Below are 72,089 nucleotides of genomic sequence, written 5' to 3' on the forward strand. Positions count from 1 at the left end.
GACAAAACATTACAAGAATGTGACTTCTGTTCTAGACAAAATCCACCGAAAATCATGACCCCTGACCCAGACAAAACACCCCAAAATCATGACCCCTGACCCAGAAAAATACACTCCAAAATCATGACCCCTGACCAAGACAATTACACCCCAAAATCATGACCCCTGACCCAGACAATACACCCAGAAATCATGACCCCTGACCCAGACAAATACACCCCAAAATCATGACCCCTGACCCAGACAAATACACCCCAAAATCATGACCCCTGACCCAGACAAAACACCCCAAAATCATGACCCCTGACCCAGACAAATACACCCCAAAATCATGACCCCTGACCCAGACAAATACACCCCAAAATCATGACCCCTGACCCAGACAAATACACCCCAAAATCATGACCCCTGACCCAGACAAAAAACACCCCAAAATCATGACCCCTGACCCAGACAAATACACCCCAAAATCATGACCCCTGACCCAGACAAATACACCCCAAACTCATGACCCCTGACCCAGACAAAAAACACCCCAAAATCATGACCCCTGACCCAGACAAATACACCCCAAAATCATGACCCCTGACCCAGACAAATACACCCCAAAATCATGACCCCTGACCCAGACAAAACACCCCAAAATCATGACCCCTGACCCAGACAAATACACCCCAAAATCATGACCCCTGACCCAGACAAAACACCCCAAAATCATGACCCCTGACCCAGACAAATACACCCCAAACTCATGACCCCTGACCCAGACAAAAAACACCCCAAAATCATGACCCCTGACCCAGACAAATACACCCCAAAATCATGACCCCTGACCCAGACAAATACACCCCAAAATCATGACCCCTGACCCAGACAAAACACCCAGAAATCATGACCCCTGACCCAGACAAATACACCCCAAAATCATGACCCCTGACCCAGAAAAAAATACACCCCAAAATCATGACCCCTGACCCAGAAAAAAACATTGTAAAATATGAACCCTTACCCACACTAATACACCCCAAAAACATGACCCCTGGCCCAGACTAAAACATCTCAAAACCTGACATCTAACCCAGACAAATCACCCCAAGAACATGACATCTGTCCCAGATGAAATACCCCAAAAATCGTGGCCCCTGATCGAGACAAAATTTACCCAAGGAACATGACCCGCGACCAAGAAAAAACACCTCAAAACCTGACCTTCAACCCAGACAAAACATTACAAGAACATGACTTCTGTTCTAGACAAAATCCACCGAAAATCATGACCCCTGACCCAGACAAAACACCCCAATATCATGACCCCTGACCCAGACAAATACACTCCAAAATCATGACCCCTGACCAAGACAATTACACCCCAAAATCATGACCCCTGACCCAGACAAAACACCCAGAAATCATGACCCCTGACCCAGACAAATACACCTCAAAATCATGACCCCTGACCCAGACAAATACACCCCAAAATCATGACCCCTGACCCAGACAAAACACCCCAAAATCATGACCCCTGACCCAGACAAATACACCCCAAAATCATGACCCCTGACCCAGACAAATACACCCCAAAATCATGACCCCTGACCCAGACAAATACACCCCAAACTCATGACCCCTGACCCAGACAAAAAACACCCCAAAATCATGACCCCTGACCCAGACAAATACACCCCAAAATCATGACCCCTGACCCAGACAAAACACCCAGAAATCATGACCCCTGACCCAGACAAATACACCCCAAAATCATGACCCCTGACCCAGACAAAACACCCCAAAATCATGACCCCTGACCCAGACAAATACACCCCAAACTCATGACCCCTGACCCAGACAAAAAACACCCCAAAATCATGACCCCTGACCCAGACAAATACACCCCAAAATCATGACCCCTGACCCAGACAAATACACCCCAAAATCATGACCCCTGACCCAGACAAAACACCCAGAAATCATGACCCCTGACCCAGACAAATACACCCCAAAATCATGACCCCTGACCCAGAAAAAAATACACCCCAAAATCATGACCCCTGACCCAGACATAGACAAATTCACCCCAAAATCTGAACTTTGACCCAGACAACCCCCCAAGAACAGGATCTCTGATGCAGATAACACATTCCAAAACCTGACGAGACCAAAACACCCCTAAAACTTGACTTCTGTCTTGGACCCAGACAAAACACCCCAAGAACATGACTCTGACTTGAACAAAAACACCTCAAAACCTGACCTCTGACCCAGAAAAAACACCCCAAGAACATGACACCCTGACCCAGACAAAATACCCCAGAAATCATGACCCCGACCCAGTAAAAAACGCACCACCACATGACCAAAACCATAAGCACTTTCCCAAACAAAAACCACTTCAAAACATGATCTCTGACCCACACTAAAACACCCCAAAACCTGACCTCCGACCCAGACAAAACACCCCAAAACCTGACCTCCGACCCAGACAAAACACCCCAAAATCTGACATCTGACCCAGACAAAACACCACAAGAGCATGATTCTGACTCACAAAAAACACCCCAAGAACATGTCCACTGACCTAGACTAAACACCACAAAACCTGACCCAGACAAAAGACCTCCAAGGCATGCCCCTGACCCAGACAACCCCCCCCCCCCCAAAAAAAAAACATGACTCCTGACCCAGACAAAAACATCCTAAAACATGATCTCTGACCCAGACAAAAAGTCCCCCAGAGCATGACCCTTGATCCAGACAAAAAACATCCCAAAAACATGTACCATGACCCAGACAAAAAGACCCCCAGGTCATGACCTTTAGAAAATTATCCTAAAACACCCCAAAACATGACCTCTGGCTCAGGCCCCTGTCCCAGACAAAATACCCCAAACATTGTGACCCCTGACCCAGACAGAACACCCCAAAACATGACCAAAAGCATGAGCACTTACCCATACTAAAACACTGTAAAACATGACCCCTGACCCAGACAAAAAAACATGACCACTGACCCATGCAAAAGACCCCCCAAAGCCTGTCCCCTGACCCAGACAGAAACATTCTTAAACATGACTCCTGACCCAGACTAAAACATCCCCAAAAGCCTGACCCATAACCCAGACAAAAAGACCCCAGAGCATGACCCCTGACCCAGACTAAAACACCCCAAAACATGACCCCTGACCCAGACAAAAGACCACCAGAGCATGACCCTTGGCCCAGACAAAAACATCCCCAAAACATGAACCATGACCCAGACAAAAAGACCCCCAAAACATGACCCCTGACCCAGACCAAAAGATCCCAAATCATGACCACTGACCCAGACAAAAACATCCTAAAAGATGATTCCCGGCCCAGACTAAAACAAGCGTAACAGTTTATTATACATCTAATATTCTATTCATTTATTCTGTCGGGTTAAGAGGGTGAATAGTAAACAATTACATTTAAATACTGTTGCATATTAGATATTCTATATAATTTGAAGTATTATATATATATATATATATATTACATTATTGTTGTTATTGGTTTGTAGCTAAATACTTTATTCATGAACACAGAAATCCTTCCTTCCATGATTCCTACGTACAAAGTCTCTTGTTACAGCCCTAAATCATACATGGTTACATCAGTATGTTTGTTTATCTCACAGCAAAAGAGGGCAAACAGCATGAGTAACACATCATGACCATATATTGAGCTATTATCTTTAATATCTATATTATTATTAATAACATTATTATTGTTGTTTTATTATTATTATTATTATTATTATTGATGTTGTTGTTGTTATTATTAATATTATTATTGATGTTATTATTATCATTATTATTGTTGTTATTATTATTATTATTATTATTATTATTGATGTTATTATTATTATTATTATTGATGTTATCATTATTATTGTTATTATTATTATTGATGTTATCATTATTATTATTCTTATTATTATTATTATTGATGTTGTTATTATTATTATTATTATTATTATTGATGTTATTATTATTATTATTATTATTATTATTATTATTATTGATGTTGTTATTATTATTATTATTATTATTATTATTATTGATGTTATCATTATTATTATTATTATTATTATTATTATTATTATTATTATTATTATTATTGATGTTATCATTATTATTGTTATTATTATTATTGATGTTATCATTATTATTCTTATTATTATTATTATTATTATTGATGTTGTTATTATTATTATTATTATTGATGTTATAATTATTATTGTTTTTATTATTATTATTAATATTATTATTATTATTATTGATGTTATTATTATTATTATTATTATTATTATTGATGTTATTATTATTATTATTGATGTTATTATTATTATTAATGTTGTTGTTTTTATTATTATTATTATTATTATTATTATTATTATTGATGTTATCATTATTATTATTGGTGTTGTTATTATTATTATTGATGTTGTTGTTATTATTATTATTATTGTTGTTGTTGTTGTTGTTGTTGTTGTTGTTATTATTATTGTTGTTGTTGTTGTTGTTGTTATTATTATTATTATTGTTGTTGTTGTTATTATTATTATTATTATTATTATTATTATTATTGATGTTCATTTTGATTAATGAATAAACAAATGCAAATATAAATACGAAATCATATTGTTATTCAGTATTTCCACAGCGGAAGGCTGTCAGTGCATCGGATCTTTATTTCTTAAGAAACCCCTCTGCTGAATAGTGCACAGAGAGCTTTACTGAGGCCTAAATCAGAGACCGCAGAAGTGTGTGAGCGGATGGCGAGGCGCACCTGCGCAGATCCACGTGGAGCGCGAGTTTCTCCAAACCACAAGAGAAGCTCACAAACACAACCACACACTCACTCCCGAAGTTAAGCAGGAACACTGCCCATCCGCACACTTTCAAAGCAGTTCGGGAGCGAATGCGCGAAACTTGTGCTCGAGTCAGCGGGAGAGAGACTATCCCGCAAATCTATAGATCGCTTTAAAATGGAGCCTGCGAGATTATAATTACATTTGCAACCTACAGCCTCCGCCTCTCGCTCATTCACTCACTCACTCACTCACTCACGACTGCACAATAAATGGATCTTTGAGAAGAGAGAGAGAGAGAGAGAGACGTGTGAGGAAAGAGGGAGGAGGAGGAGAAGATAGAGAGGGCAGAAGGGAGGGGGGCATCGGCGTATGCTTGTATACAACTACCCCCGATTTCCATTTTTTTCCCTAACTCGTAATGTATTTAATTCAAGTGAAACGTAATCATGACGTGTGTTGTCATTAATCTCCTCGCCGCCTCTCCCGTAAGTACATTCAGCCTTACTTTCATCATAAAATATCCGATTCCTCGCGAATAATTGCCCTAATCTGCTCTTTTTGACCGTTTTCGCTGATTTACTGACGGTGTGTGCGCGCGCGCGGGCGCAGTTTCGGACGCGTTGAGAGCGATTGTTGGCGTTTTTCACAAACAACAAATATCCGACGACGACTTTTTTTGGGGGGGAGCTGATCCGGGGAATGGAAAGCCATTGATAGGGAATATCCGTCGCGTTTGCACCTCGCGTTTGCCACACACGCGTATTCACACATATTGATGATCCGTGTGTGTGTGTGCGTTATGCACATCATACGTGTTCTGGCACATACACACTTCCTCACTTTTGTCTCGTGCCGTGTATGTTGCCGGTGTGTGTGTGTGTGTGCGTGAGCGCGCGCGCGAGTGTGTGTCTATGTGTGTGTGTGTGTGTCCTGAAAGAGATGCGAGACTCAAGCATGAAAACGCAACTTTCATTTTTAGGGCCCTTGAATATTTCCACAGCCTCACGAGTGGGGAAGTGCACTGAAGTGGAGACTGGATGCTTGTAAATGTTGAACTTTTTGAAGTTGGTAAAAAAAAGGCAAGTGCTCATTTCTCATCTGCAGAAGTTTTACACTTTATGGGAAGCTCAGTTTATAGTGTCGAATAAAATGCGATGCATTGCCCAGACTGAACTCGCAGCGCAGGGAGTGTGTGTTTTACATGAATGATCAGCGTGCAGCTTTGATGGAGAGCTTTAGTGTTTACTCGGTGATTGTGCTGGAGCTCTGCATGTCCTAACGTCACCTCGCAGATGCGCGCTCCTCATCTCTGCTTAAACTCCACCGCGCACGAACCTGCAGCAGATGCTAATGTTAATAACATCCTAAAACCCTGAAGTTTCCCCCGCCGGTGCTTTTATTTAGTAATTAATTCGTGTATGTGCTGGGATTGGCACAATCGAGTCGGAGCCCCATGATGGCACTTTTCAGCTGCACCCTGATCGCTTGTCCTTTTCCCCTCCCTTTATCTTTTGTTGAAAGAAAATCGGCAAGAAAATGGAGCGCGCAACATCCCGTGCTAAAAAGCTGCGTTTGCGCGCCTCTGTCAGGAATTAGTCGCGGTTTCAATGCTCGTGCGCGATTCGGAGGAGGTGTCGCGCGCGCATTTGTTTGTGAGCATTTATTTATTTCATTAATGTGGCTTTTTAATTGAGATGGCCGCGAGAGAGAAGGAAGGCGACTGAAAATGGTTGCGCGTTACTGACGCACATCACGCGAGGAAATTCCTCTCCGCGGACGGACGGGTCATCCTCAAACACTCTTAAACTTCAGCCACCGCGAAATGCATCGCGAAGGCGGCGCGCTTCGGCGTTATGTACCGCTGCACGGCTCAGATGTGGGCTCCGGCGGATAAAGGCTGTTGTTGCTGTAATAATAATAATAATCTGTGCGGGGTGACGGAATGAGACCAGCCCTCCTGAACTGACACACACACACACACACACACACAGGCCCTGTAAACAACTTTTACAGTCTGCTCCTCTGCTTCGGATTTTGCAGACACTTTTAAATACTGTTAAATGACTGGCTCGAATGCAGACTTGTAGGAGTTCCTCAAGCTGTCCTGTTGAAGAAGACACTGAATAGACTCAGTGCTCAGTGTGTATGTGGAGAGATCTGTGCAAGAAACAACAGGTTTAAAAGTTTTCCCTTGTGGAAATCTGGAAATATATGAACGTATAGCCTGTTATAGCTATATATATATATATATATCCTGGTGAAAAAAGGGGTGTTTTTTTCCACCAGTTATACGCCTCAGTTTCTATTTAACTATATATATATATATATATACAGTTGAAGTCAGAATTATTAGCCCCCCTGAATTATTATCGCCCCTGTTTATTTTTTTCTTCACCAATTTCTGTGTAATGGAGGTTAGATTGTTTCAGCACATTTTTAAGCATAATAGTTTTAAAAACTTATTTCTAATAACCGATTTATTTTATCTTTGTCATGATGACAGTAAATAATATTAGACTAGATATTCTTCAAGACACTTCTATACAGCTTAAAGTGACATTTAAAGGCTTCACTAGGTTAATTAGGTTAATTAGGCAGGTTAGGGTAATTAGGCAAGTCATTGTATGATGATGGTTTGTTCTGTAGATTATCGAAAAAAAAAATAGCTTAAAGGGGCTAATAATATTGTCCCAAAAATGGTGTTTAAAAAATGAATAACTGCTTTTATTCTTGCCGAAATATATATATATATATATATATATATATATATATATATATATATATATATATATATATATATATATATATATATATATATATATATATATATATATATATATATACTGGCCAGGCTGGTGAAAGGGTTTTTTTTCCTCCAGTTATACGCCTCAGTCTCTGTTTAACTGTGAGATTTAAATACTGCATTTTGGTGACATTTCTTTGCTGGATTAGCTGGTCAGATGTCATCATAACCACACTTTTTCAAGTACTAAAAATATTTCCTAAAAATATGCGATAAGAAAAATTTAAACAGGACTAATTTTAACAATACAAATTTATTACATCATATATCATTAGGGGAAAAAAACAATCTGTTAAAGTTTTAAAGTAAAAAAAACAAAAACTGTAGCCTACTGTCATTTAATAGACAAAAAAAAAAAAAAAAAATTCACAATTTGGCCATTTCAATAAAAAAAATGATAATTAAAACAATAATAATAATAATAATAATAAAACGAAAATAATTAACTCTTCAGAATTTTTTACGCCTCTTTGGAAAAAAAAACATTTAAAAATTCCTGGAAATCAACAATAACCAAAAAATATTCAAATAAATGTATTATGTTCTGCTTCTGGTGCTTCACACCATTTTATTGCTCATTTTTATTACAGAAATAAGGTCCAGGATTTGGAAAAAAGTTCCCTGTAAAATGTTTGCTCTGTTTAAAAGCAATGCAGTAGTGAAAGAAGACTTCTACAGAATTATTAGCCCCCCTGTTTATTTTCAGTGTAACTCATATGGTGAGATCAGTAGGAGGTTTGCTAGAATGCTGTGGAGGACCATAAAGTCTGACTCGGGTTTATCTTCATTCAACAGCATTATCGCTGAGCCAGAGTTTGATTTCGAGAAGACAATCTTCTAATCTCTTTAGCTATCGTTTTTGTGTGCGGATTGGTCATGTGGCAAATGCCAGACGGGCTGGACCATTTTACAAATGTGGGCCGGGAGTTGTATTTTTAATATATGCATTGTTTTTCATGCAGGCAGCTTTCATCTCTTGCGCGATGTGAACATTATGGTGATGATGATAATAGTAATAATGATAATAATAAATGTTAAGCGTTTGGCCCAATCAGCGGCTGGTTTCGAGATGGGCCGACCCAATCAGAGTTTGCACTGATGTTATCAAAATCTGGCAAGAATGTCAAGCAAACAGTAAGTGTAACACAAGCTAATCGTCAGAGATGGACTGTAAAAAGGCGACGCTGACGAGCAAAACAACACCTTTAAACTCCAAATGCACACAGTTTACTGAAATATTCTCAAAAAGGGAGCAACATGTTAGCGCAATGCGTAGCGATGTCGCCTAACAGTAAGAAGGTCGCTGGTTGGCTCAGTTGGCGTTTCTGTGTGGAGTTTGCATGTTCTCCTGGTGTTGGTGTGGGTTTCCTCTGGTGCTCCGGTTTCAGTCCAAACACATGCACTATAGGGGGATTGATCAACTAAACTGGCTGTTGTGTATGAGTGTGAAAGAGTGTGTATGGGTGTTTCCCAGTTATGGGTTGCAGCTGAGAGAGCATACGCTGCATAAAACCTATGCTGGATAAGTTGGCGATTCATTCTGCTGTGATAAACGGGTTGTCAGTCACATACGTTAACTGTTTAAATGTCTAGTACATATGGTAGTGCTTGTGTTATTTCACCATCTGTACACCAGCATAAGTAGTGAATGTGCATGTCTGTGTCGGTGTGGTAATGATTGGTGTGGTAATCAGGGCGGATTTTTGTCCCAGCCCGCCCCTGTGAATAGGTATATAAAGCTGTGTATCATCTGCATAGCAGTGATACAGAATCCAATGCTTTCCCATGGTAGTTCCTAAGGGTTGCATATATAACATGCATAACTTAAGGAAATGTTTTGGTGCATCAAAAAGTGTGCGTATGATGACCATCCGGCAAGCTATCTAAACAGAAAAGAGCTTAAAATGCAGCGTTCAAACCTCAAAAATAAATACGAAATGAGGCGAAGTAAAAAGAAGCAGCCCTTTCACCAGGCGGCCCTGTATATATGTGAATGAGTCAAAATAGACTCGGTATGCATACAGACAGCTCTGTGGAAGCAACTGCAGGGTTAAAAGTGTCCCATATGGAAATCTGGAAACACAGTTGAAGTCAGAATTATTAGCGCCCCTGTTTATTTTTTCCCCCAATTTCTGTTTAATGGAGGGAAGATTGTTTCAGCACATCTCTAAGTATGATAGTTTTAAAAACTCATCTCTAATAACTGATTTATTTTATCTTTGTCATGTTGACAGTAAATAATATTTTACTTGGTATTCTTCTATACACTTCTATACAGCTTAAAGTGACATTTAAAGGCTTCACTAGGTTAATTAGGTTAACTAGGCAGGTTTGGGTAATTAGGCAAGTTATTGTATAATAATGGTTTTGTTCTGTAGACTACCAAATTAAAATTAGCTTAAAGGGGCTAATAATATTGTCCCAAAAATGGTGTTTAAAAAATTTAAAACTGCTTTTTTTCTAGCCGAAATAAAACAAATAAGACTTGTTTCAGAAGAAAAAATATTATCAGACATACTGTGAACATTTCCTTGCTCTGTTAAACATCATTTGGGAAATATTTAAAAAAGAAAAAAAATCAAAAGGGGGTGAATAATTCTGACTTCAACTGTATATGAACTAATATTACACATCATGAATAATATATTTGAACATATAGAATGAGAGTCCAAATATGCTATGACAGTTCTGTGCAAGCAATGACGGGTTTAACAGTTGGAGATATATGAACTAATATGATATGCACATGTATTTGAACATGTAGAATGAGAGACTAATGTACTGAGTATGCATGCAGACAGCCCATGCAGACAGCCCAATAACATGTTTAGAAGTTTCTTACGTGGAAATCTGGAAATATATGAACTTATATGTTATATCAGTAATATGGTGAAACATATAGATTATAGTAGACTCAGTATGACAGAATATGGCCATGACAGTCCTGTGGAAGCAACAACGGGTTTTAAAAGTTGGAGTGTATGTATATGTATTTTAACATGTAGAATCAGACACTTAATATGCTTAGTATGCATAAAGGCAATTTTATATATATATATATATATATATATATATATATATATATATATATATATATATATATATATACATACAGTTGAAGTCAGAATTATTAGCCCCTGTTTATTTTTCCCTAATTTCTGTTTAAAGGAGAGCAGATTTCTTCAGCACATTTCTAATCATAATAGTGTTAATAACTCATCTCTAATAACTGATTTATTTTCTCTTTGCCATGATGACAGTAAATAATATTAGACTATTATTATTAAAGTGACATTTAAAGGCTTCACTAGGTTATTTAGGGTAACTAGGCAGGTTAGGGTAATTAGGCAAGTCATTGTATAACAGTGGTTTGTTCTGGAGACAATCGAGAAAAAATATAGCTTAAAGGGGCTAATAATATTGACCTTAAAATGGTGTTTAAAAAATTCATAACTGCTTTTATTCAAGCCGAAATAAAACAAATAAGACTTTCTCCAGAAGAAAAAATATTATCAGGCACACTGTGAACATTTCCTGAATCTGTTCAACATCATTTGGGAAATATTTAAAAAAGACAAGATTCAAAGGGGGCTAATAATTATGAATTCAACTATATATATATATATATATATATATATATATATATATATATATATATATATATATATATGTATGTATATAAGCTATGGATATCTGAAAATATATATTATATGTGATATAACCTGAACCAATGAAATAGACTCAGTATGACAGAGTATAGTATGGTGTGGGCTCTGACAGTTCTGTGGAAGCAACAAGGGGCTTGAAAAGTTGTAGATATATAAACTTGTATGCATATACATTTGAAGATTTGAGACTTGATATGCTTATTAATACAGTTCTGTGGAAGCAACAGCATGTTTAAAAGACATCTTGAAATATATGAACTTCTATAGTGCTCAGCATGAACGAGTTCAGATCTCTCTCCGACATCTATAGGAAGCTTTAGAAATGATATATGCATGCATATACATTAGATGAATTAGCACTAAAGATAAATTAATGAACTAAAAAAGATCAAAGTCCTAAAATTGCTACGCTCACATTAAAATAACATTTTAATAAGCAAGAAAAAAGTCCATTTTACTTGTTGTTTTGCATAATCTCTCTATTTCTAAAGGTGTTTAGTGACCAAACTCCTTGTTTAGCTGGATATACCTGTTTATTAAAGCTATTTAGTTTATATGCACCAACAAATATTGTCTATATTCACTGAGTAATGGACAGAGATATTCATTTTCAAAAAGGGGTGTGCATATTTATGCCCAACACTGTATATACAGCTCATATATTCCAACACGTGTGCATGTTTGTAATTCTGATAGCAAGCCATTTTTGCATTATATATATATATATATATATGTGTGTATGTGTGTGTGTATGTATATATATAAATATATATATAAATATATATATATATTGCATATATGACATATATTTTACATCAGTGATACCCAAACATAAGCTTGTATGTCATATTTGACTTCAACCACAAAGGCCATCTTGTGTTTCACAGATACACTTTCAGCGACAGCTAAAAATACATCGTATGGGTAAACATTATCGATATTCTTGCATGCCAAAAATCATTAGAATGTTAAGTAAAGATCATGTTCATAGATATTTTTAGTAAATCTAATACTGTGAATACATCACAGCTCAATGATTGATTAGTAATGCACATTGCTTTGCACTTTATTTAGCCACTATGAAGGAGGTTTTTTTAGTATTGAGGGTTTTTAACGCTCAGATTTCCTCTATAGTTGTATCTTAGCCAAAGTATACATCAATGAAAGCTTATTTATTCAGATTTTTAGGTGATGTGATCAAATTGACACCTATGTTTTATGATCCAGAGCAATGATCACCAATCCTGTTCCTGGAGGGCCGGTGCTCTGCAGAGTTTAGCTCCAACTTGCCTCAACACACCTGCCTGGGTGTTTCAAGTACACCTTGTGAGAGCTTGATTAGCTTCTTCAGGTGTGTTTGATTAGGGTTGGGGATAAAATCTGCAGGACACCGGCCCTCCAGGACTTAGATTGGTGACTCCTGATCCAGGGTCACATGTAATGTGCATATATGCAAATATTATTGTCATATATCAGATTTCTATATGGGTTTTTTAAAGGAAGCAGCTGAGCAAACTATGAACATGCTTTATAAAAGAGTGAACATGCATTCATTAAAATCTGCTCATTATAGTCAAATGTGGATGTTTAATTGAATTTATTGAACAATGCTTGTTTATGTGCAGTCCACCACCACATGAAGCATCATTTAAAGCGACAGCTCACTCCAAAAGTGACTCACATTTAGTCCAAAACAAGTTTCTTTATTCTGTTGAACTCTATTGGAAACCACTAACCATTCATATCTATAGTAGACAAAATCAATATTTTAGACTTTAATATGGTGTATGATTGTATATCATGGTCACCTGTGTCGTCTTTTGTGTTTAACTGAAGAATGAAACACTTGAAGACGAGTAAATGATGACAGAAGTTTGGGTTTTGAGTGAGCTGTCTCTTTAAGTGGCGTGATGGAGCATAGTCTACATACCACACTGTAAACAGATTAAGCATCAATACGCTGAGTTCATATTTAGTGGTGCTGGACTGTAAATGAGCTGTGTTTGAGATCTTCTCTGGACTTTCAGTGCACTTGTTGCACACTGAGAAAACCCTGGAGCTTAATTCACTGGTGGAGATCCGATGTTCAGTTCATGCTGAAACAGAAGCAAACCCATGCTGGCTGAACATTACTCCTCTTTAAGATCATCAGTTTGCTCATTTTGAAATATTACATAAGAAATGTGTTATTGAGACCAGCAGGGGGCGCTTAACTTGCAGTCTGTGTGGGTCCTAACTAGAGGTGTCGAAATAAATAGTTTTTTTTTTGGTGCACGGCGATGCAGACGCGGACAATTCGGTATCGGTTCAGTAATTATCATAAGCGGTTATTATGTACTGACGTCATTTATCTCCTATGCGCTCTGTCGCGAGGGAGGTTAGCGCGGGTATTTACGACACTCATGGCATAGGCAGTATAGGGAAATGCTAAGGGCACTGTATATCCAGGGGGGCGCCAGAAACCAGCGCGGTTAAGTTAGTTTTGTTTTCGATATTCTGGACACATTCAGTTGTAGACAGCAATAACTCAAAAACCTCTGACCCTAAACAGATCTGAAGTGTTTTTCCTACAAAAAGACGAAGCTGGTTATGTTTCACAGCTGTCTTTTCTTCTTCTTTTTGTTTTGCTCGACATTACGAACACTGCCCCTTTTAAGCCCTTGCAATATGCGTTTAGCCGAGTGCGGAGCTCTCAGTAAGGGACCGTCGGAAATGTGCTTCCTTGAATGGGGAAACATCAAATTCTCCAAATTTTGCAAATTAAATTTCATATTAGGACGCACCAATAAAGTGAAACAACAGCTGTCTCTTTAGTTTAATTTCTAAACGTTCAAATCAATATTCATTGCATTGCTTGCCTTTGTGAAATTTTTATGCATTTATTTATGAAATTATTCATGCATTTATGCAAAACGGTTTAATGATCTGAATAGTCGCACGTGTATTTTCTTAGGCAATTTTATTTATGTTTTTATTTATACTTTTATACAGCTTATTTATTTATAAACCATTTTGAGGGATGCAAACGATAGCAATTGCCCTACCCATTCACTTATTTACATTTTTAATTTCCTTATTTGCATTTAGAATCTCGAAAGGTCCACATATTGATAAATAATATTATGACTGCTGTTTGACATTAGCATATGATTGAATTGGCTCCTGTTACAGTTTGTTCTTTTTTTTTTTTTTTTTTGCTCTGCTCAGGGCGAGCTCTCCCAGCTAAACGCATATTGCAAGGGCTTAAGTGTGTGTGTGTGTGTGTGTGTGTGTGTGTGTTGGTGTGTGTGTGTGTGTGTGTGTGTGTGTGTGTGTGTGTTGGTGTGTGTGTGTGTGTGTGTGTGTGTGTGTGTGTGTGTGTGTGTTGGTGTGTGTGTGTGTGTGTGTGTGTGTTGGTGTGTGTGTGTGTGTGTGTGTGTGTCTATGTTTGTGTATGTGTGTGAATGAGAGACAGTGTGGTGCTGTGTGTGTGTTTATACAGACAGCTTGTTATAGCCTCCCCCCAAAATATAACACTGTGTATGGAAAGCATCGTCAATGCACTGTGATGCACCGAGATATCGAATTGAACCAAATGGATGGCATGATAATCGTAACCGAACCGTGAGACCAGTATAGGTTCACACCTCTAGTCCTAACACCCCAGTATATTGATGGGACGTTTGCAGATTGGCAGATTCGTCACTTTTTCACAGCAACAAATCATGCCCACACCAAATAAATATTCTTATTTCTTGGTGTCAGTGTCGTTGTGAACATTATTGATTTTAATATTTGTGTAGGAGAACAGTATATAACCAAAATTAATGTAAAGACATAATTATAATTGACCTGTCATGAACGGGATTTGAACTCAAGTCAAAACAACCCAGGCTCATTCTGAAAACGTAGTCCCGTGAACATTTCTGGAGACCGCGAAATACGTCCCGGGAGGTGTGTATTTTTGCAGTTTTTAAGAATCCGCGAGAAGCTGCTGTGTGCTTTTCGTATCTCAAATGTCTCTCGAGAGTGGCGTTCATGCCAGCGCTGTTCTCATGTAAACCCTCTGGAGACTGCTGTACAACGACCGTCTGTCTGACTGACTGAATGATTGACTGGGCGACCGGCCAATCGACTGACCCACCCTCCCCCTTCCCTAAACCCAACCAGTTTTACCAACTGACCTGCCCACCTGCTTCCCTAAACCCAACCAACAATTTCTAAAAGCAGTAACAATATCACAATAAGGGCGGCACGGTGGCGCAGTAGGTATCACATCCGCTTCACAGCAAGAAGGTCGCTGGTTTGAGCCCTGGCTGGGTCAGTTGGCATTTCTGTGTGGGTTTCCTCCGGGTGCTCCAGTTTCCCCACAGTCCAAACACATGCACTATAGTGGAATTGATGAACTAGATTGGCCGTAGTGTATGCGTGTGCAGGAGTGTGTATGGGTGTTTCCTAGTACTGGGTTGCAGCTGGAAGGGCATCCGCTACGTAAAACGTGCTGGATAAGTTGGCAGTTCATTCCACTGTGGCGACCCCCGATTAATAAAGGGACTAAGCTGAAAATTAACATCACAATAGCACAGTCATGAAAATATGCCTTTGTTTGTTGTGAATACGAGCCCTCTAGTGGTGAAAACTGCAAAGTGCGCCTTTGAATTGACGTCACTGACACCGCTGTTTTAATGATAACCTATGGATCAAATGTCAACGCTGTGGTTATGATGCTTTTTAAGAGGACAGATCACCCAAAAATGAAAATGCACTCACTATTTGCACTTTCTCAAGTTGTTTCGTACTGTTTTGAGTTTCTTTATTCTGTTGAAAACCAAAAGAAGGCTGAAAACCAGTAAACTTTGACATCCATGCCAGAAAAAACTCCATCAAAATATATATTGTGTTTAACAGAAGAAGTTAAGTCTGCGTAAATAATGACAGAATTGTCAGTTTTGGGTGATCTGTATCTAAAGGGTAACAGTTTACCACTACATTATTTTGAATGCATTTTGCCCATTTTTTCCATGACAGTGGCATTTTGCTTGAGTGAGTACCTGACAACCATAACTACAACGGTGTAGTTCAGGAGCTGTGTGTTGTGTTGCTTTACACTGCTCTGACTGGCATACATATCACAACATAGATCCTAGAGTAGTGTAAATGTAGTCTTCATGTTTAATTACTGCTGTTGTCCAGGTGCACGGTTTACAATACTCTACAACACAATATCATGTGCATATCCAGCAACCTTTGCATCCCACATGAAACAATACTATAGTAATTCACAGTAAATACTATAGAGTTTATGAACCAAACTATAGCATTGTGTATTACACTGTGTATATATTACAGTATTTACAACACTGTCAGTAAATCTTCCAGCATTATGTAGTAATAACTATAGTGAACTGGTAAACTGTAACACATCTTGTGTTATTTTTTCATTTTTATTACAGTATAGATATTGTGTTACCATAGCGACAATAGAATCACCACAACAGATCAATTACTATAGCTGCTGTGTTACCATAGCGACAATAGAATCACCACAACAGATCAATTACTATAGCTGCTGTGTTACCATAGCGACAATAGAATCACCACAACAGATCAGTTACTATAGCTGCTGTGTTACCATAGCGACAATAGAATCACCACAACAGATCAATTACTATAGCTGTTGTGTTACCATAGCGACAATAGAATCACCACAACAGATCAATTACTATAGCTGCTGTGTTACCATAGCGACAATAGAATCACCACAACAGATCAATTACTATAGCTGCTGTGTTACCATAGCGACAATAGAATCACCACAACAGATCAGTTACTATAGCTGCTGTGTTACCATAGCGACAATAGAATCACCACAACAGATCAATTACTATAGCTGCTGTGTTACCATAGCGACAATAGAATCACCACAACAGATCAATTACTATAGCTGTTGTGTTACCATAGCGACAATAGAATCACCACAACAGATCAATTACTATAGCTGCTGTGTTACCATAGCAACTGTAGAATTCCCACAACAGATCGATTATTATAGATGTCATGTTGCCATAGCGACAATAAAATCACCACAACAGATCAAACTGTAGCATAATTCATAAGCATTACAGTGTTTACTGTAAGTGACTACAGTACTTTTTGATGAGGGATGTTTTTGGGACCACCCGCATTCAATGGCCGCTTCTTATCGGATCATATGAGATGGATGTTATGTTCATAGCAGGGTTAATAACTTTAATCTCACATAAAACTATTTCAAAGACTCCAGCTCGAGCACTTGGTATTGTAAACCTGCACTTGAAGGTGAACTTGAACTGCAGGGTTTTGTAAAGATTTGACTGTAAGGAGTGATTAGTTGATTCACCCCCCCCACAGATGCACTTGAGAGTCATTTCAAGGCTGATATCTTTGTTTCATGCTCTTTTATAAGGGATAGCGGGCAGGATTGGGATGTTTTGAACTTTCTTATCCTTCTCTTCAGCATCTTTGAACCTGAACCCACAAGCTCTCCGCAAGTCTCTCGGAGATTACGCAGCATATATTGTCTAGAACAGGTGAAGGTTGAGGATGACTTAACGAAGCTCGCTCATCATGAAAAAGTAGAAGTTTGCGCATGCCAAAGTCACAGGAAGAAAAGCAGCAGTGTGTGGGGGCCGGGGTGCTGACCGAGATGAAGTTCGGGCCGAGGTTAGAAACAGGAAATGAATTTTGTCTGTAGGGATTTGTTGTGTGACTGCAACAATCCAGAATCGTACACACACTGACCTTAGAAATCCCACTCAGAGATGCTAGAAAAGTAAAGAGCAGTTCAAGCCTCGGAGCTTGCACACACACACACACACACACACACACACACACAGGCATCACATACTGAGCAGTCTCAGTTTTAAAGATGTCGCTCGCTCCACATATCAAAGAACCGGCAGCGATAAAGCCATTCATGTTACATTCTCAAGGCTACGAGTCTAGAGTCTTTCAGTGCGTATGAATGATCCCTGTTTAGCCTTCAGATGCATTACATGGCTACACTGTCGGAGGCCGGAGTGTCCGGAGGCAGGAGACGTTATTTCAGGTGCTCAAGGCTACAGAAAACCCACCGCAGTCAGAAACAAATCAAAGAGGACTCAAGTGCTTGTTCAGCTTTTATGAAAGGGATGAACATGTTGTTGTTCGTGGAAATGCAACCGCATTTTAAGCGTGACAGTTACTTTTAATACCGATGTTCTGACCATTTGTCCCACCTTGTCAGATTGTCCCGGAGGCCCGTCTCCTCTGAGTGGTTCAGTATGGTTCGGTTGCTTTTATGGTCGTTTCCACTGTCAGAAGGTACAGAACCGTTCCACTTTTTGGGCACCCTTTGCAAAGGGTAACCAGCATGCAGGCCCGGATGAAGAATTCAGAGGCCCCTGGGCACATTGTCATGTTGGGCCCCAACTAGTGATGGGTCGTTCATGAACGATTCATTTTGAACGAATCTTCAATATGACTCTGGAACTATGAGTCCTCTCAGGGAGTGATTCGTTCATCCGCGCGTGCGCACATTTGTGCAGATGGTATCGTTCATTTCAAGTCTTTTGAGTCGTTCATCGCGGAAAGGCAGAAGCCAATCATATGCGTTTAGAGCCGGAAAAAAATGTATCCGTTCATCTCTCGAGTCCTCTATCGGGTTTAAGTCATTCGTTCCTCACAGGCCAATCATATGCGTTTAGAGCCGGAAAGAGATTTGATCCGTTCATCTCTCGAGTCCTCGAGTTTGCGTCATTCTGTCATGTGATGAACGAATGACTTAAGAACTAGAAGATCAGCTCAGACTGTGTGCATTGGTTAAGATTATATGTGACTGTCAGTGTAACGTGAACGAACCCCTGACATTTGAAGACATGAAGAGGTGAACTGAGCAAAGAGACAACAAAACCTTCATAGACAAAAGAGCAGGTCAACACTGAATCATTATGTTCTCCTTATAGTATTCTATTTGTGACCTGTTTGTCATGTGATCAACCTTTTGGGCTAGTTGTAGATGTGTTTGGAAGCAATTCGTAACATTTTAATAATATTTTAGCGAATTGAACCAAATGAACGAAATGACTCAAATAAAGATTCGTTCATCTACGAGTCAGTAAAAAACTTCCCATCACTACCCCCTACCCGGTCGCTCCCCTATAGTTGAATTTAAAAAAAATAATAATAAAATTTTTTAATGAAATAAATCTATATTGTGTTGCCCACATTTTAAAAATAAATGACATATAGTACATGTATATATAGTCCTCACAGATTTCACTCATTTTTTAAGCATTTGAGACACTTTGATTAAAAAAAAATTACTAATAAAATTAGTGAAAATTAATTATGCGTTCAAGTTTAAGTTCACTGAAACAGTACTAATATATATATATATATATATATATATATATATATATATATATATATATATTTATTTTTTTATTTTTTTTATTTTTATTTATTTTAGTATTCGTTGTAAATCATGTGAATGTTGCTAAGATTTAACACCAGTTGGAAAATAATTGTTTATAGAATATTTGAAATAACTATTTAGATGCTGTTAATACGTCTATGAAATAGGCTAAACTTTATTAAATACCCTCGAGCCACTTGAGACTTTATATCACATTCTCACTATTTACATTTTGAAACAAAAATATTCCCTTTCTATTAAAAATAAACAGATTTTCAGTCTGATAAGTAGTGGAGAAAATAAGAAGAACTCGTTCATCAGACGCTGCATTCGAACCGGTTGATGATCGATCGTGTCAAAATGCCCCGCTCACGCTGCTGTCAATCGCGCTTTTTAGTTATGTTGTCTCTGTCAATCAAACAGTAATGAGCGGTAGTCACTCAAATAGCTTATTCCAATGAGATGCGCTATTTGCACTTAGCCTAAATAGACACTCCAAAATCGCCCCCCTCCCTCCCCGCAGAGGCCCTAAGGGCCCAGAATGCCCATTGGTTGATTCGGCCCTGCTTGCACGGCAAAAGGTTACCAAAAGGCAGAGCTAGACGCGCAGCTGAAGGCTATTGTTTTACAGAGAAGCGTCACTCGTGCATACAAAAGCAGAAAAATGAAAACAAAGAAATACCATTTTAAATACACTGCTGAGACATTACACCGTAATACTACATGCATATAATAACAATCCATGGCTGACCCGAGCTCGAACAAACCTTGTCGTTGTCTTGATGAACTGCCATGATGAACAGAATCTGCTAAAAGTGTGAGCGGTTTCGCTTTCTCGCTCGCCGCGCTTCTGTATTTGAAATAACGAACATCTTGAGCTGATGATAGTGCTTCTGACATCCGATCCTTTCAGAAACAGACAAACGCGAGGAGCAAAGGATTCTTTCTAGGGTTTGTATGTGTTCATATTTGTGTATTTATTTAATATAAGGGTGAATGCGATGTTTATGAAGGGGTGGGGGGTGCAGATAGACCGTCAGGCCACCAGAAAATGTCCTGGTGCTCCCTATGGCCAGTCCACCCCTGCACTACGCTACCAAAAGGGTGCCATTTAGGCAGTGGTAACGCAAGCCTGATAAAGGTGACCTGTACCAACCCGTACCGTATCGCACTGTACCAGTCAATTGAAGATTTAGCTACCAGTGTCAATTTTAATGTGGAGTAGTGTGATATAACACTGTGAAATCACCCTAACCCCAACCTCAGAACCATTCAAATACAATGTTGGTAGCATAATCTGTTGGATATGATAAAAGGTCGGCCCTTCACTAGCAAATGTTTAATAAAACCAATCAGCGATACTTAGATGACGGAAGAATCAGCTGATTTCAGTGGAAGTCTTGCCATTTCATGTTTATCGGTGACTTCCAGTGTTCATGTTGATCAAATAATCACATGCACTTCGTTCAATCCATCCCCTTTGTCTTCTCTGTGCTGTTGTTGTTTGTCTAGTGTTCATTCCATTACACCATACGCCTTCTGTACGTCAGAATATGTGCATTTCCCGAAAACAGAATGTGTGTCCACGTGCATTTGTGTGCGCTCGTACTGGGAGTGTAGCATGTGGCCATTCAGACAAAGGTGTTTAGCATGCATGAATCATCTAGTGACTAGGTGCCATATTGAGTGTGTGTATGCGTGTGTGTGTGTGTGTGAATGCATTATTTGCGCATGCTGCTTTATCGCTCTCCTGCCTTCATCTTTCCCCTCCCCCCCCCGTCTAGCACCTTATCACTCTCTCCATCTATCCAAATTTGGAGAAGCTTTATTGGCGTGAAAGGGTTGGTCAGACACGAACGTGTCTGTCAAGGCGGAACAGTGCATTGCCATGACGATATTCATATGATAATAATGCCAGCAGACCAAACAGATCCTCCAATGCGAAGCAGAACACTCTGTCCCCTCTCTCGACAGATTTACTCATCAAATATGCTTATTCAGAGCGTATTTGTGTTTTTCATTTGTTTTCCCCCCCTCTCTAACACCCCCCCCCATTCTTTTCTTTCTCGCCTGTCTGTCTCTCCTCTCTCTTTCTTTTCTCTTCGCCATGTTGGCAGGCCCCAATCTACCAGCTGATATCAGCATTCCCTGGCACCGTGCCAATTGGCATCGCTGCAGAGAGCAAGAGAGAGAGAGAGAGGGAATGATAGAATGAAAGAAAATCAGTGAAGAACAGAGGGAGGAGGGAATGAGGGTGAAAAGAGGAGAGAAAAAAATTGCAGGGGGTGGAATCACAATCCATGGACGTGAAAAGATGGAAGGAAACGAAGAACAATAATGGTGGGAGAAAGAAAGAAAGAAAGAAGGAAAGAAAGAAAGATAGAAAGAAAGAAAGAAAGAAAGAAAAGACGAGCAGAGGGGGGGGCAGCGTGATTGATATAGTGTGATATCCGTGTGAGTCACGGCTGAGCTAAAATGTCAACTGGCTCTGTTAGCCACCATTTCATCCAAGTCTTGTGTCACAGATACACATGCTAACACACACCCGCATGCTAACACGCACGCACAGACACTTGATTGTGTGCATAAATCCTAACTCAGACACAGACGTACAGTTCAGTCTGTTCACTGAGGTAAATCCTGAAAAAAAGCAACCTCACCCACACGAGCGAGCATAGTGACACATATCCAGGCATACAGACGCCCTCACAGATGTTTAGCAGACTGCCTTGCTGTAATCATCAATGAAATTCATTTTCTCTTATTTATGAAAGAGGCAGGTGGCTGTTTTTTTTCTAAGCTGTGTCTGGGCCTGTCCGCCTCAGACTTATGCATGTGCTTCTTTATGTGGTTGTTCACTTCTGTCGGTGCATTGTGTGCCTGTACGAGTAGCCTAGGGAGTGTAGGGCTTGCATCTCTGTCTGTATTTCAAGGTATGTGCGTATATATTTTTGTGCTGATTTAAGCGGCTACTGTACACTGTGCAGGAAGGGTGTGTGGGGAAGTCCAAACATCTCGCGCCCATCCTGTTTGGGACAGTCCATGTCCTGCTCTGCCCTTAGACCCGTACACAGGAACAAGCATGTGTACACTAATATTTGATTCTGTTGTGTGCTTGACAGGGGACTGTTGGAGGTGGTCAGGCAGATTGCCATCATAAGAACACACCCTCTTTAATTCAAGGAAGTGAAGCATGGCATAGACACATCAGCGGTGAGAGATCCGTCCATCTTTCTGTCTATTTATCTAGCTAGCTAGCAGTCTAATAGTTCTGTCCTTTCTCTCTTAGAGTATGGATTCCCCACCAGAATGTATGCTGGCTCTTTCCTGTGAGCCCCCACTGTCTCCTCCCTCCATGCCATCCCTGGACCACAGTCCCCAATTCCTTCCCCAGAGTCCTCAATCTACCCCTTCCAGCCCTCAAACTGAACTCTATGCCCCAGTCTCACCCTGCCCCCTTCCTGAAGCCAGCCTCCAAGATGAGGAGGAGGAGGATGAGGAATTGTCGACACCCCCATCACCCACCCCAGCGGTGGCACTGTTTCCGGGAGAACTGGAACTTGGCAGTCCCTCATCAGAGAGCAGCCCTCCAGCCACACCACTGGCACCTTTCCCTAGTTTTGGAGCTCTTGAGAAGGCGATCTCTTCTGGTCAAAGTACCACCTGCAATGATGAGCTGGATCTTCAGCTTTTCAACAATGAGAGCATAGCTGTGACCGGAGGAACTAGCTCTGGGCCTGGCCTAAGGTTCCCTTGTCATGTGTGTGGAAAGAGATTCCGCTTTCAAAGTATTCTTTCTCTTCACGCTCGAGCGCACAGTTTGGACAGAGAGCGACGGGCTTCAGCTCCCTACCGAACCACACACTCCAAACTCCAGCAAAACCATGAGAGCAACAGCATGATCCAGAATCCATTATCTGGGTCATTTCAGAAGAGTATGAATGAAGACATGGTCCCAGAGGAACCTCTTCAAACTGCTAGCAGCCCTCAGTTCCTCTTTGAAGGAACCACAGCCCTGACTCCACCTTTAACTGAGGAAGCACCAATCTCAACCTCCTTCTCTCCACTTGGCCATGCGCAGTTGGAAGACAACACCCCCTCCCCTGCTGCTCCTGCCTTTCGGTGTCACGCTTGCAAGGGAAAGTTCCGTACCGCTTCAGAGTTGGCTCGTCATGTTCGGATTCTCCACAACCCTTATAAATGTACCATGTGTCCCTTCTCTGCCAGTCAGGAGGAAAGACTGGCTGCCCATCTGCAGGAGAGCCACCCACCTGAGGATCCTCCTGCTGAAGCAGTTTTCCCCTCTGGCGCTATAAAAGCACCACCAGAAACTCCCGTCCCACAAATGTCTGTAATTCCAGCTTTCCGATGCGAGACATGCGGGCAGCGTTTTACACAGTCCTGGTTTTTAAAAGGGCACATGAGGAAGCACAAGGACTCATTGGATCACAAGTGCCAGGTGTGTGGCCGTGGCTTCAAGGAACCATGGTTCCTCAAAAACCATATGAAGGTGCATCTCAACAAGCTGGGCCTCAAGGCTGGATTGGGAAATCTGGGTCCACCTGGAGCTGATCAATCCAAAGGTCCTGCAAGCTCACAAGTGCTTGGGGCTCTTTACTCTAACTTGCTCCTGGCTCGCAGCATGGCAGGTGGTGGTGGTTCGGGAAGTCGCACAGAGAGGTCAGATGCTAGTGCGGGCTCAAGCAAATCCTCTATATTGGGCTATCTGGGCTTACCTAAAGATAGCAGCAACGGAAGTTGCATGGAGCGCCTTCAGGCAGTGGCACAGGTTGCAGAAATGGGTAACGGAGGAGGACGGGGAGGTGACTCAGCAGACGGAGCAGACCAGGCAGCCATGTGGCAGCTGGTTGCCCGCAGTCTGGTGGCAGCGCAGCACAACCAACAGCAACAACAGCAGCAGCGATCCCATTCACTCCATCAGCATCCTTCATCACGAGCAACAGTTGCTGGGGAAGCCAAGAACATGAGGGCCTATCTCGGTGGACTGGGTTCCAGAGAGGAACTGGATGGATCCAGTGCACCTTGGGAGTGTCCAGATTGCGGCAAGCTGTTCAGAAGCCTCCAGCAGGTGGTTGCTCATGCCCATGTCCATGTCCAGAAAACACAGAAAGGTCAAAGTGCCAGAGGGGGCATGTCCAGGGAAGAGGACATCATAAACAGAGTCAGTGGAACTCAGGCAACAGGCGGAGCAGGACAGAGAACTGGTGAAAATGAGAGCAGGCAGGAGGGAAAGCAGCTCCCATCAGGAGTCGGGGCATCCGGGAGCTTCCATTCTGTCATATCACATCTTTCTGGTAAGGATCAACTTAATAATCAAAAACAGATGACATTATCAGGACAGTATTTCTTATTTGCTACTATCTTCTATGAGCTCTCACAATGCACGATATTTATATATATATTTTTTACCAATTTCACCGCTATTGTTTTCAGAAACAGTTTATTTTTTTCAGTGCTTTTGCTTTTCTTCATTATGCATTATCTTACTTCAAGGTCAGAACGGTCTGAGGGGATCATCCCCTTCCTCTTCATCTCCAAGAGAGCGTGTTCGTGGAACAGGGATGAAAGATTGCCCCTACTGTGGAAAAGCCTTCCGGTCTTCCCATCACCTTAAAGTGCACCTTCGAGTACACACAGGTGAGGCTTACGTTTATACCAGATCTTTGATCCACAGCCCAGTGGCATGCACACCTCAGGCGGTATTTAATTGGTTTTCATGGACGAAGCTGTCAGAATTACTTTAAAAAGACAACTTTAAACATTAAACAACAATATGAAATTAACATTATTTATATATAGTATTTACAGACCTTACTGTGTAACAGTAATAATCAAAAGCGACATAATCATAATTAATATTACTTTTTAATTTGGTATGTTTTGTGGATGATATTTGTAGCAAAATAGGCACCAAGCTCTAACCTGGAAGCATTAAATGCCTTGTTTAGTGTAAAATATGTAACATTTGTATTGTTTGATTTTACATGGATGTCTTTTATTAACCGTTATTGGGGTAAACCATTTTAATGGTTAGTAATGATTGTGTTTGTGGTTATTATTTTGTCATTCATATGTGTTATTCATATTCATTCGATTTTTTTAACTCCTATGTGATCACTTTTCTTGATTTAGTTTGATTGAAACCATCTTCTGGCTATTAGGTTTTCCACAAAATGTCTTCTCCAAAAAAAGGGAATGGAGTGTTCTTATGGTTGATGAGAGATGGAATGTCCTAATTTTACAGTAATGCACTGGGGACTGTACCTGATCTGACATATGATGACAAGCACTGCCATCTATCTGTTACTGTGTGCAATTGCATGTACACTTGTATCACAGACATACATTTGTATCTAATCATGGCTTACTCTTTTATTAAGCAGTGTTATTCTTAGCCAAACTTCTGTTGCTGAACTACAAAATGTACGTTTTTTTTACCTAATTAACAAAAGTGTTTTATTCCTTGTTTTAGGCGAGAGGCCATACAAATGCCCCCACTGTGATTATGCTGGCACCCAGTCTGGCTCTCTCAAGTACCACCTTCAACGTCATCATCGTGAGCAAAGGAATGCTATGGCAACCTCCCCAAACTCTCCATCGCCTAGCCTACCGTCTCTGACCGGGTCTCCTCGTGAAGGTGCCAAAAAACGCCGTCTCCCTTCCATGTCCCAGCAGTCTTCTTTCGGGAGGGTTCCTGGAGAGGCTCCTTCCTCAAGGCACACACAGTCTTGGACTATAGGCCTGTCAGAGAAGAAGGAGGGCTCTTCTGCATCTGCACATCATCGAGAGGGAGACCTTGAAAGTCAGTATCGGGGTCTGTCAGGCATGATGGGTGCACTGTTACCTAGTGGTTTAGAGCAAAGCTGGATTGGGGAGGTAACACTTCCTAAAGTGCCCAAAGTATCTAGACGAAAACCTCAAATTACGAGCCGTATGGTGTCAGCGAATGGCTTTCAGGACAAGATGACATCCCAGGAAGGAGGCTTTGAACCTCTGGACCTTTCCCGTCGCCCTTTACAAGATGAAGGAGGAGTGAGCCAGTCTGGAAGTGGACCTTCAAGTGGCTCTAAAGGGGGGAATGACATCCTCAATCAATGCGTGTTCTGTCCCTTCCGAACCTCTTCTGTTGAACTGATGGCCATGCACCTGCAAGTTAATCACACCAGCAAGTCTCGGCGCAAGAGGGGTGCACCTATCAGTTCCAACAATCATTCTCAAAAGTTGGCCAGGCCAGATCGGGATCCCCTGGCTTTGTGGAAGTTCCTCGGTGTAGAGGATGGAGTAGCATCTCCTGAAGATTGGGTCTCGGCAAGAGCCGAGAATGGAGTCAGTCCGGAGAACAGGGAAACAGAGGACAACTTGGAGCTGGCGTCTGGAGCTATGGGAAGTTTCAGAAGCAGAAAAAAGAAACCTCAAATGAGCGAACATGTGGATGAGGAAGACGAGGAGATTGATGAGGAGGAGAATGACCTAGAAGCGAATGGCAGCTTTGCGAACGTCCCCCAAAATCAGAGCAGAAGGGCTCAGTCGGTTTCATCAGACCTCCCGGATGATGACTTGCCTAAGGAGGAGGAAGGTGTCTTGGGGGAATAGCATCTAAAGAGAGCCCTGGATGAGGTTGGAGGTTGAGGGAGCGGAGGTTGCATCCCTCGAACCAAGGGCAGACCAGTCGCTATGCTAACATACTGTACAGCATGTAATCAGTTAGCAGATCAGTGTTCAATCCCTTCACATACCCTCCTAGACCCCATTGGTTAGCGATCGTTTACCTCTACACACACACACACACACACAGGAACTCAATCACACAGCGATATCCAGTATTGTATGCTAGTCTAAGCCTGTCTGTCTCGGGGCCTTTTTGAACACTGTTCTCTAGTTCCTGTCTTCTCGTCAGTGAACACAATTGCCAAGTTGTATTTCAAGTACAATTTCCTCGCTGTGAATCTTGCTCTCATCTCAACCAGGACCTGGAATGTCAATCTGGGGAGCCGGAAAAGCAAAAAAGAGACACTGTTCTTAATCACTATGATATACAGTATTAATGCTGAGAGAGACGCTAAGCGCATATCGAACGGACATCCTACTTCCATGTAAACTTGACCTGACAGCACGTCTTCAGTAAACCAAAGGAGTGAGCACACTTCTTACCATGCACCTGCCAGACTCTGAACTGAATGCTGTGATAACTCAATGGTACTCGCGAATCACCTCTTAACAGAACCGGGCAGAGTACAGATTATATTACCAGATACCCACACTGCCAGTCTTCTCCGACGGGTTTTCTTCAGATATTATATGAAACAGAGTTGCTGCCTCGTCTATATGCTATTTCTCTCAGTGCCTGTCGATGTAAAAGGTTTTTAGCAGATTCAACAACACAGTAATATAGTTAACGGTGAATATATACAGTATATATGCGTAGTTGTGCTAGAGCGTAGAGTTCTGTGACAATATGGTGGCAGTTTGTGTGAATATATCTGCTGTGAATGAAACAGTGAATGAACCTAGAGCACTACATGTGGGAACAGCTGGCCGTTTGATTGGGGCCCTATGGAAGTGTTTACATTTCAGATGCCGCCGGGTTTTCCCTGGTGGAATCCAGACCACCGTTCCTATGAAAAAGAGTTCAAATTTCAGGGTTTGAAACCACAATCTAGACTCTGCAATATATCCATCATATCCCTGTAATATTACCATCTGGTGGACAGTGGGTCTCTACTACTAAAACATTCAGTTCGCCGTTTCTTTTTTAAATGTGAGTAGACTTCTTTTATATCAAAAAGGAAAACACACACACACACACACACACACACACACACACACACACACACACACACACACACACACTAACAAATTCAGACATCCCAGTAGAACATATGTAGCTTTTGTAAAGATAAGAGATCAAAAAGAGGAATAAAAAAAACGTTGTTTTCCTTTTAAGAAGTGTTAATGGAAACGGATATGGAGAAAAGTAATAAGTATTATAATAATTATGAAAGAAGACTGCTTCAGAATGTCTTTAGAGCACTGTGCAAATTTCTTTTCCCCCTTAAACCCTACTTTTGATTTGCCTTTACATGCGCACTAAACTTTTGGTCTTTCTTCCCAATCCATTTCTTCATAATGCTGCAGATACAATTCACATTCCTCTAGATCAAGGGTGTCCAAACTCGGTCCTGGAGGGCCGGTGTCCTGCATGGTTTAGTTCCAACTTCCTTCAACACACCTGCCTGGAAGTTTCTTGTATAAGGGTGTCCGAACTTGGTCCTGGAGGGCCGGTGTACTAAAGAGTTTATCTCCAACTTGTTTCAACACATCTGCCAGGACGTTTCTAGAACAGAGGTGTCCAGACTCTGTCCTAGAGGGCCGGTGTCCTGCATGGTTTAGCTCCAACTTTCTTCAACACACCTGCCTGGAGGTTTCTACGCTCTCAGAAATAAAGGTATATAAGCTGTCACTGGGGTAGTACCAGGGCCGGTGCATCCATAGAGGCGACCTAGGCGACCGCCTAGGGTGGCAGAATAGAGAGGGCGGCGTCCGCGACACCTCCCTCAACACCCGCGCCCTCAGTTGTGTCTGCGACACCTCCCTCGCCCCCCGCCACCTCAGTTATATCCGCGCCTAGGGCAGCAGAATAGAGAGGGCGGCTTCCGCACCTCCTTCAACACCCGCGCCCTCAGTTATGTCCGCGACCCGGCACCCCATACACTTCAGTTTGCTAACCAGTCTTCAATTTGTTAACCGGTCATTTGCGTTTTCACTTTCGGGTTGAGGGCGGCGTGATCGTCCTTTGCCTAGAGCGGCAGTTCATGTTGCTCCGGCCCTGGGTGGTACCTTTTCAAAGGTACACATTTGTACTTGAAGAATCCATATTGGTACCTCGGAAGTATATATTAGTACCTACAAATTTTAAGAGGAACACTTTTGTACTTTTTAAGTACCAATATGCGTCCTTGAGGTATCAATATGGACCTTTTAGGTACAAATCTGTACCTTTTTAAAGGTACCACCCCAGTGACAACTCAGGTACCTTTATTGCTGAAAGTCTAGTATACCTAGAAAGAGCTTGATTAGTTGGTTCAGGTGTATTAAATTGGGGTTGGAACTAAAACATGCAGGACATCAGGTCCTCCAGGACTGAGTACGGGCACCCCTGTTCTAGTATATCTAGTACAGGAGTCACCAATCTCGTCCCTGGAGGTCCGGTGCCCTGCAGGATTGCCTCAACACACCTGCCTGGGTGTTTTAAGTATACTTACTAAGACCTTGATTGGCTTGTTCAGGTGTGTTTGATTAGGGTCGGAGCTAAAATCTGCAGGACACCGGACCTCCAGGAACATGTTTGGTGATCCCTAATCTAGTACAAGCTTGATTAGCTGGTTCAAATGTATTTGATCAGGGCTGGAGCTAAACTCTCCAGGACACTGGCCCTCCAGGACAGAGTTTGGACATCCCTGCCTTAGATGATGTGTTTATATATTTATCAATCAATTAATCAATCAAAAAAATCAATCATTCAGACACACAATCAATGTTAAAACTTGCCTGATGATCTTGAAACTTCAGCGATTGCTAGTGTATTTATAAGCTGACGCCGAGACCGTGTCCAAGACATGTCCCAGCATCAGCACCGTCAGTCTGACTGATCTGCTTGCCAAATTTGATTTCATGTAATTGTGTCGCATTTCTGATGTGGAATTAGCACATCACACGAACGATGATCTACTTTCCTCGTCCAGCACTCATCTCCATCTCATCGTTCGGCACGCCGAGTGGGCGCTACTTTTGTCCCCTGATTGACAGAGGCTGGCCTTAATACGTGCGTTATCGTGTCCTTGTTTTGTGTGTCGATTATCGTATGCGTTCGTTCGGTAGCCCCCGATGTGGTTTTTCCTTCGAGATAACAGTCAAGCCACTGTGCCTTCTGTCCTGAGCACTTCCTCAAGTATTTTGTACGCTCACCAAAAGCACTTAGCCCCTACTGTTTCACTTTGTATTCTTCGGTAAACTGTGCTCTCCGTATCTGATCCTCTGTTTTCTTGAGACGTCAGATGTGGGGGTGGTCGTGTGTCCATGTCGGAAAACAAACGAGCGTCATTCTTTCATTCATACGTGCTGTGGCATCTCCTCACCGTTTAGCGTATGCACCGATGAAAGCTTGCGTGCTATCTAGCTCCGAGGCCTTTTGTTTTTTAGAAGTTACTTTAATTTCTATGATGTTACGTTGATGCCGATGAGATGAAATCAAGCTCTTCTGCTCATAATTATTATTATTATCATTGTTCTTTTTTGTTTTATGGAAGAAAAACTAAGCAAACAAACAAACGAAAAAAAAAAAACATGAGCAAAATGTGTCTTTTGAATGTTGTACAGATAGAAATAGAGATGTTGTGTTTTTAACGAGAGATCAAACCTCGACACCTGTTCTCCATCGCTCCCCTTGGAGCCAGACATCTGCATTCGTGGTGATGATACATGGCTCTTTTAGGATGGCCTAACTGTGTACAGGGATCAGGGCAATAGTTTTGTTTTGTGTGTTTGTTTTGTATGTGTGTATGTGTGTGTGTGTGTGTGTGTGTGCATCGATGTCTTAAAAATCTATTAATATTTTGTGAAGATATACTGACACTGTGAAATAAGCATAAAGTATTCCCAAACAGTGACGTGCTGCTCAAACAGTTTGACGTGCACTTTTTTCCCCCCCTCCTCATTGCTGTTCCACCGCCAGAAGAGTGTGAATTGATCACTATTATCTGGCGAACGGGGAGAGCTGGAGAGACGGTTTGGGTTTGATCTGTTCAGTATAGCCGACTGCTGTTGGTGGCAGAAGACGCTGATCTAACATAGTAGTGACTAATATGAAATTGTGGATTGAGAAAAAAAAAAAAACAGTAGAGAAGAATCAATAAAATAAAATACACAAAAAACATTTGTGCGTCCTGTATTTTTTTTGTGTGCATTAAATATGGCTCAATGGTTAGCACTGTGGCCTCACAGTAAGAAGGTCGCTGGTTCGAGTCCCAGCTGGGTCAGATGTTGTTTCTGTGTGGAGTTTGCATGTTCTCTCCGTGTTGGCGTGGGTTTCCTCAGGGTGCTCCGGTTTCCCGCACAAGTCCAAACACATGCGCTATAGGGGAACTGATGAACTACATTGGCCGTAGTGTATGAGTGTGTGTGTGAATAAGTGTGTATGGGTGTTTCCCAGTACTGGGTTGTGGCTGGAAAGACATCCGCTGCGTATAACATATGCTGGATTAGTTGGCGGTTCATTCCGCTGTGCCTCTGAGACTAAGCCGAAGGAAACGCCAACAACCATGCCACGTTCAAAGTCTCTCATGCCAAGGGTGCTCTATTGGATTGAGATCTGGTGACCGTGGAGGTCATTTGAGCACCAGTCTGAGACACCAACAACCATGTCACATTCAAAGTCACTTAAATCCCCTTTCTTCCCCATTCTGATGCTCGCTTTGAACTGCAGCAGATCGTCTTGACCATGTCTACATGCCTAAATGCAGTGAGGTGCTGCCATGTGATTGGCTGATTATAAATTTGGGTAACGCTTTCTTTTACAACCCGCAAAGTACCGCGTAAGTACAGTGAAATTACAGTGTACTTTTCTGTACGTACTGTGTAAGTATAATGAACGTATGTGTAGGTATAAGGGAACAAACCGTAATGCTTGGGTAAAAAGGGGGTAACAACCAGATGTTCATCACGAAAATGACCGCGTAAGTACAGTGAAATAACGGTGTACTTTTCTGTACCTATAGTGTAAGTATAAATAACGTTTACGTAAGTATAAGGGAACAAACTGTAATGCTCGGGTAATAAGGGGGTAACAACCAGATATTCAGCATGAAAGGTACCGCGTAAGAACAGTGAAATAACGTTGTACTTTTCTTTAAATTGCAAAAGAACAAACCATAATGTTTGCATAAAAGGGGAGTAACAATAAGATATCCATCACGCAAAGAAGTATATTAAGTTTACGATGTACATTTCTTCAAGTATTGTATACATATAAAGAATTATGCAAGGATGGTGACAACCTATTGCTATCTGCAAATGTACTGTATATGCACCTGCGTGAGTACATTAGTACTCTTATTCAGTGCTTGGGTTTTATATGGGGTGTTTAATGAATAAAAGGTTTACAACCTGTGAAATTATGAACCCTTATTGTATACTGTATGTATTTTAAATCTGCAATTCAATATAAAATATATTTCCATACACTACTTACCTTATGTTTACTCGTCGATCTCACCAAAGCCATCAATGTCTCCATAACTCACTATCAACAAATAACTTTGCATGACATAGGCCTACCGTCAGGGTTCAATGCAGATTAAAACAGGCTCGCATCTTTACTGCTGTTGCACAGGGGGGCTAACCGTTGCCTTTCAGTAAATGTATAGCTGATGCTTTATAGAAAAATCTAGTAATTTAGTCTTCAATCAATAAAAACTGCTGCTGTAGTTTACTCTGTTCTTAGTGTTCAAGTATACACTAGTATGTTAAAGTTCAGCTTCTTCCCTCTTTGTTCCCTGTAGTTAAAGGGTAAATACAGTATTTGTTCCCTCCTTGTTCCCTGTACTTACAGGGTAAATACCACATTTGAGGGTTGTAAATTAAAGTGAAGCTTTGTTCCTCTCTTGTTACCTCCTTGTTACCTGTACTTACAGGGTAAATACCACATTTGAGGGTTGTAAATTAAAGTGAAGCTTTGTTCCTCTCTTGTTACCTGTAGTTAAAGGGTAAATACAACATTTGTTCCCCCCTTGTTCCCTTTAGTTTACAATGTAAAATCTTAAAGGCAGTGAAATAAATATACAAACACACAATATATTTCTTCTTTACTTTGTAACCTTTATTTTAATAAATAAGCATTTTAAAAGACTTCATATTAATCAAACATTGTCTTGTCTATCATTGCCTATACTCATTCATTTTCTCTTCGGCTTTGTCCTTTTGTTAATCTGGGGTCGCCACAGGGGAATAAACCACCATCTTATCCAGCATATGTTTTACGCAGTGGATGCCCTTCCAGCTGCAACCCATGTCTGGGAAACATCCATACACACTCACTCACACGCATTCACTCAGACAATTTAGTCTACCCAATTCCCCTGTACCGCATGTCTTTGGACTGTGAGGGAAACCGGAGCACCCGGAGGAAACCCACGCGAACGCAGGGAGAACTCCATGCAGAAACCTTCTTGCTGTGAGGAAACAGCACTACCTACTGTGCCACCGTGTTGCCACCCAGCTGCAACCCATCACTGGGAAACATCCATACATACTCATTCACACACATACACTACGGACAATTTTACCTTACCCAATGTCACCACATATTTTTGGACTTGTGGGAGCACCCGGAGGAAACCCACGCTAACATGGGGAGAACATGCAAACTCCACACAGAAATGCCAACTGACCCAGCCGAGGCTCGAACCAGCGACCTTCTTGCTGTGAGGCGATTGTGCTACCCACTGTGCCTGCCTATACTCAAACAGCAAAATAACACATTATTTCCTTCCCCCTTTTTTTCTGGCATCTCTTGCTTGGCTTCCTCTTCTGCTCTTCTCAGCTTCCACTGAGGACTCTGATGGTGAGTGGCTGATGAAATCCCATGGGTCTTGCTGCTCTGCATTTAAATAAAATATATAAACAGACAGAAAGGCTTTTAGTAAGCTATAGACATGTTTATTTTCCTGTTTAATGTGTGTGTAGTGGTTGTCCAACAATTTCACACACTAAACATTTACAGATACCATACACACACTATACATTACTATCAAACAAAAGTACCATCATCAGATCATATGGGAGATTGTGATCATTTATAGTGATAATAATTAAAGCGCAGAGGGGAAAAGGCTTAAATAGTAGGCTACTGTGCTAAAGTCCTAGGCAAACGTTACTAGTAATTGGATGGGGGGAGGGGTATTGATATATCAAACTGGCATGCTACAGAATATATCAATTTACATTTCCAAACATTAATTTTGTCATTAACTTTGTAATTAACGTATAAAGGGAGAAAATCGTCTGCACAGTCAGTATGACAACAGCCACAGAGATCTGACCTGCTCATCATCCAGTCTTTCTGGAATGACATGAAGAAACTAAATCCATAGGAACTTTGGCAACATTTCTAAGATGTGCAAAGTAAACGACAGTAAACATTGGTAAATATTCGCTGCTGGCCGTTTAGATTCGGCCATGAACTAACGTTAATGTTACGCTAAAAACAAATGAAACAAAATAAATATAATCTGGTTAATGCACAATTTCTAATCGTAACAATAGCCTTATTTACTGACAACGATTTACTCACATGTGTTACATGGTGACAAGACGGAGCAATTCCAAACGTCCCAAAAGTCTGAGCAAAACCTCGTGGCGTGCTGCTGCAGTTTGATTCGGATCTTTAGAGGCTTCTTGATTCACAACTCGTTTGAATCAACGAATCAGTAGGCGCGTACCTGAAGTGATACAATATCGCGAGATGGATTCAAATGCACACGGAGCTGTCTGTTGTTCTCGCGATGTTTTGATGTCACACTGATCGGTTTGTTGAAGACGAATCGATTCAACTCTCCGCCCTCCATTCCCAGAATTTCCTGTTCACGGCAGTACAAGGACCTAAGGACCGCAGCGCGAGGTAAATAAAACAAGTATTTTATGACGTTATGTAGATAAAAGTGTTTGTTTAGGTTTTTGTTTATATCTGATGTTTGTACCTATTTTTAACAATTACACCCTTTTCACAACACTGTTATGACGCGTTTAACGATCATCAGGATCTAAAATCCTTGAGTTTTTTATATGATTTTTTTTATAAAATAACATTTATTTGTATCTACGTATGCATTATATAATATGATTACATGTGCGAGGTGTTTCAAACAGTGTCTATGGTCATGAGTAAATTAGAAGCTATTCTCTCTTCTTGCTGGCGTTATCAGTTTCACACTATATTTTTATTTTTCTAATTGTCGAGACAACACCATCGTAAAGTTTTCATTTTATTTGAGCAAAGAAGATTGTAAAAAAAATGTGTTGTACTTTCCCATTCACTGTGCTGAAATGTAAAAAGGGTCCATAACAGTACATCAACCATATTATGTTATCTTTCACTTTATTTAGGACTAATGATGGGTTAAGACATGTACTTAATCAAAAACTAACCTTAGGGGTAGTTAACCCAAACGTTACATTTACTTACCATTTAATGAGTGACACAGAATTTAAATATGTACACTGAACTGCAAATAATCTTTACTTCAAAGTCTATACTGCCTGCACATATATTTAAGCCTTTTCCCCTCTGCGCTTTAATTATTATCACTATAAATGATCACAATCTCCCATATGATCTGATGATAGTACTTTTGTTTGATAGTAATGTATAGTGTGTGTATGGTATCTGTAAATGTTTAGTGTGTGAAATTGTTGGACAACCACTACACACACATTAAACAGGAAAATAAACATGTCTATAGCTTACTAAAAGCCTTTCTGTCTGTTTATATATTTTATATAAATGCAGAGCAGCAAGACCCATGGGATTTCATCAGCCACTCACCATCAGAGTCCTCAGTGGAAGCTGAGAAGAGCAGAAGAGGAAGCCAAGCAAGAGATGCCAGAAAAAAAGGGGGAAGGAAATAATGTGTTATTTTGCTGTTTGAGTATAGGCAGGCGCAGTGGGTAGCACAATCGCCTCACAGCAAGAAGGTCGCTGGTTCGAGCCTCGGCTGGGTCAGTTGGCATTTCTGTGTGGAGTTTGCATGTTCTCCCCATGTTAGCGTGGGTTTCCTCCGGGTGCTCCCACAAGTCCAAAAATATGTGGTGACATTGGGTAAGCTAAAATTGTCCGTAGTGTATGTGTGTGAATGAGTATGCATGGATGTTTCCCAGTGATGGGTTGCAGCTGGGTGGCAACACGGTGGCACAGTAGGTAGTGCTGTTTCCTCACAGCAAGAAGGTTTCTGCATGGAGTTCTCCCTGCGTTCGCGTGGGTTTCCTCCGGGTGCTCCGGTTTCCCTCACAGTCCAAAGACATGCGGTACAGGGGAATTGGGTAGACTAAATTGTCCGTAGTGAATGCGTGTGAGTGAGTGTGTATGGATGTTTCCCAGACATGGGTTGCAGCTGGAAGGGCATCCACTGCGTAAAACATATGCTGGATAAGATGGTGGTTTATTCCCCTGTGGCGACCCCAGATTAACAAAAGGACAAAGCCGAAGAGAAAATGAATGAGTATAGGCAATGATAGACAAGACAATGTTTGATTAATATGAAGTCTTTTAAAATGCTTATTTATTAAAATAAAGGTTACAAAGTAAAGAAGAAATATATTGTGTGTTTGTATATTTATTTCACTGCCTTTAAGATTTTACATTGTAAACTAAAGGGAACAAGGGGGGAACAAATGTTGTATTTACCCTTTAACTACAGGTAACAAGAGAGGAACAAAGCTTCACTTTAATTTACAACCCTCAAATGTGGTATTTACCCTGTAAGTACAGGGAACAAGGAGGTAACAAGAGAGGAACAAAGCTTCACTTTAATTTACAACCCTCAAATGTGGTATTTACCCTGTAAGTACAGGTAACAAGGAGGTAACAAGAGAGGAACAAAGCTTCACTTTAATTTACAACCCTCAAATGTGGTATTTACCCTGTAAGTACAGGTAACAAGGAGGTAACAAGAGAGGAACAAAGCTTCACTTTAATTTACAACCCTCAAATGTGGTATTTACCCTGTAAGTACAGGGAACAAGGAGTAAACAAGAGAGGAACAAAGCTTCACTTTAATTTACAACCCTCAAATGTGGTATTTACCCTGTAAGTACAGGGAACAAGGAGGTAACAAGAGAGGAACAAAGCTTCACTTTAATTTACAACCCTCAAATGTGGTATTTACCCTGTAAGTACAGGGAACAAGGGAGGAACAAAGCTTCACTTTAATTTACAACCCTCAAATGTGGTATTTACCCTGTAAGTACAGGGAACAAGGGAGGAACAAAGCTTCACTTTAATTTACAACCCTCAAATGTGGTATTTACCCTGTAAGTACAGGGAACAAGGAGGGAACAAATACTGTATTTACCCTTTAACTACAGGGAACAAAGAGGGAAGAAGCTGAACTTTAACATACTAGTGTATACTTGAACACTAAGAACAGAGTAAACTACAGCAGCAGTTTTTATTGATTGAAGACTAAATTACTAGATTTTTCTATAAAGCATCAGCTATACATTTACTGAAAGGCAACGGTTAGCCCCCCTGTGCAACAGCAGTAAAGATGCGAGCCTGTTTTAATCTGCATTGAACCCTGACGGTAGGCCTATGTCATGCAAAGTTATTTGTTGATAGTGAGTTATGGAGACATTGATGGCTTTGGTGAGATCGACGAGTAAACATAAGGTAAGTAGTGTATGGAAATATATTTTATATTGAATTGCAGATTTAAAATACATACAGTATACAATAAGGGTTCATAATTTCACAGGTTGTAAACCTTTTATTCATTAAACACCCCATATAAAACCCAAGCACTGAATAAGAGTACTAATGTACTCACGCAGGTGCATATACAGTACATTTGCAGATAGCAATAGGTTGTCACCATCCTTGCATAATTCTTTATATGTATACAATACTTGAAGAAATGTACATCGTAAACTTAATATACTTCTTTGCGTGATGGATATCTTATTGTTACTCCCCTTTTATGCAAACATTATGGTTTGTTCTTTTGCAATTTAAAGAAAAGTACAACGTTATTTCACTGTACTTACGCGGTACCTTTCATGCTGAATATCTGGTTGTTACCCCCTTATTACCCGAGCATTACAGTTTGTTCCCTTATACTTACGTAAACGTTATTTATACTTACACTATAGGTACAGAAAAGTACACCGTTATTTCACTGTACTTACGCGGTCATTTTCGTGATGAACATCTGGTTGTTACCCCCTTTTTACCCAAGCATTACGGTTTGTTCCCTTATACCTACACATACGTTCATTATACTTACACAGTACGTACAGAAAAGTACACTGTAATTTCACTGTACTTACGCGGTACTTTGCGGGTTGTAAAAGAAAGCGTTACCTAAATTTGCGTTAGCAAACAGTTAGACAGGTGTACCTAATAAAGTGGCCGGTGAGCCACATTAATAGGTACACCTGTCCAACTGCGCAATTTGGCTAACAATGAAGTTGACATAAGCTAAAAAAAGAGGCATGTTGTTAAAAATCAGCTCTTTATCTGGACTTTTGAGGGGACTTTTACTTCATAACCCATGTGCCAAAGCTATGAGGAGAGCTCGAACTCTCTGCAGCTCTCTGCTGTCCTCTGCTGATCACGAGAGGACATGCATGCTTAAAATCCTTCATGATAAATCAGCTGCAGTGCATCCAAATTTCACATTAATAAAATACTGAATAGAGAAAATTATGTTGTATATTCTCCACATATAAAGAATTATACCCGTTAAGTAGCACTGTGGAGCTTTTTCAGGTGATTATAACTATGTGTAACCCCTTACTTTTTAAGTGGACACGTAAATTTAATACAGTAAATAAGTGCTTTGTCACTCATCACACCTAATACCCCCACACAGAAATCTGATGTATGTACTCCCACCTATAAATCAGCATCTATCTCCATATATTTAGGTAAATCATGCAGATTCAGCTTCGCCTGCAGCTCTTGCAGTAACAGTTATGTACCGGCAGGGGGCGTTTGCACTCGCAGCATTCCCTGATTTCAGTCTCCGTATTTAAGTTCAAATACATCATACATGTACGGCGAGGACAGAGAGAGCTCGAGTTAGGAAAACACTTGCAAATAAAATAGCAATAACACACTGAGAAAACATCATCTATTTGACAACACAGGCGGATACTGAAAATATTTCTGATCCCTCAGGATTCTCTTCATACTCCTTAAGTTGGGAAATCAGAAAACTGGATCTGTGCATCCATCTTAAAGTAAACGGCAACCTATTTATTTTAAATGCATACATTCAATATTTAATAACTAATTAAAAACTTAAAGAAATGTAATGTTAATCCCAGATTGTAAGCACTGTCGGCCTGATTTTGGCTGTATGCTGGCACTGTTGGCTGAGGTCTGGGTCAGCTGACGTACTGTCTTCAATGGTAAGGCCTGTCATGGTGTACTCATGCTAACTACACTATACCTGACAAAGGTCTTGTCAGTTGTAAGCGCAGCAGATAATAACTCGATGCAGAAGACCTACTGGAACATGGACCAAGATTCTCATGGAAATCAGTCAAGTCTGGTGAAGGAGACATCATGGTTTGGGGTTCATTCAGTATGGGGGTGTGCGAGAGATCTGCAACATCAACAGTCTGAGGTATCAAGACATCTGTGCTGCCCATTACATTACAAACCACAGGAGAGGGACAATTCTCCAGCAGGATAGCGCTCCTGCTCATACTTCAGCCTCCACATCAAAGCTCCTGAAAGCAAAGAAGGTCAAGCTGCTCCAGGATTGGCCAGCCCAGTCACCCAGGGTGCTCTGGTTTCCCCCACAGTCCAAACACATGTGGTACAGGTGAATTTGTGTAGGCTAAATTGTCCGTAATATGAGTGTGAATGAATATGAATGTTTCCCAGAGATGGGCTGCAGCTGGAAGGGCATCCGCTGTGTAAAACATATGCTGGATAAGTTGGTGGTTCATTCTGCTGTGGCGACCCCTGGATTAATAAAGGGACTAAGATGAAAATGAATGAATGAATGTGGCAGACTCTGCTGATGTTAAAGTAGCCACTTCATAGGCCTTCTCGACTAAATCTGTCATATGATGAGTGACCAGACGGTGGCGCTATAAATCCGTGTTTCTTCATGAGCGATTCTTGGACGTTTACAGTGGCATCTGAAAACTTGTTAGAGATCAAATACAACAACATAAAACAAAATAATAATAATTAAAAAAACAGTAGCCTGTTAGATTACTCATTAAATCAGCAATGGTATTATTATTATTTTCAGTTTAATGCATTTATGTGGCACATATATATATATATATATATATATATATATATATATATATATATATATATATATATATATATATATATATATATATATATATGAAGAGTTCAGATGCAAAAACCTCTAAGTGACATCTGGAATTTTTTTTTCTACAATGAGCGATTTTTTTCTTGCCCCTTATGTTAATGTTCATTTACTTTACATTGAAAGAGATAACAAATAGAGGTACTTGCATCTGAACTCTTCATATATATATATATATATATATATATATATATATATATATATATATATATATATATATATATATATATATATATATATATATATATAGTTGAAGTCAGAATTATTAGCCCCTTTGAATTTTATTATGTTTTTAGATTTTTTTTAAGAATAAAAGCAGTTTTTATTTTTTAAGGTCAATATTATTAGCCCCTTTAAGCTATACATATTTTTCGATAGTCTACAGAACAAACCATCATTATACAATAACTTGCCTGATTACCCTAACCTGCCTAGTTACCCTAATTAAACCTTTAAATGTCACTTCAAGCTGTATAGAAGTGTCTTGAAGAATATATAGTCTAATATTATTTACTGTCATCATGGCAAAGAGAAAATAAATCAGTTATTAGAGATGAGTTATTAACACTGTTATGATTAGAGATGTGTTAAAGAAATCTGCTGTCAGTTAAACAGAAATTGAGGAAAAATAAACAGAGGGCTGATAATTCTGACTTCAAATATATATATATATATTATATATATATATATATATATATATATATATATAAGACACACACACACACACACACACACACACACACACACACACACACACACACACACACACACACACTATATTAACACACATATGTATTCACCAGCTTTTGAAGCTGAATTTCATCTCCCACCATTTAGATATTTAATCAGTGTTGTAAAGCTGGCATGAATTAATGACTTGGACTGTGATGGATTTCCTGCAGGCTGTGCTAAAAGTGGAAATATGACGGAGATTGATTTCCAACCCACACATTTCCAACCAGTAATAAAAATAATGACAATAACAACGATGATGAGGATGATAAAAATATTGATGACGATATTATTAGTATTAATATTATCATTAATAACAATAATAGAACAATAACAATAATAATAATGCGCCTATTATATAAACACAAACTCATCAAATATGCAGTTGTAAGGGTGTTTGACATGCGCAGAGGTTAGTTGCTGCATTGGCTCCAAAACGCTTTTTGCACCAAGTGTTTGGTTGAATAAGTCTATATCTACACCACACAATGTCCTCGCAGTTCAGTGCGCGTGAGTGGGCGAGTGGGGGAGGGAGGGGGGTTATATACACACACACACACACACACACACACACACACACGCCGCACTGCTCTTCACTGCTCGCGCCGCGTCGCCCGGAGCCGCTGGATTTCTCTCCTCACATCACTCCGTCTCGCATCTAGAAACAACCAACAAGAAGAAGAAGAAAGAGAAGCGGGAAAAGCTGAACACAGGCACGCAGAAAGAGCATAAACTCAGCACCATCAGTTCTCCAAGATGAGCGAGGTGAGTGAATGAATCACGGGTTGTCAATGCGGTGATGCATCAGTGACTGCAGGTAAGTCTCCTGTAGAGCTCCTCAACCGCTGGCGAATTCACATTTAGCGACGCTAAACGCACAGTTTAGACTGTAAACGCGAGTGTTTCATTCGGGAAGTCGTCATTATACTCAGTGTAGCAGTGCTATGTTGTACTTTTTGTCCGTTTTGCGGCTCCCCGCCCCCATCCGCCGCATCCGCACTGAAGCCGTTAAATCACCTCAGCTGAAAAAAAAACCCGCGCCTTTTCTTATTTCGCTCATTTCGCTTTTGTTTCTCGAGTAAACAACGATATGTGGTCGTGGATGAGTGGAGTATTGTTCTTGATTACTTTTTCATTCATTGTTTTTCATTTATAGGCGACACAAGAACGCTAATTCGAGGGATAAACTAAGCTAGCGTCTCAAGCCATAAAAAAGTTAGCTGAAATTCAAAACCTCTCCCAGTATGATTTTATATCAAATAATGTGGTTCGTTTTCTTTGTAGGTGACATCATATTTTGTTGAAATATTGTTTAGGATATTACATTAGCCACTACTGCATTTTCGCTTAGCAACAGGGCGGATATAGCCTAATATCGAGCGCGGATTGATAACCCCGCCACTTTTTTTTAATGGCGCGAATGCTGCATTGGCTTAAAGCGGAAATGTTCACAATAAACAAAAAACACTCTTTCATTGTGAAACACTTTTGCTTTTCTAATACATTATCTATTGTCTGGTGTTAATTTTATTTATTTATTTTTGAAGCGATGGTTCACCTAAATATGCTATTTCTATATGTTCTTATATATGTCAGGAAGAAGTAGGCATTGACTTCTGTAGTATTTGTTTTTCCTATGGATGTCAATGGATAACATTTACTGAAATGTACAGTTGAAGTCAGAATTACCCCCCCCCCCCCCCTGAATTTGTTTTTCTTTTATAAATATTTCCAAAATGATGTTTAACAGAGCACGGAAATTTTCACAGTATGTCTGATAATGTTTTTTCTTCTGGAGAAAGTCTTTTTTGTTTTATTTAGGCTATAATAAAAGCAGTTTTTAATAATAATAATAAAAAAAATTAGCTTAATATTATTAGCCCCTTTAAGATAGATCTTTTTTCGATAGTCTACAGAACAAACTATAACAATAATTTGCCTAATTACCCTAACCTGCCTAGTTAACCTAATTAACCTAGTTAAGCCTTTAAATGTCACTTTAAGCTGTATAGAAGTGTCTGGTAAAATATTATTTACTGTCATCATGGCAAAGATAAAACAAATCAGTTCTTAGAGATGAGTTATTAAAACTATTATGATTAGAAATGTGCTTAAAAATATTCTCTACGTTAAAAGAGAAATTGGGGAAAAAATAAACAGAGGGACGAATAATTCAGGGGGGCTTATAATTCTGACTTCAACTGTATATAAGAAAAACAGATTGTGATAAGCCAAGGGTGAGTAAAGCCTGACATAATACATTTTTTTATGGGTGAACTATGCATTTAAAGACTGAAATTCTGTCTAGTTATTGACTTATTATTGTTGGTTCAAGTTTCAACTTTGTCAAAATGTCATTTAATTTTTTTTTCACTGGTTTTATTAAAAATGTTATATATATATTACTGATTTACTGACATAATTGACGAGGGAATGTCAGAGACAATCACTGAAAACATTATTTAAAGATGGTTCCTTGAATATACCAATTTTTATTTTAAGTTAGGGGGTGGACACAATTTATTTGAGTTGAATTTAAACAAATTAAGTTGAACATTAGTAAACTTAATTTGTTTGATGAAATTCAACCCATATAAATTATTTGCAACAATTTTAGCAGACATCATTTTTTCAGTGATGACGTGCACCTGTTTCCAATAATAAATATATTATCATTCAGATGATGTATTTGAGACATCTGTCAAGTTAATTCCTTAAACCTGCCCTGTAGTTTCTTCCACATCTCCTCCGAAGCTTTCTGTGGTGTTTTGGTGTGATTTTTGTACCGTTTGTAAAACTATTCAGCGGAGTGGTATGAAGCTCAAAACCTGCCGGAACTACTTTAGCTGAGCGTTTATCTGACAATAACAGCACACCTTAAAATGTCCATCAACTTGGCTTTTAAAATACAGAGTGTCACAGACGCTGGTCATATTTTGTCAACACACTCGGATCAGATTAACCGAAAGACTTTGACTGATAACCCCTCGGCATTTTGGCTTCTTGAGTTCCTGTACAGGCATGACATTCGCACAGCCGCCCAGAGCTATTTATGATGGTCAGACACATGCTTAGGTGTATATGGCGCAGAATGCTTTTGTCGTCACAGGTTCGAGTGTGTGACTGATGAATGCTGTAAGACAATCTGTGTTTTGTAAAATGAGCAGAGAGGAAAAGGAGGAGAGCATAACTGAGATGACTGAGGGAACAAATCACTCCCGCTGGGCGGATTCAAGGGTCTGCAGTTTAGCTGAGGTTTGGTCCTGAAAAAGAGCATAACAGCTAATGCAGTTCTTTAATATAGTGCATTGTATAAATTATTCGCGATTAATTCAAAATAAAAGTTTATAACATAATATATGTCTCTACCGTGTATATTTATTATGTATAAATACACACATGTGGCATGGCGGCTTAGTGGTTGGCACTGTGGCATCACAGTAAGAAGGTCTGTGGTTCGAGTCCCGGGTTGTTCAGTTGGCGTTTTTGTGTAGAGTTTGCATATTCTCCCCGTGTTGGTGTGGGTTTCCTCCGGGTGCTCAAACACATGCGCTATAGGGGAACTGATTAACTAAATTAGCTGTAGTGTATGTGTGTGTGTGTGTGTGTGTGAATAAGTGTGTATGGTGTTTCCCAGTACTGGGTTGCAGCTGGAAGGGCATTCGCTGTGTAAAAAATATTCTGGAGTAGTAGGCGGTTCATTCTGCTGTGGCGACCCCTGATAAATAAGGCACTAAGCTGTAGGAGAATAAATGAATGAAATACACACATGCATGCATATGTTTGAGAAAATAGCCCCTTTCACACATACAGACCTTTCCGGAAAATTACCGGTAAAATCTTTCTGGATATTTTACGGAAAGACAAATTGTAGCATTACCAGATTGCCGGATAAAGCGCGTGCACGGCTAGAACGTGCTGACGTGAGATGTCTGCTTTAGCCAATCAGAACAATCAGACGCTTTCACGTCCGCACGGTTTATGAAAATAAAAGCCTTTGAATATTTTTCCAGAGACATTTAGCTGCTAGAAATTAGTCAGATCACGTTTATATGTTCATCTTAATGCCAACCGTGTAAATTATTATTGATAAGATGCTTATGATAAGCCGTTGTTTGTTTACCTTCAAGCTTTGAGGTGCCCGTGAAACAGCCCATGAGCGCCAGCACACACACATATCATGATCATCTCGACATGCGAAAGTGTTCCTCTATATGTTTTCATCAAAGTTGTTCACAACACTCATCATCCACAGAGTTTGTGATGTAGTCAAATGTCTACAAATTCAAGCGCCGCCGTTTAGAGCTCATCTCTGGTTAATGATGTCAGAATATACTGGTATTTTGGAATGGATGTGTGAATGTTCTTTTCCGGAAAAATCCCGTAACGTCCTCGCCTGTGTGAACAGCGCTTTTTTGAATCTACCGGTAAAGTCGTTCCGGAAATGTTCCATATATTTACCGGTATCACTGTGTTAAAGGGGCTAATGTTTACTTGTATTTAAATGCACATTATATGAATATAAATATCTATGTAGCAAAATAGTTTTGAATAGTTTTGTTTTTGTGTTTGTATCACATATATAATATATAATACACACATATATTATGTCAAAACAAACTTTTATTCGGTTGTTGAACGCTCCTTTTATTTTGGACTGCCGCCTGTTACTCAGTAGGAACTGCATCTGAATTAAAATGTACTACTCTGCCGTTAGTAAAGTACGTTCTATACGTTTGAATGTAAGCAGTATGATTGGAATATGGATGTACTACATCTGTCATTTTGTAATCATCGCGTGACTCCGGAGTATTCACCTCCAATGGAAACAAGAATGTAATCCAAGAATCTAGTAATCATCGCGTGACCTATCTGCATCAGTTGCGTTGTATTGCTCCTATTCATGAATTATCTCACAATGCCTCTTGGTTTAAAGTAGCGAATGCACATTTTAGAATTGCGCTAGAAGTAGTAGGTCATCTGGGTACTTCTCGTATACTGTTTTTCGAGTTTCTTTAAATTCGGACGTACTACTCACCTCACCTACTGATTTTAGCATACTATATGGAAACGAATTTGGATGCAGCCAAACACTGCTGTCACCTCAACATAAACCCCGCCTCTGCTTTCATTTGATTGGACAATAAAAAAAGTTGCATCTGTCGTAGCGTGTTTTTTTACACTCAAAGTTGACTATTTCAACTGCAGGCGCACAGAGCGCATTGGCAAAAACCCCATGCAAATATGTTTGAATGATTAAGTTCGGGGTGGGTCGTTTTAGACAGATTTACACTAAAGATTTGTGACGAGACTGGCTGAAACATTGTAAGTACCGGCCACTTTATTAGGCACACCTCTCCAACTGCTCGATAACGCAAATTTGTATTCAGCCAATCACATGGCAGCAGCTCAATGCATTTCGGCATGTGGACATGAACTACGTCCAAAACCGTCACTACTCAGTAGATACTACATTTGAATTTAAACGTACTACTCGCCGTTAGAAAAGTACATTCAATACAGTGTCAATGTAAAAAGTAATGGAATTCGGATGTACTACATCTGCCATTTTGTCATGGTCATGTGACCTACCTGCGTCAGTTGCGTCGCTTCACTCCTGTTAATGAATTTTATTGCGGGGCATCATGGGAGACTGTAGCATGCATGGGATGCGCACTTTAGAATCTCTTCGGAAATAGTCATCCGGGTACTTCTCGCATACTAATTTTCAAATTCTATAAATTCGGATACTACTCAGCTTGCATACTGATTTAAGCATACTATATAGTATGGAAGTATGTGAATTTGGATGCAGCTAAACACTGCTGTCACCCCAATGTAAACCCCGCCTCTGCTTTCATTTTATTGGACAATAAAAAAACTTGCATCCGACGTAGCGTGCTTTTTCCAGTCAAAGTTGACTATTTCAACTGCAGGCGCACAGAGCGAATTGGCAAAAATACGAGGCAAATATGTTTGAATGAAGGTGTTTGAGTTTGGGTCTTTATTTTAGACAGATTAAAGCTGCGGTTACACTGCAATTTTCCCCCTATAGACTTCCATTCATACGCATGCGAATGCGTCAGACCAGAAACGCAAGCTCATGAGACAAGTTTCGCAATTCGCTGCCTTGCAAAGTTCAAGCTTAGTGAATTCTGACATGCCAAATCACATGACTTGACTGCACGAGATCAACAAAGGATCAAAACATGACCTATCTGTCTGCAGCATTACTATAAAGATTCGTACGAGACTGGCTGAAACTTTATAACTACCGGCCACTTTATTAGGAACACCTTTTCAACTGCTCGTTAACGCAAATTGCTAATCAGCCAATCACATGGCAGCAACTCAATGCATTTAGGCATGTAGACATGGTCAAAATGATCTGCTGCAGTTCAAAGTGAGCATCAGAATGAAAGGAGGATTTAAGTGACTTTGAACATGGCATGGTTGTTGATGTCTCAGACTGGTCCTCAAATGGCCTCCACAGTCACCAGATCTCAATCCAATAGAGCACCCTTGGCATGTGGTAAATGGGAGATTGGCATCATGGATGTGCAGCCGACAAATCTGCAGCAACTGCGTGATGCTATCATGTCAATATGGAGCAAAATCTCTGAGGAATATTTCCAGTAGCTTGTTGAATCTACGCCAACAAGGATTAAGGCAGTTCTGGAGGCGAAAGGCAGTCTAACCCAGTACTAATAAGGTGTACCTAATAAAGTGGCCAGTTAGTGTATTTGCAAAACTCTTATTTGCAAAATTGTAATGTTGTTGCATCATATTAACATTGGACGCATAAAAGTAAATGTAGCAAATCTGATTGACTGTAGCTTACAGAAAGTGTGGAGAACGCCATAAGTTCAACTTTGCATGCATTTAGGGTTTTTGTTACTGTCAGCCGTTCAGTGCGCATCTATAGTCAGTGAAATAACTTATTTATATATAAGGGGTTCTCGGTAGTTTTTATTCAATACATTGCGTCGTGTGTCGTGCAATGCATATACAGGGTGTATACCTTCCGGTTTACATTAATGTAATTAAATGAGACGTTTACTGCATCTTAAACTGTGCACTTCCCCACTATATAGAGAAAAACAAAATTCATTCATTCTCTTTCAGCTTAGCCTCTGATTGGGGTTTCCGCAGCAGAATGAACCAGCAACTATTCCAGCATATATTTTACGCAGCGTATGCCCTTCCAGCCACAACCCAGTACTGGGAAACACCCATACACACTCTTACAGTATAACCAATGTAGTTGATCATTTCCCCTATACCGCATGTGTTTGGACTGTGGGGTTAAACTGGAGCACCCGGAGGAAACCCACACCAACACGGGGAGAACATGCAAACTCCACACTGAAACACCAACTGACCCAGCTGGGACTCGAGCCAGTGACCTTCTGGCTGTGAGGCGACAGTGCTAACCACTGAGCCACTGTGCTGCCCAAAATTCCAAATGTCCAAAATGAATAGTGTTAAACATCAGTAGGTGAGCGAAGATCTCTGCTGAGATGCTGAAGTGTGTGTTATTCAGTGGACACTTCACTGGTAGGCTGCGGTGGAGGGTTTATGAGTGGATATGAAGTGACGCATGATTCATTCGAACTGCATTCATGAAGTAAGTTCAAACTCGAATGCGCTGCCTACTCAGACAGAGTGTGATTTCGGACGCACTGAGTGTATCGCTTTAATTTCACACACTCTTTACTTCAGTGTTCCTGTCAGCTCTCTCTAACACAACTTCCTGTGAACATTTCGGCTCCTGTTAGACTTAATTATATGAAGGATTCTTGTTGGCTGATTGGCTGCTGATTGTGAAAGTCTAAATGATTTTTAAGAGTTCACCTTCAGCTGATGATTGATTATAAAGTGTGTTTGTCTCCTGTCCCAGGAGAGAGCCCTGAGCTCATAAGATCCTCGAGCCCGGGGCTCCCTCCCGTTTGCAAGGCGAGAGGGGAGTTTGAGCTCAGGTGGATCTGGAGAACTCCCCTGCTGTAGTAGCTAATGAACAGATAGTGATCGCTCTTAACACCCCATTCACACGGGGCTTCAGCGTCAACGCTTGACTGAAGGCGTGTCTAAAGTTGGGGCTGAAGCTATCGTCATAGAAGCGTCAGCCAATGAAATTCACTCAGCAATAGGCCACTGTCTAGCTGGTGTATTTGCATACAGTGATCTGATTGGCTGACGTTTTCCGCTTGAAAAGTTTAGCTAGTCCCAACTTCTGCAGCGAGCAACGCCTCTGAAGCAGCGCCGACGGATCCACAATGCAGTTCGGCAACGCCTGACGTCACCCATTCAAAGTGAATGGGAAGCGTTGACGCTGACGCCCCGTGTGAATGGGGCGAAAGAGATAACTACTGACTATGAGCATACATATGGTGCCGATTTGGATTAGTCAATTGACCCTTCACTAAGCCACACCCAAAAACCGCCATCCACCAATCGTGGCTTAGCAACCGTAGCGACACACAGGGGCTCTTTTAAGCTTTCGAGCGAGGGAAACAGGCCACAGCGTTCTGCAAATGGATTGTGCAAATCTGACATTCAGTATCCTCAAAGTTTGGACGGGGTGGTGGAATTGTATTCCCCTTTTAAAATTAAAAACCCAAGAGGAGAAAAGCCAGCGTGGATCAAGCTGTGTGAGGGGCGCTAAAGGAGCAGAGCTAAGTTGGTTTTGTTTTGATATTCCTGACACATTCAGTGATAGACCGACGGCAATAACTCGCACACCTCTTCCCCTAAACAGATCTAAACTGTGTTTCCTACAAAAACACAAAGCAGGTTCTGTTTCACAGCTGTCTTTTTCTTTTATTCTGCTCGATATGATGAGCACTGCTCCGTTTAAACCTTCGCCATAGTAACTTACTCATACTAATAATGGCGAATAGGCCACAATGACATGAGTTACTAATAACTTTACTGAACTTCATATCTCCATCTGTTTCAAGCTGCGGATATTCGAAATTACTAATCAACAAAACAAAACTGAGATATGATCACAAATTGAGCACTTAGGATCAATATACTTTACCCCCAGCTGTATTTCAGTAGTTAATAAAGAGCACACAGAAGCCCCTTTCACACAGTGATACCGGTAAATATCCGGAAAATTTCTGGAACGACTTTACCGCGCTGTTCACACAGGCGAGGACGTTACGGAATTTTTTTGTGAACATTTGTGAATTCTCTCGCAGGGCATCATGAGATAGCGTAGCGTGCATGGGATGCGCACTTCGGAATCTCGACGGAAGTAGTAAGTCATTCGGGTATTTCTCGCTACTGATTTTCGAATTCTATGAATTCGGACATACTACTCGGCTCGCATACTGATTTTAGCGTACTATATAGTATGGAAGTATGCGGTTTCGGACGCAGCCCACGTGATAATTGCAGGCAGGTGTGTTTAATATGGGTAGCAACTGAAATCTGCAGGAAGGTGGCTCTCCAGGACCAGGGTTGGCCACCCCTGCTCTAATCGGCTGCTATTATATGGTGAATATACCCCTGTAATGCAGACTGCAGTGCTTTTTTTGTCTGGCTGTCTCGGATATCTCAAATGTTCGCCAAACATGACATTATATCCGTCTGACACGGGCGCACACACATTGTAAAAGCCTTGCCAGGCGTAGCAACTGTAACTAAGGAGGGCGGGGCTTAGCGAAGGGTCAGTTTGACTATTGCGGATGCGTACATTACGATATCGATGCTATATGGTGCAGATCTATTTTAAAGTGCTTCCTTATGATGCTGTAGTGTGTTGATTATGGTTAGCCTCTGCAGTGTCTCCACAGATGTCATGTGTCCTGAACTATCCTGAATTATCAAGACTCAACGTTGCATATCCTGCGAATGCGATGTGCACATTGTGATATCGATGCTGAAATTATATATTATGCAGGAAACACCCCCACACACACTCACACACACACACACACACCTTTGGCCCCTTTATGTTGAATAGTCTGCAGTATAATGGCCCAGCGCTCCACTCAGCCCTAATAGAGACAATCAGCGAGAGCCAATGCGACATGCGGTGCAGAAATGTAAAGGGCCTGGAGAAAGAGCCTCACACACACACACAGCTGCGTTTGCATCAATGGCAGCTTCAGCTACTGCAGGTTTCCCTGATCTCTCTCTCTCTCTCTCTCTCCGCTCAACCTACAGCAGCTCCCCGGGGCGGCACTTAAATGCTGCAATCTGTCTCTGTCTCACAGCCGTCGCTCTCTCTACACACACTCTCTCTCTCTCTCTACACACACAAGCTCTCTCTCCTGCTCTACACACACACACACATGCAGAATCTCTTTCTATTTCACATTCAAAAATATAAAATATTACACACATATATACTGCATATACAGTGGGGGGGAAATAAGTATTGAACGTGTGTTGTCCTAGGAATAATATCTCTAAAGGAGCTGCTGACATGGAATTCAACCAGATTCTAAAACAATACAAACATAAAAATTTGTAATAATGAAATGACACAAGGAGAAAGTGTACAACTAGAATTTAATACTTTTTATACAAGGCTTTTTTTGGTGACGGCAACTTGAAGAGGCCTCACATATGGAGAATGCATTGCTCAGGCATGAGTTTCTCAAAGACTTCAACAGAGTGTCAAAATCTCGATAGTTCTGTAGTTCAGTCTATTAAATCTGAGCTTTATTCTGTATTCTCTATTGGATTCGGATCAGGTGATGGGCTTGGCCATTCTACAGCTTGATTTTCTTTCTCTGAAAGCATCTGAGAGTTTCCTTGGCTGTGTTTTGGATCAGTGACATTTCGATGGACATCAGTAATAGACAGTTATGTAAAGTAAGAAATTACAAACACTTAAAGTAGTCTTGGGCGTTAATATGGTATACCGCGGGATCTAAAAATAGCAACGGTGTCAGTTTCTATACTGTCATAAAAAAACAATGCAGTTAAACAGGAGACAAGTATTAAATAATACATATTATTTATTTAATGAGTACAAATGCGTATGCGTGATTGTCATCACGGGACAGTGTGGAGGAGAGAGAGAGGTGAGGTAAGACGGCGAGTCGCGCACTAAGTGACCTGCTGTTTGGCAGTATTTCCGGTTTCGATCGAACGAGAAGCGGGACGTGGTAAATATGAACTAGAAGTCTGCATTTCCACTGCTGTACCACGGGACCCTACCAGAGTTCTTGCGGTGCGGGAATAAATGTCTGAATAAAGCGCTGGAGTGGTCACAAACTCTGTAATTTGAAAGGGAGCACGGTCTAACAGTATCACTCCCGAGCGAGCGAGCACGTGCGCATCTGTGTGGTTGATAGGGTCTGAAGAGCGAGGAGGGATTCGGGGGGCGAAGGGTGCGCAACTTATTTGAGGACCAGGAAGGAGACACACGATTTCCGGGAGTTTATCACTCGTTTTTATCAGTCCCTCAAATAAATCCTGGAACTTCCGGAAGACTTGGGATGTCTGAATATCACGTTTAACAACTATAATGAGACGCGATCCAGCGGTACATCCTTAGTAAACTGTCCGACGTGCACTGCTCTCTGGAGCTCAGAGGAGCGCATGTCTGTGTGTGGCTGTGTTTGTGTGATGTGTGTTTTCAGCGGATGGAGGGCTGTTCAGAAATGCTAGGTAAAACTCGGTGTGGGTGTGGATCATTTTCGTTCTAAAATGCCATTTTAACACTAAGACGTATTAGTGTAAACGGTATTTTTCGTGAACGGGTTTGCGACGGGGACGGGGTGGAGGATCAGCGATGCCGGCTCAGCATTGTGTTGTCTATTGGCCATCGGCGATGGACGATGGCATTGTCTATCGGCTCAACCATAGATGTTATCAATATGACGTCTATCAGATGTTTGATTTTGGTTGCCATACCTGACAAATAAATGTCAGTATTTGACGTCAATATGACGCTGGTTTAAGTTGTTGGTTCAGTCACTTTCTAAAACAACCTAAAATCAACCAAATAGTAACATAATTTGACGTTATTATTGGACATTAAAATAACGTTGTCCTAAAATTGCTGGCTAGTCATGAATTTTGGTCAAAATTCATTCACACTGAGGAAGGGCAGAGGCTTGCTGAAGAACTACTGAGAGATTTCAGCTGCTGTCTGGGCGTTCACTGCCTTTCTACACCTTCCTTTCTTCATGTGTTCAATACTTTTTCTCTGCATCATTTCATTTTATCACACAGAACTAATTAGATTTGTTTTCTTTACGTTTATGGATCTAGTTGGTTGTTACCAACATCTGGTGATAATTTCAAGTCAACAGGGTGTGTGTGTGAGTGTGTGTGTGTGTGTGTGTTTGCAAGCGCATGACTTATGTTTTTAATGATCTTCTCTCTTTTTTTATGACAGCTGTTAATGTATTGTGCGGCTAGAAGAGTTTGGGGTAGAATGTTTCTGTAATGGGGCGGCACGGTGGCTCAGTGGTTATCTGTTCCCTAACAGCAAGAAGGTTGCTGGTTCGAATCCCGGCTAGGCCAGTTGGCGTTTCTTTGTGGAGTTTGCATGTTGGCCGTAGTGTATGAGTGTGTTTCCCATTACTGGGTTGCAGCTGTATGGGCATCCGCTGTCTAAAACATGCCGGAATAGTTGGCGGTTCATTCCACTGTGTGAGTCTTCCTCTTTCTCTCGCTCCCCCCATCATTTCAGCTGTTCTCCAACTGCAGTTTTCTCTCACAGTCAGACCAAGCGGATCTTCATAGCCTATAGAGAGAGATTGTGTGTGTGTGTGTGTGTGTGTGTGTGTCAGTGAATGGACGTGTGTCGGGTGTGAAGGTGTTAATTGCGTGGGCTGCTTTTTCCCCCACTCCTGTCTTTCTTTCACGCTGTCTGTGACCTTGCTTTTTCTCCCCAGAGTCTTCTCTCTCTCTCCCTCTCCCTATCTTTAATTCATCTCGTCTTTCAGCCCAAACGCAGATGTCTGTTTCCTCTCTTCTTCATGGACATCTCTTCTTCCGCTCTCCTGCTTTTTTCAAATGGAAATAAAAAAGTGCAGAATAAACTCCCGCGGAGGAAGGCGGAAGAGGGGAATGAAAAGCAAACGCATTAGAAGGGTCTTTTACGGCTCTGCACTGCACATCTCCATCCTGCAGTAACGTAACGTTGCTCTGACGTTGTGGGAACGTTGCCGGTACGTTTTATAGGGGGATTGGCAACTATAACACTGACTCAGAGTCTCCGAGTTCTCTCTCCTCTTCTTCTTTGTACATTCTGTTCCTGCCGCATCCTTTTCTCTCCGCAGAATTGACAATGATGCTTTGAGAGCTCGATTGGCTGTTAAATGTTACCTTTAAAAAAGCCTTTTCAGATGTAAAGAGTACTGTATATATATATTTGCATTTGCTATCCATCCTAATGCTCATGGATATACTAGTGTCTGAAATTGTATTAATATTTATTGTAATATTCAAATTCTTCAGTGTCCGGAGAGGCGGGGCTAAAGAAAACGCCTCATCTGATTGGTCAGATTTAGATAAACAACATGCATGCAGCAGCACACAAAACAACCTTCATTTATTGCGTTCTCCTGGATATGAATGTGGTGTATACCACTATGAGGATAACGATAATTTTTTGATATATTGTGCAGCTCTGTCAGGGAACCTACTGTAGGATAGGTGGTATTATATGATCATTTATATATTAAAAAACTATATTGCACTCCAAATATGTGGTGTCAATTAATGTGCATGGTTTTTAAAGGGACAGTTCACAAAAAAATGAATTCTGTCATCATTTATTCATTAGTTTGAAGAGCGTCTGAAAAAATCTAAGTCATTGACTTTTATAGTATATTATTTCTTACTATAGAAGTCAATGGCAAAACTATTTTCCTTCAGCATTCTTCTAAATATCTTGTTTTGTGTTCATCGGCAGAAAGAAATTCATTCATGTTTATAACATTAATATATATATATATATATTTTTTTATTATTATTGGCTGTTTTTCTCTCTCGTCTCTCGTAATTGGTGTTTATTTTCAGCTCTAGGTTCAATGTGTTTCAGGGTGTATGCGGGGTAAAACAAAACTTTAGGTTTGAAACAGTCCTAAATTCACTGAAATATTGTGTTGTAAGTAGTTTGGTTTATCATAACTGTATAAAACTGTAAATTGCAGTATTATTTATGTACTTGAAAAAAATACATAGCCCATATCTAGATTATTGACTGTTAATTTGGAACTTTTCGACATTAAATAAAAAATAACATTTGTTTTTGGACAGTAAAACTTCTCCATATATATTCACATCATCAAATATTAACAGTGATTTAGTTCTTTCCCCAACATTCGTCTGAATCTGAATCTGAATCTGAATCTGAATCTTGTTTTGTGTTCGTCAGCAGAAAGAAATTCATTAATCTTTATGACATTACATATATATATATATACAGCTGAAATCAGAATTATTAGCCCCCCTTTGATTTTTTTTTCCTTTTTTAAATATTTCCCAGATAATGGTAAACAGATTCAGGAAATGTTCACAGTATGTCTGATAATATGTGTTCTTCTGGAGAAAGTCTTATTTGTTTTATTTCGGCTTAAATAAAAGCAGTTTTTAATTTTTTAAAACCCATTTTAAGGTCAATATTATTAGCCCCTTTAAGCTATATATTATTTTCAATTGTTTACAGAACAAACCATCATTATACAATAACTTGCCTAATCACCCTAACCTGCCTAGTTAACCTAATTAAACCCTTAAATGTCACTTTAATCTGTATAGAAGTGTCTTGAAGAATATATATATATATATATATATATATATATATATATATATATATATATATATATATATATATATATACATATTGTGTTGTAAGTATATAAAACTGTAAACTAAAGTATTATTCATGTATAAAAGTGTAAAGTTTACTTAAAATATTCAAAAGCCCTGTATCTAGAGTATTAACCTTTAATTTTGACATTTGAAACAAATAATATTTATTTTTCGACGGTAAAACTTGTCTAAATATCCAATATATATATGGAACCTATATATATATATATGAACTTAATGCAAGACAAGTGTTGTGCTCTATATATATTCACATCATCAAATAATAATAGTAATTTAGTTTTCCCCCAACAACATTCTTCTGAATATCTTTTTTTCGTGTTCAACAGCAGAAAGACATTCAATAGTGTTTAAAACATTAATATATATATATATATATATATATATATATATATATATAAATAAACCCTAATTCTGAGAGACGAGAGAGAAAAATTGACATATAAATGTCAATTTTTCTCTCTCGTCTCTCAGAATTAGGGTTTATTTTCAGCTCTAGGTTCAACTTAAACAGGGTGTACGCAGGGTAAATCAAAACATTATATGCCTCAAAAAGTGTTGTAAGTAGTTTGGCTTATTATAACTATATAAAACTGTAAATTGGAGTATATTTTATCTAGTTTATTGAACTTTAATTTTGACATTTTAAGCATTAAATGAAAAATAATGTTTTTATGAGGTAAAACTTCTTTAAATATCCAAAATAAAAATAAAGAAAAAGCAAAAAAAAGAGTGTTATTATTAACAAAATAATAATAGTAATTTAGTTCTTTCCCCAACATTCTTCTGAATATCTTGTTTTGTGTTCGTCAGCAGAAAGAAATTCATTAATGTTTATAGCCACTTCTGAGCTTTTGTGTGTGTGTGTGTGTGTGTGTGTGTGTGTGTGTGTGTGTGTACTGTCTCTTTAATTGAAGCGTTTCATTATTTAAAGCGCTGACAGGCTTATCATTAATTTACGATCTTTGATATTTGCATCAAGGAAGATCAAGCCAGAAATATAGAAATCATCTCATCTCAAAGCTCGCAGTTCCTTTCACTGCATGACTTCATACATAACAGATACTGACTGTCACGTAAATATGATGTGTGTAGATGCTGAGATGTAGGCGATGCTGAAATGTCTGCATGTGATGATCAAATCAGGTCATGCTGTGTGTCTCTGTGAACATGCCATACTGTTTAGTGCGGAGGCTGTGAAGTGTGCACTGTAGTGTAGAAAATGCTCACTACTGACAATTCTATAGAATCTTGCTGTCTTAAAGAGACAGTACGCCATAAAAACTGAACACAAAGGAAGATATTCTGAGTAATGCTGGAGCTTACGTAGTATGTTTAGTAACTATTATTAATGTCAATGGAGTGGCTCAGTGGTTAACACTGTGGTCTCACAGTAAGAAGGTCACTGGTTCGAGTCCCGGCTGGGTCAGTTGGTGTTTCTGTGTGGAGTTTGCATGTTCTCCTCGTGTTGGCGTGGGTTTCCTCCGGGTGCACAGTCCAAACACATGCACTATAGGGGAATTGATGAACTAAATTGGCCGTAGTGTATGAGTGTGTGTGTGTTTGCCAGTAGGAAGGGCATCCGCTTTTTAAAACATGCCAGAATAGTTGTCGGTTCATTCCGCTGTGGTGACCGCTGATAAATATTCAATATTATGCAGTCCTATAGTTGATGCATAATTTGTTTATATGCTTAGCATGCTTATATTTATTGATATATTAACATGCTTTCATGCAGTTAGTTTGAAACATGTTCAGTAAGTTGAACACAGTATGATAACAGTGCTGAATGCTGCACACATACTGTAGTACCACACTTCTGCTACAGTGCAAAACTGCATTAACACTGCATACCAATGAACCGCACACTGCTGCAGGAGTTTACTGAATGCATTTCAGCCACATTCAGTGACATCAGGGGAAAACGGTTGAGGAGAAATCATGACTGACAGTTACATGCAGATTACAAGCATCACACAGTTGCTGCAGATTTGGCGGCTGCACATCCATGATGCCAATCTCCCGTTCCACCACATCCCAAAGCTGCTCTATTGGATTGAGCTCTGGTGACTGTGGAGGCCATTTGAGTACAGTGAACTCATCGTCATGTTCAAGAAACCAGTCTGAGATGATTGAGCTTTATGACATGCTGCGTTATCCTGCTGCCATCAGAAGATGGAGACACTGTGCTCATAAAGGGATGGACATGGTCAGCAGCAATACTCAGGTAGGCTGTGGCGTTGATGCTCAATTGGTACTAATGGACCCAAAGAAAATCTCCCCCACACCATTACACCACCACCACCAGCCTGAACCGCTGATACAAGGCAGGATGATCCATGCTTTCATGTTGTTGAGGCCAAATTGTGAGCCGAGCATCTGAATGTGTCAGCAGAAATGGAGACTCATCAGAGCAGCAACGTTTCTCCAATCTTCTATTGTCCAGTTTTGGTGAGTCTGTGTGAATTGTAGCCTCAGTTTCCTGTTCTTAGCTGACAGGAGCGGCACCCGGTGTGCTCTTCTGCTGCTGTAGCCCATCCGCCTCAAGGTTGGACGTGTTGTGTGTTCAGAGATGCTCTTCTGCAGAGCTCGGTTGTAACGAGTGCTTGTTTGAGTTACTGTTGCCTTTCTATCAGCTGGAACCAGTCTGGCCATTCTCCTCTGACCTCATCAACAAGGCATTTGCGCCCACAGAACTGCCGCTCACTGGATATTTCCTCTTTGTCGGAGCATTCTCTGTAAACCCTAGAGATGGTTGTGCGTGCAAATCCCAGTAGATCAGCAGTTTCTGAAATACTCAGAGCAGCCCGTCTGGCAGCAACAACCATGCCACGTTCAAAGTCTCTTAAATCCCCTTTCTTCCCCATTCTGATGCTCGCTGAGAGTGATTTTATTTCTCTAAGATGCGAGTTTATGCTTCATAAGTTAATAACTCAACACATTCTCATGCTTCTGCATCCTCTATTCTTCACTATTGCATTGTTGCTAAAACAGAAAATATGAGTTCATTTCCTTCAGACTAGAGTCACTTTCGACACACACTGATGAATTATGTCCAAATCATGAGTAAAAGATTCCCATGAGGACCTAACAGCACTAGACGACCAGTGAAGCACGGCATTGTGGGAATGAACGGGCCACTGAACCTTAGCGTTACTGATGTTTTTGACTGCCTCAAAATTTGACATCCTCTTGGTTACTGCGCGCTTGCGTTATTTGGGAAAAATCTGCTTGGTCTCATGCACTTGAAACAGATTTGTTCAGATTTCAGCTTGATGTCACGAAGAAACCGATTACCAGGGGTTGCCACAGCGGAATGAACCGAGAACTATTTAAGCATATGTTTTACACAGCAACATTTACTGCATCTGATTTTTAAAATGAGGTGTGCCCCCAAACTCCAGCCCTGCCCCTCATACTAAAATATACCATTGTACAAATTAATATAGATTAGTCGCTAAATCGAAGGTTTTAAACAGCTATAGCGTGATTAAATGATGACAGAAAATACATTTTTTTGATGCACTACCCCTTTAAGTTCTAAAATGGGCTTTGTGATGTCTGTTTTGTTCCAGATTTTTTGCATTCTGTCCCATTTCAGCTAAACAAAAATCAGTAATCTACCCCACAACATGTGTGTTGAAATGTACTTTTCTTGGTTTTAGTTTGATTGCATGTCAAATTAAAGCTATTTTCCCAAGTGTAGTGTTTGCATAGTTGCAATGGTTAAAAAAGGAGCAAATAAGAAAACACAACTCTATTGCACCCCCATGCGATGGTATCGTGCATCAGCGATCTCACACAGAGACGATATGGTGATCTGAAGAGTTTGTAGAGCAGTATTCCTTTAAAGCTCTCTCCCTGGCCCTGGTTTGCAATCAAATTTCTAATTGCATGTAAAAAATAAAGGTATTTTCCGTAGTTTTAGTGTTTGTATATTTACTGCTCTTCAATTTGTAGAGCTATATTGCTTTAAAGCGCCCTCCCTGGGCCTGCTTTGCCACCAGATGTCTGATTGCATGTAAAAATAAAAGTATTTTTAGCGTTTGCATAGTTATTTTGCTTTAATTTGTAGAACAATATTCCTTTAAGCATCCCCCCTGGGCCTGGTTTGTCACCAAATGTCTGATTGCATGTAAAAATAAAGCTAATTTTTCTAGTTTTAGCGTTTGCAGGGTTGCTGTGCTTTAATTTGTAGATCAATATTGCTTTAAAGCTCCCTCCCTGGGCTTGGTTTGCAACCAAATTATGTTTTTGCATGTAAAAATAGAGGTATTTTTCCTACGCTTAGTGTTTGCATAGTTACTCTGCTTTAATTTGTGGAACAATATTCCTTAAAGCTTCCTCCCTGGGCCTGGTTTGCCACTGAATTTCTGATTGCATGTAAAAATAAAGGTCATTTTCCCAGTTTTAGTGTTTGCATTGTTCCTCTGCTTTAATTTGTAGTGTAGTATTCCTTTAAAGCTCCCTCCCTGGGCCTGGTTTGCAATCAAATTATTGATTGCATGTAAAAATGCTCTGCAGGACCTTCGGCAGCACTGAGCAAAGGGCAGTTCTTGGGAATCTTGGATGTTTTGATCTCAAATAAGCGCATGTAGCCTAGAGCAGACAGCAAACCTGACCTTTTCTCTCTGTTTCTCTGTCCTCCAGCGCGGACACACAGGCCAGGCCAACAGCAGCCAGACGTCCAACACAGACAACAAAGGTCTGCTTCTCCACATTCACTGATGCATCACTCCTACATCACTGAGAATCCATCATTTACATCCATCAATAACGGTTACAGCTTTAACTATCAAATGCACCCTTTTCACAAGAATCCTAAATCCTCGAAAGTTTATAATATCTAGACTTTTAAGTAAACGTTTGTACATTTATGTGTATGTATGCATGTCATCTTTGCATCAAATTACAGAAAGCGAATTCCCGCTTGTGTGTGGTGTGTGTACTGCAGTGTGTATGGGGGCAGGACAGTAAATCTGACATTATTCTCTCTCCTGGCTGCTGTTATCAGTCTTACACAGCTCTTTCTGAAAGTCTTGATAACACCAATGTGTAGTTTTTCTGTTATTAGTTCAGCTAATAGGATTGTAAATAAATGATTTGTTGTACTCTCTCATTCACTGCGATCACTTCTGTGGCTGAAAAACACACACGTGTGAAAAGGGTCCATTGCTTGAAAACATTGACAGACATTTTTGTGTATTTTTACAACACACACAACCCGTTCCTGCCACTGAATGATACAAAAAGTAATAATAAAAAATACATTTCATTAAAAAAAATCATAAAGTCAGAATTCTAAATTATAAAGTCGCAAGTTATGAAGTCAGAATTGTGAGTTATAAAGTCAGAGTTGTGAGTTATAAAGTCAGAGTTGTGAGTTATTAAGCCAGAATTGTGAGTTATAAAGTCAGAATTGTGAGTTATAAAGTCAGAGTTGTGAGTTATAAAGTCAGAGTTGTGAGTTATTAAGCCAGAATTGTGAGTTATAAAGTCAGTGTTGTGAGTTATAAAGTCAGAATTGTGAGTTATTAAGTCAGAATTGTGAGTTATAAAGTCAGAATTGCGAGTAATTAAGTCAGAATTGTGAGTTATAAAGTCAGAGTTGTGAGTTATTAAGCCAGAATTGTGAGTTATAAAGTCAGAGTTGTGAGTTATAAAGTCAGAATTGTGAGTTATTAAGTCAGAATTGTGAGTTATAAAGTCAGAATTGCGAGTAATTAAGTCAGAATTGTGAGTTATAAAGTCAGAGTTGTGAGTTATAAAGTCAGAGTTGTGAGTTATTAAGCCAGAATTGTGAGTTATAAAGTCAGAGTTGTGAGTTATAAAGTCAGAATTGTGAGTTATTAAGTCAGAATTGTGAGTTATAAAGTCAGAGTTGTGAGTTATTAAGCCAGAATTGTGAGTTATAAAGTCAGAGTTGTGAGTTATTAAGTCAGAATTGTGAGTTATAAAGTCAGAGTTGTGAGTTATTAAGCCAGAATTGTGAGTTATAAAGTCAGAGTTGTGAGTTATAAAGTCAGAATTGTGAGTTATTAAGTCAGAATTGTGAGTTATAAAGTCAGAGTTGTGAGTTATTAAGCCAGAATTGCGAGTTATTAAGCCAGAATTGTGAGTTATAAAGTCAGAGTTGTGAGTTATAAAGTCAGAATTGTGAGTTATTAAGTCAGAGTTGTGTTATAAAGTCAGAGTTGTGAGTTATTAAGTCAGAATTGTGAGTTATAAAGTCAGAGTTGTGAGTTATTAAGTCAGAGTTGTGTTATAAAGTCAGAGTTGTGAGTTATAAAGTCAGAATTGTGAGTTATAAAGTCAGAGTTGTGAGTTATTAAGTCAGAGTTGTGAGTTATAAAGTCAGAATTGTGAGTTATTAAGTCAGAATTGTGAGTTATAAAGTCAGAATTGTAATTAATATATTAATATAATTTTATAACTTGTAATTCTGACCTTATAACTCAGAATTCTGACTTTATATGTTTATGTTTTGGTAAATTAAGCTTATTTTTATTATTGCTATTATTTTTTTATCTTTCAGTGGCAGGAATGGGCTTCCATAGTTTTGCTTCTTTGGTGCAAACTTTATTATTATGCATGGCAAGGTTGACATTTGCATGCCATTGCTGCAGGAGGGTGAACTGATGAGATGATTTGGTGGTTTGGTGGTTGTTTTCTAGAAAAGGCATCTGACTCTGCAGGAAAACCTGAGCAGGAGGAAGAAATCGATATCGACCTGGAAGCCCCGGAGACGGAGAAGGCGGCCCTCGCCATCCAGAACCAGTTCAGACGCTTTCAAAAGAAGAAGAAGTAGACACACTTGAACAATTAGGACATCTTACACATGCTTTAGGATGAAAATGTGGGGAGGGGTAGAAAACAAGAGAATGATTGAGAAGCATAACCTAATCGAGCATGAACCGTATCTAGTCTCCCCCAGTGCTGCTCCTAAAGCCACAAATCCCTGAATCCCGGCCCCAGACACTCCCCTTTGTACTCCCGCTTAACGAGAAGCCATTCTGAGGAAAACGATCTACTTCTTTCACACATAGAGTAAGCACAGCACATGCAAAGCACATTGCAAATGTCCACCTCACGGCTTCTCTTGTCTCTCCTTTCCGTTTCTCTCTGTGGTTTCGCAATGGGACAACAAATCTCAGGTTTAAGGTGATGGAAAGCGTGCGTCAGCCGAGACTTGACTCCCGGAGTGATGTCAAAACTGCGCCAACATACAATTACTGGCACAACCGAGCAGTCCAGACAAGTGTCTGAAGGCTGGTTCTAGCCAAATAACCTTAACCTAAAAGGTATGCAATTTCCTTAGCAAGCTGAATTATTGATGCGCCTGCGGTGAGACAACAAGAGCCGAGTGGACCTGAGAGAAGACTGGATGCATTGTTTTAAAAACAAGTCTGCAAAGGGTAAACACTGCAGTCAATATTCCCATGGGCGTAGCAACCGGAGGGACGAGGGGGATGCATCACGTTTAGAGACTGACCATTTAGATTAATAATTACACGAATGCGAACTTTTGGATCTCATACTGCTGTCCCACCCTGACTTTTAAAATGTCTGCCCCTGCCCTTTTCACAAGACGATGCATTCATTGGTCATCAGCATCTTAAATCCTCAAAAGGTGTAGGTATGTACATTTATAAAGCCATACTTTATATTATATAACCTAAGCATCAAATTTAAAAACCCATGTGAGGCATTTCTAATGCAGCGTCTATGAATGGGACAGTGAATTATCAGTTATAATCACACTAATCTCTTTTTTCGCAACTATCATGGAGTTTTTCTTTTGTTATTCGAGCAAATTGCAATGCAAAAGGTATTTGTGGTACTCTCCCATTCACTGCCCTCTAGATTTACCCAATTATGAGGACTTGCAATTAGGGATGTGTACCGATACTCGGTACTTTATCGGTATCGGTGCTACATTAAAAAAAGACAGAAGTATGGATAAGCTCTGACGTTAACGGTTCTGCTATCGGTACTGGAGAATTTTTGCTGAGTAAACATTACTTACATTAGCATGACCAACCTTTTCTAAGTTACGATATTTGATATTCGCACAGTTGGCAATCTCACATTAGAAATGCTTGTGTTTCCAGCGAGCGCGTCAAGTTTAATAGCCTCAACAGTTCTCGACAGTTCTTCGACATAGATTATGACTTGCGCACACACAGCTAGAAAGCTTCCGGAGTGAACCAAACAGGTTGTATTTCTCGAATGGACAGCAACAATGCCCGTTGCAACAAATGCAATAAGTTAATAAAGTTGTATAAGCGGAAACGCAAGCAATTTTGACTGCCTAGCTACTAACCGTAACGTTACATCATCCACATCGTTATGCCACTAGTCAATCATATTAATAGTTCAAGAGTTCCCGCTTAGATATGCTTAGCATTTGTAGCAGGTTTGGCATAACTGCCGGGAGAGAACCCTGAATCCGGAAATACTTGAGCATATAAGGGGATCGGAGATCAGGTAGGTCTCGAGAGCTCCCCCTTAGAAAAAGGAGGAGATGGGGTGGAATGGGGGATTATTCCAAAACGAAGATAGAGCAGTAGGGAGAAAACGATCCCTTTATAGCTAGCTTGGATCAATCTGATCGGATTATTACTGATTACAGATGAGCTCAACAGTCGTGCTCAATCATATCACGTGCTCCTCTCAAAATTAGTTTATGAAACTTCACTCAAATAAGCACATTTGGTTGCAAGGAAAACAGTGTTTTTTTCTGCAGTAGCCTAAATAAATCTTAAACATTAAGAATGCTTTACATCAGCTGTATTTACAAATATAGCCTATGAGTAGCCTTATAATAACCTATGCTTATTTCGAAATGATAAAAAACTGCTTATTTTTACATTGCAAGATGCTCAGAAACTCCTAAAACACGGTTAACTCTCTGCCAGGAAAGGCAAACATGTTGAATGGTTAAAAACTGAGAGATATTTCCTTTAAGCTAATGTCCATTCTTTAACAGGAAAAAAAATGTTTTACAGTTATTGGTTTTGTTTTATTTCACACTAAAAACTTAATAATAAAATAAAGTTGTTAATTCTGTTCAATTTGTTTAAAAACACTACAAAAAGTACAGATAAGAGAACCGTTAAAGTAGCGAACCGATAAGTGGTATCGATAAAAGTAGTAAAATCGTTAAAACCTTGACGATACTCATCCGTACTTCCAATGCTGAGAAACCCGTAAATGTGAAAAGGGTCTATTGACCTTATTCTTGACGTAAGATCAGGAGATTCCATCGGAATCTGTTTGACTCGAGACTTCCGCTCTCATTCACTTCCACTCATTTTTAGAAGTTAAAAACCGCTCGTTATGCTGCTCGATGTTGCAATCTGATGTTCCCATATTGTATTATTCTACTCCATCTGTATAGTCATGAACACACTTGCTTGTAGAGCAGTTTGGCCGCTTTCTGTCATTTATTATTCCCAGTCATTTCTTGCATAGGCTACTGAATCGGAAGCTCTAAAATCGCAGAGTTGCATTGCATTGGCAAACATAAGAATCTTTGCTCCCATCCTTGCAATTGATCCCTTTCTCCTCATGACATCTGATCAGAATCACATCTTGCGTGCCGATGGCCACTCAAATGACATCATCGATCACTTTCAGCCGGTCATCAGACAGGATCAGGATATGGTTTAGTGTTGCAAGGGTGGTAACCTAACACCGAGTATCGACCGACTGCGCTTTCCCAATGCAGAACCACAGATTTAAAGACAGCGGAGAGATCGGACAAGAGAAACACGTGCAAGACGTGAGGAGGAAACGAAAACGCACAAGATTATTCGCCATGAATAGTAACTCCAAATCCCCAGTGCACAGCGTCCGGGCATTGACACTTTTCCTCACAGTGAAACCTGCATGCGGCACACTGACCTGCTCTGAAAAGCCAGGCCTCTATCTACGCCTCAGTCTCAAACTAATTAATGCTCTATTAAGTATTATTGGAATGTAACCTCTTTTTCTATTTAAAGGAGAAAATCTCTATTGCTAAGCTTTGTATGAAAGTTACCTTCATGACCCAATGGGCCAAAATTTACATAGTCAAAAATCCCAAGGTGCCGTGACAGTCAGACTTCTTGTGCAGAACACTGAAAAACAAACTTCCTTCCCAATCCTTCGGTTTATCCCTTTGTTTCAGCCTCTGTTTTCAACCACAAGACCACCGTTGTTGTACTTTAATGGCCCATTTTAAGCATGGCCTCATTTTGCGTCCCCTGAAGGCTTTCCGATCCTCAATCTCTCTTGTATGGCATGTCAACTACGCTGGGATTTCAAAGCCCGTTTTAGAGTTTGATGGGATATATGACGGAGCATCTGTGGTCCATACTGATGTCATAGATACTGTATTACAATTAGAGCATACTATTCCTCAACATAGAGACAACAGCGAAAAGGTTGTGTGTATCAAAAGCATGCAGCTGTGTATCTTAAACGCCCATGCTTTATGACATTTCTCGGTTCCATTCAACAGCCTCGATTCTTGTCCTGCAATCGAGTGATTGGCATCGGTCTTGTTACAATTCTTCAGCCGCCCGCTTTCTCCTTTTGCGCCCTTCATCGCAAACTAATCCGGTTAAGGGCTCAGAAATGAGCCGTGATAGAATTTGGCTCAGCGAGTGAAGAAGCTCACCATTCATTGAGCGTGCAGCACTACCGCCGCCTCATTTTGCATGTGTCTAAATCTTTCCAGCTAGGGTTAGAGAAGGGCTCGTTGGGGTGGGAGGGGGATGTTTTCTTGAAAACTGCTGGAACCTTTAGCAATAACTGCGATGCTGCAAGAAACGAGAGCATCTCCAAGTGCCGGAGAAACCGACAGACCTCCGCATCCTCTGCAGGGAATCCACCGAAGTCAAGAGTCGCCATCATACGCATACCCGATCCATCCGCGCTCATCTGCTAATCTTATATTGCTTGTGCTCCTGAGCTATAAATGCTTGGCTGATCAGATTGAACAAGACAGACGTCAGTCACACACTAATCTGCCCCCCATTGTTTTGTTCTTTTATATCTTGGGTTCACATCGAGGTGCCACATGGAGGTTAGGTTAGCGGGACACAGGGAGTACTACTGGGGGTTTACCGTATGTTGCTGCTTTTTCTGTGTGTCCTAGAGAAGAGATGTGGGAATGCTTGTGACAAATCATCATCTTTGAGGTGCAGAATCCTGTGTTTTCTGTAGTTTGACTTACTGTACTCTATGTGTGGAGGAGTGAGAGATGGAGCACTCAAACAACCCTCTGTTCTTTTAACTCTGCACAATTAAAACTTGCTGCAACTTGCTTAAGAAAACCTCTCTCATGTTTGTTTTGTGTTCTTTCTGCCTCGTTGTCATCTTTTTTTTTTCAATGTGCAGCTTAAAATAGCTGCAGCTACTGCAATTCACAAGGATCAAACGCAATTCACTTCCTGCTGGATTTCCCCTTGTGTAGGTGCATGGTGCAATCTTTAGTCTGCGCTGAAAAATTGCTCGCACATTGTGTTGACTGTTTAAAAGAGAGAGGAAAATAAACCGACCCAAGCTCATTCTAAAAACGTAGCCCACGCGGACGGATGTTTCTGGATTTACATGGCCGGAGGTACGTGTAGCCGCATTTGGTTTGGTCGAGCGAACACTTTGGGGCGGTGTGACGTCGCTCCTCTTCTTTGCGCTCGCCGGCTGTGATGGCTCACCTGTGTGGAGGGTTTTCCCACCGCAACCAGTTTGTCTGCTTAGCTCGTAGTGTTACATCAGTGGGGCGGAGGCCTGGAGGAGGAGCGGGCCTCGGCGACGACCAGGTTCGAGTCCGGGGAAGAGCGGTTCCAGAAATCAGGCAAGACAAAAAACAGAATCCAAATAATAAAAGCGAACGAGTTCAAGACGGGGCGAGAATGCGGCGAAATCCGGTCAAAACTGGACGAGGGCTTTTGCTTTTTTTTTTTTTTCCTGGACGGCTTTTGTAAATCGTCACTTGGGTTTAGGGAAGGAGGAGGGTGGCTGGGGTGGCTGATTGGCCGGCCCCCCAGTTGATCGTTCAGTTTAGAGTTGATCGCTCAACAGAGGCCTCCGGCGTCTTTTTCGCGCGAGAACAGCGCGGGCGCGAACGGTACGCGCTCCCGAGAGTCGTTCGAGACACTAAAAAGTGCGACCTCCTGCGGATTCGTGAAAACAAAAACTGCACAAATACGTACCACCGTCTTTCGCGATCTCCAGAAACTTCTGCGGGGCTATGTTTACACAATGAGCCTGGGTTGCAACAAAGCCAGTGTGGATCAGACCAAGAAGACAAAGCATCAAAAGCAGTTTAAGGATGCTTTCACACCTAAACTTTTGTTTCGGAACGTGTCTCGTTTGCCCAGTTAGCGCGGTTCGTTTGGCATATGTGAACAGGGCAATCGCGCTCTGCTCCGCGCCAAAGTAATCGCTCCGAGATCGCTTAAATGAGGTGGTCTAGGCTCGATTGAAACGAACCCTGGAGCGGTTCGATTGCAGTGAGAAAGCGATCCGATCCGAGCGCGGTTATATCACAGTGTTTTATGGCTATGTAATAGGCTTACGGCTATATGAAGAGAGAATTATGAGTATGGCAGGAAGTTTCGCGAGTCTCCGGATGCCCGCAAACGAGTGATGATCTTCCGGTAATCTCGCGTCTCACTCCCGGTCCTCAAATAGGCATCGTCGCGCACCCTTCTCACCTCTCCCCACCGCGTCTCTCCTCAGACACATCGCGCGCGCACCCTGTCAATCACCACCAAACCACCACCTCTCCTGACAGCTGAGCGGGACGCTGCAAAATAAACCCTGACACTCTGACCAATGTGAGGAGAGTTTACTCGCACGTGACTTGTTTTAGCTATTTTGGTCCGATTAGAAACTTTGCAATGTGAAAGCGAACCGCTCCAAGAGCAAAGAGCAACAATGTAACAATTGTAATTGCTGTTTCGGAACAACTGAATCGATTCACAGGTGTGAACGCACCCTAAGAAATTCGAGAATATTTAGTACCATTAAGTTGGAGAACGAAAGAGTTGTAGCCAATCAGCAATTGAGAAAAATATGATGGGGAGGAAAGAGTTGCAGCCGATGAGCAATAGGGACATACCATCATGATGCGGAGGAAAATGTCACAACCAATCACAAAATTGGGATTATATCACCATGGTGTGAGAGGAAAACATTGCAGGCAATCAGAAATAAAGGCAGCCTATCATATTGAGGGAGTAAAGAGTTGCAGCCAATCAGCATTTTCTGATATGATGGGGTAGAAAGTGTTTAAGCCAATCAGAAAATTGGGATTATACCATTATGCAATAGAGACATACCATCATAATGTGGGGAGAAAAGTCACAACCAATCAGAGAATTGAGATTATACCATCATAATGCGGCAAGAAAGAACTGCAGCCAATCAAAAACTTTGAAGTGTACCAGCATAATGGCGAGGAGCAAGTTGGACCCAATCATCAACAATGGGTATGCTCATGATTAGGGAAAGAAGTAATAAGGGGACTATCTCCGCACGATGCGGTTGCAATTGTGAGCAAGTGGGACTCACTAATTTACTTCAAGCCTATTAGAAAATAAAGCAGCGAGGCGTGTTCATCCTGGACAAAATCAAGCATTACAAATTCACCTCATTGGATCATTACTACGGTGTAAAGGCAAGTTAATAATCTTGTTTCAGACCAAACCACCTGCTACGACCTTAGATTGAAACACCTCCTGTCTCAGCCGGTGTTCTGTCGATTTGTCCTTCCTTGTCAGATTTATCTCAAAGTGTGCTGATGGTATTGGAAAGGTGAAGTTATGTGCAAACATCATCTGAAGGGTAAACGCATGCGTTCTCTGACTCATTAAAAATGAACAGATATGAGTTTTGAACACCTTGTGTGAGGTGTTGACTACAGATAATGAAGGTGGCTGTAAACAAGACACAGGCCAGAGGATGCGGCGGTGCGTTCATTACTCGCAGTCCTCGCGTGTTCCTCATTAATCCATGTTATGACGCCCTTGTGCTAAAACATTCCCCTTTGTCATCTCCCTCCTGTTCGTACTTTCCTACTGATCCGAGGCCAGTGTTTTGTTCTTTATGACTGCGAGATCTAAACAAAGCCTGTGGGTCCGGGATCAGCGCTGAAGGAAAACTTCCTCTCGGTTTGTGTAGTTATTCCCGGAGGGGGCTTGTTTCCGTCTCTGCGTCCCTCGAGGCAGTCTGTTTGGCTTCACGGCTGATGAGTATAGACTTCAGCTTCATTAGCCGCTGTCTCTGGAGTCCTCGGGTCCCTGTCTAATCTCCCAAAAGTAGCACACGGTGAACGAGACGCAGGACTACTGGGTAACAGTACGGAAACTGATGCGCGACACCCCTGGACGCAGGGAATAAACAGAGCGGCTATGATTTCCTGGAAGCCGTCAAACTGCAAAACAAAAAGAAGCAGTGATTTTAAACACATACCAAATTATAGACCCTTGAAAGTAGTCTTAAAGGAAGGCTCTGCTTTTGTTTTGGAAATAGGCTCATTTTACAGCTCCCCTAGAGTTAGGTCGTGTCCACACGTACACAGTAATTATGGGAGATGTCGGCCCGACAATATTTCATTGGATGAACATTTTTTTAGTTTAATGCCTTACCCAGAATATAAAAACACATATAAACACAGTTAAATCATTTACTGTAGTCATTACTATTGGACTGTGAAGAGTAGGGTTGTAACGGTATGAATTTTTCACGGTATGATAATCGTAAAAAACAATACCACGGTTTCACGGTATACGGTATTAAATAGTAATTCTCATAGCAAAGACCCTGAAAAGAATAAGAACACGTTTTCTGACTGAACAAAGGTTTTTCTATGGGGGAAAAAAATGCATTTATTTACTGACAATGTATCTGCCCAAAAGGTCTGGGAATGAACAAAACAGAAAAAAAGTGTTACAAAGTAATAGAGCAGTGAAGCAAATTTGACTTTTTCCAAATAATATATTTTCAGTTACTATAAACAACACCACTTACAATGAACAAATAAAAAATTAAGAAAATAATAAATAATGTGTCAAAGTCCAAATAAACATGGTGCAAATCCTCAGTAAAAAATAGATATAAATATTTACTATACTATAAATAGTTACATAACGAAACTAGATTCAATATGGAACATCCTTAGGTTTTATGTGCCAGCATGGATATGGTTGTCTGTGGATATGGATTTGGATGTGGTTGTCTGCAATGCAGACAAACAGCTGCACCTTCATTTGCGTCTTTTGAAAACAGCAAGAGCAGCAGTTCGTCTTTGCTGTGTCACTGTTTTGTCATGTTTCTGTGCTGCTGTGCATGCAAAAGTACTTAGTATGAGAATTATTTCATGCAAAACTTTTTTTTTTGCGTTTTATTTAGCCGCGCATAAATGTATGCCTATCTCTCATTCTGTGTTGTTCAAAAAGCTTGGTCCACAAACAAAAGCGAAACCTATGCTTATTGGTTGTGATATAGCGAGTTTGAACCAATCTGGGCATGGAGGAGGGACAATGCATCAATGTATCATGTCTGGTTTGTCAGGAGACACAGTGACGAGCGTTTCTTTGTCAAATCAGCGGTGTCAAATTTTGATGACGTAACCGCACTGATTCCGGAGCCTCTGAAAGTCCGGGAATTCTCTTCTTTATGCCAATCTTTGAAT

The 72,089-nt window shown here is 40.5% G+C and overlaps 1 protein-coding gene and 1 long non-coding RNA gene across 6 annotated transcripts; one reads left to right on the plus strand and one right to left on the minus strand.

Moving 5' to 3' along the window:
- Positions 1–5,180: 5,180 nt before the first annotated feature.
- znf219 (zinc finger protein 219) lies at positions 5,181–31,671 on the plus strand. 5 transcript variants are annotated; one of them, XR_015494528.1, is made up of 6 exons: positions 5,245–5,319; positions 22,841–22,931; positions 23,008–25,033; positions 25,233–25,376; positions 26,212–29,084; positions 30,186–31,671. XR_015494528.1 is itself a non-coding variant. In NM_001290417.2 (5 exons), exons 3-5 carry the CDS (start codon positions 23,011–23,013, stop codon positions 27,330–27,332), a joined length of 3,288 nt encoding a protein of 1,095 aa, NP_001277346.2. In that variant the 5' UTR covers positions 5,181–5,319; positions 22,841–22,931; positions 23,008–23,010; the 3' UTR covers positions 27,333–28,645. The 5 variants fall into 5 exon arrangements, 1 of the variants encoding a protein (NP_001277346.2); XR_015494529.1 differs by having other exon boundaries at positions 26,212–28,915; positions 30,179–31,671; XR_015494530.1 differs by having other exon boundaries at positions 26,212–28,609; positions 30,163–31,671.
- A 2,395-nt stretch (positions 31,672–34,066) lies between these two features.
- On the minus strand, positions 34,067–35,135 carry LOC147843294 (uncharacterized). Its single transcript, XR_015496646.1, has 2 exons — positions 35,086–35,135; positions 34,067–34,392 (listed from the first exon to the last, which is right to left on the minus strand). It is a non-coding gene; the product is annotated as an uncharacterized LOC147843294 (long non-coding RNA).
- Between the last annotated feature and the right edge of the window lie 36,954 nt (positions 35,136–72,089).

This window comes from Danio rerio, chromosome 7 (assembly GCF_052040795.2).
Source record: "Danio rerio strain M-AB ecotype USA chromosome 7, GRCz13ab, whole genome shotgun sequence".
NCBI classification, from domain to species: Eukaryota; Metazoa; Chordata; class Actinopteri; order Cypriniformes; family Danionidae; genus Danio; species Danio rerio.

What these genes read in the sequence shown, in the direction of transcription:
- znf219 (NM_001290417.2), top strand. Translation starts at nt 23,011, where the DNA reads ATGGATTCCCCACCAGAATGTATGCTGGCTCTTTCCTGTGAGCCCCCA. An exon ending in TGTCATATCACATCTTTCTG is followed by an intron (nt 25,034 to 25,232) that starts GTAAGGATCAAC and finishes TCTTACTTCAAG; the next exon opens with GTCAGAACGGTCTGAGGGGA. An exon ending in GCACCTTCGAGTACACACAG is followed by an intron (nt 25,377 to 26,211) that starts GTGAGGCTTACG and finishes TCCTTGTTTTAG; the next exon opens with GCGAGAGGCCATACAAATGC.